Source organism: Eleutherodactylus coqui, chromosome 1 (genome assembly GCF_035609145.1).
Source record: "Eleutherodactylus coqui strain aEleCoq1 chromosome 1, aEleCoq1.hap1, whole genome shotgun sequence".
NCBI lineage: Eukaryota > Metazoa > Chordata > Amphibia > Anura > Eleutherodactylidae > Eleutherodactylus > Eleutherodactylus coqui.
In genome coordinates, this window is record NC_089837.1 from 285,043,410 (window position 1) to 285,115,498 (window position 72,089).

General features: G+C 43.7%; 2 protein-coding genes across 3 annotated transcripts; both read right to left on the reverse strand.

Annotated features, from left to right (window-relative positions):
• Nucleotides 1-17,206: 17,206 nt before the first annotated feature.
• On the reverse strand, nucleotides 17,207-47,634 carry PLCXD2 (phosphatidylinositol specific phospholipase C X domain containing 2). The gene is made up of 4 exons (XM_066572398.1): nucleotides 47,421-47,634; nucleotides 29,924-30,384; nucleotides 19,762-20,003; nucleotides 17,207-17,688 (listed from the first exon to the last, which is right to left on the reverse strand). Exons 1-4 carry the CDS (start codon nucleotides 47,506-47,508, stop codon nucleotides 17,526-17,528), a joined length of 954 nt encoding a protein of 317 aa, XP_066428495.1. The 5' UTR covers nucleotides 47,509-47,634; the 3' UTR covers nucleotides 17,207-17,525.
• Nucleotides 47,635-57,857: 10,223 nt separating this feature from the next.
• Nucleotides 57,858-67,299, reverse strand: ABHD10 (abhydrolase domain containing 10, depalmitoylase). Of its 2 annotated transcripts, none has more exons than XM_066572406.1 (5): nucleotides 67,083-67,299; nucleotides 62,766-62,949; nucleotides 60,564-60,675; nucleotides 58,785-58,922; nucleotides 57,858-58,501 (listed from the first exon to the last, which is right to left on the reverse strand). In XM_066572406.1, exons 1-5 carry the CDS (start codon nucleotides 67,180-67,182, stop codon nucleotides 58,160-58,162), a joined length of 876 nt encoding a protein of 291 aa, XP_066428503.1. In that variant the 5' UTR covers nucleotides 67,183-67,299; the 3' UTR covers nucleotides 57,858-58,159. The 2 variants fall into 2 exon arrangements, with proteins under 2 accessions (XP_066428503.1, XP_066428505.1); XM_066572408.1 differs by lacking the exon at nucleotides 67,083-67,299 and adding an exon at nucleotides 66,827-67,012.
• Between the last annotated feature and the right edge of the window lie 4,790 nt (nucleotides 67,300-72,089).

Below are 72,089 nucleotides of genomic sequence, written 5' to 3' on the forward strand. Positions count from 1 at the left end.
GAGAATGATACTATATGAAAAATTGTCGGCCATGAGGGCAGACAGTATGGAACTGTTCCTCAAGACTTGGAAACCTTGGGCAGACTATCTAGACATACCGGGCATTTCCAGGCCTCTTAGCTCATAAGACATCGGACAGGGACTGATGGCCAACTCCCCCTGGCGTCCTGGAGGTGGAGGGAGGGAGGCGGATCTAGTTATACGATGAAGCAACAGCATTGGAGGGGTTGTGGGTTGGAAGGGAGACTGTCTGGGAATGCAGAGGTGAGAGAGGAGGGGGACAACAAGGAACCCACACAACACACATTTCATGTTAAGAAGTAGATGGGAGAGAGGAGGAGAAGGGGAAGACTAGGAGTTTGACGGCTAACATCATAGGGCTAAACAATCTGTGTGGAATCTTAGTTATTTACTTTTCTTTTTTTCTTTTTCTTTTTTCTTTCGTTTTCTTTCTCTTTATTTATTTCTCTCTGGTAGTTCTTTTTCTGTAGTGTCAATGATTTTAAGATGCCCCCTATGTGGGGAACTCACTAAAGCAATTTTTTATGTTTTACTACAAAATCTCAATAAAATATTTTGCAACAAAAAAAGAGAAGATGTTAGATATCCTAATGGCCCGAAAATGGCGAGCAGAGTATGATAACCTCAGTCAACAGGTGTGCAAGGAAAACACTAAGAAGTGCACGTGTGGATAAAGGTCAGCAATAGAGATGAGCGAACGTACTCGGATAAGCGGTACTCGCTCGAGTAATTGGCTTTATCCGAGTATCGCTGTGCTCGGAGCTAAAGGTTCGGGTGCCGCTGCGGCTGACAGGTGAGTCGCAGCGGGGAGCAGGGGAGAGCGGGCGGGAGAGAAGGAGAGAAAGATCTTACCTCCGTTCCTCCCCGCTCTCCCCTGCAGCTCCCCGCTCCGTGCTGGCACCCGAATCTTTAGCCCAGAGCACAGCGGTACTCGGATAAAGCCAATTACTCGAGCGAGTACCGCTTATCCGAGTACGCTCGCTCATCTCTAGTCAGCAACCATTATTTACTGAGCTAGAAGACAAGATCTGTGAATAGATTGTTGACAAAAGAGCGAAAGCTTTGGTTGTGTGCAAGGCTGATATTAAAGAATTTGGCCTTGCAATGTCACCACAGTTAGAAATATCCACAGAAGAATTCAAAGCATCACAACACTGGCTAGACAGCTTCTTTCAGCGATGTGAACTGTGTCTAAGAAGATCGGCAATATCTGCAATTTCCTGTGGTATTGCTTTGGACCAATTGAGTGGTAACCATATGTCAGTAGAGTGTCACCTTGTTCCACATTCTATGCATCAGCAGTGTTTGATCAATCATGTAAGAATTAAGAAAATAAAAAACTAGAATTAAAATAAAAGATATTTTGACTGCAGTTGGAGGCATGTGGTCTCATTAATTAGTTGGATTTCTTATGTGACGAACATGTTGGAAGATGCAGTCTGTTAAACAGAGGGTACAACTGGACAATATGTGGTATATAGTGGAGAGTTATAGTATGGGTACATAGTGAGTGGTAAGTGCCTTTTGGAGATAGGTACCGGTGTTCATGCAGTTGGGGTTCTATAAGCAGTATAATGGTTCTGACACTGTGTTGAATGTGGTTACTTATACATTTCACAATTAATCTCATATTCACCCCTATATTCAATGTCATAATCCAATCTTGACAATGTGTCCATTGGTGTGTCCCCGGGTGGAAGTATATGCGCTGGTAGGGAACTGTGCAAGCACATGTTGTCCATTTAACCACTAGGACCTGTGTTACATGTGCTGCTGGGATCTGTAGTTCTAAGCTTCCTAGCAGCACAGCCCTCGGTCCACAGGGTTAATTGATTGAGCTGGCTGGGTGTGGTTCTTCCTGCTAGCCAATCTCCTGGGTCTGTGCTTACATATAAACCCAGCTTGTCAGTCTCTGTCTGGTGTTGAGGGTGAGCAACCATGAATCCTTGTCTGTTGCAAGCTTGCTGTGTGATTTGTGCCCTGTGCTGGTTCATGTCCATTTGTTCGTTTATATTCTGTCAGTTTTGTGTCAGCTTGCTGTGTAACCTGTGATCTGCGTCCTGTCCTGTTGCAGCTTGCTGTGTGAACTGTGTCTGGCGTTGCTGGACTCCTGGTTAGTGTAGGGACTAGCGGTATAACCAGGAGCCGCGAAGTGGCCCGCTAGCTTTCACGTTTTGTACAAAATGTCAACTAATACCTGATATTTATATTCAGCTTCCTATCTGTTACTAGTGGTTGCATTTTGGCTGTTGTATGCTGTGTATTCTGGCTCTGTGTGTCCTGTTGTTCAAGCCTTGTCATGTGGCATGTGAATGCGTCCTGTTCTGGTGTGTGGCTCCTAGGATCAGCTAGGGCCCAGATCCGAAGACCGCTGGGCTGCCTCTATTGGGGCAATGTCCCCACTTAGGTAGGGCCATGTCATCCTTCCGTGTAGAATGGGGTCAGTTGCTTGAAACCCAGTCCGCTTTGGTCACGCTCGTGTGGACCCTGTGCTTAGTTTGCCCACATGATCGTAACAACTTGCTTCCGTTTGTGTGATCAATATGCGCATGCGTGGGGATAGTGCTCTTCACCATATTTTCACGCGATGTGGATTTGGGTGCTCGCGCGGGCGCAGTGGTAAAGTACAGAAGCCGGAACCATCACCTTACATGTTGTGCGGTGGGGGGATAATCTCACGCGATGAGAGGTGAAGTTTGCTCATACGCAATATACAGATGCAGAAGCCAGCTGCACTGACATGCATGGTATGTGGCGGTCCGTGGTAATTTTTACCAGCAACAATGTTCAGCTGCTGCCCAGCCCATTCCCCCTTTGGATTGGTCTTCGGAGTAACAGAGGTGTGTTTCTTAATTGTGTTCATACTATGATTGGTGCTGGGTTTATATATATGTAGGTATTTTAAATGCATCTGTATATGCTTCATAAAGACTGCTGTATGCAGTTGAAACGTTGCTATGCAGTTGTTTATTTACTGAATAAAGGACTCTATGTGAAGAACTCAATGTAGGTATCATCTGCTTATCTACACCTCTGCTGCTGCTCCACCATTTTTTATTAAGAAGATCGACAACACTGTTTAAGCTGGAAGATGCGGAAGTTAATAAACTTGCTCTTGCATTCAAGTTCTTTGTTGATGGCATCAATTTTTCTAAATAGAAACTTTTCAACATGATTTCTATAAATGAAACTGCAGTGTTTATGGGCCAAGGATCTCAGACTACAATCGATCAGTGGATTGCCTCCTCAATCTACATTCCCTCCTCTGGTTATGGAACTGCACATGTTACCTGTATTTTGGCAATTCGTCTGGATGGAAATAAAGCCGAACCTCTAATCATTAGTAAGGGAAAGAAGGATACGATTGAACGAGTTTTGGGCATTTATATTCCTGAAACTGAAAAAGCCTGGGACACATAAGAAGTTATAAGGAAGTGGGTCGATTTAATGCTCCCACTTGTTTTGCGAGGCCAAAGAGGTCTGCTAGTCTGGGATTCAGCCAGCAACCACCAAGCCAAAGACATGAAGAAGTTCCTCCAAGAGAGAAAAGTAGACCAAATAATGATTCCCTCAGGAAAGAATGTCTATCTCCAGACTCTTGATATTGCAATAAACAAACCATTCAAGGACCATTTGTGCATGGAAATTAATGACTACATTGAAAATAGAATGGAGAGAAATCGGCGTGGAAACTTTGTGAAGCCTAGACTGCAAGAGGTTGTGACTTGAGTAAAGAATACATGGGGCAAAATCACTGACAGTTGCTTTGCAAATGTGCTACAAGCAGGCTATTTGGACAAGAAGTGCTGGTTAAAGGACAGCACTATTGCTAAACATCAGAAATGGGGGCCAATGGTTCTAAAGAAAATAGAGCCACAAGAAGTTCACCATGAACGTTGTTCTCAGAGTTTGGAGAGTTATGATGATGTTCCAGAAGATGATGACATGACTGTATTTGAATAAATGTTGATTTTAATTTTTTTTTGTTCATGAATATCGCTTAGATTGTTGTACATGGGGAAAAAAGAGTCACAAGAAATTCAGGGTTTGGAGAGTTATGATATTGTTATAGAATGTCATGACATGACTTTATTTAAATAAATGTTGATTCTTTTTATTCAAGAATAAATGTAGATTATTGTTCATAGAAAAATAAGACATCCCCTGAAAATAAGCCGTAGTGTATCTTTTGGAGATAAAATTAATATAAGACGCTTTACAGGGTAGTAGAAAATAAACCATCCTGCTGCTTTTCATTAGTACAGCTACTTTTCCAGCCTCTTGTTACCCTTGTCCTAACTTTTGTGAGATGTATTGCTGCCATCAATTTCTAAATGAGTTAATTTTTTAAAAATTAAATGGAAAAATATCTCCCTTTTAACTTGTGATATATGTTCTATGTTCTATTGTGAATAAAACGTGGTTATATGATATTTCCAAATCATTGCATTCTATTATTCTTAACATTTATTTACATTTGGCACAGCGACCCAACTTTTTTGGAATTGGGGTGGTATTTAAACCCCTGTTGTCATATGTACAGCGCCCTGGAATCAACAGCACTTTAAAATTAATAATCATTATTATTTCTGGGAGGTACACAGCAGACGTTTTTACTTTCTAGGGTTACACTGGGCGTTATTAGTGCCTAGAGGTACAATACAAGTTTGTAAGGGGCACCATCGTTGGTGGTATTGCTATGTGTGGGCAAAAAAGGGGCAATATTACTGTGTAAAATCACAAAGGGGGCACTATTATTGCGTGGAGTACTAAGAAAAGCAGTATCTTTGTTTGAAAAGCAAAAGATGGCACCTTCAAAGGACATTATCTATGTAATAGTATTTTTAGGTGGGTTTACATACAGCACCTCAGCTTTAGTATTGTCCTAAGTAATGTAGTCACAATACAAATTGTAATGACAGTGGTTAAAGTGCAGTTCCCCTCAGTAAACAAGGGTAACTGTTCAGTGGAAGGAACAGTATCTCTGATTATTTTCGCTTTCCTTGTCTATCTGGGCCCAGACCGCCATGTGCATTTCTTCCAGCCTCAACTCATCTCCACACACTTTTCCCATCCTGCTGTTAGCTCTAACATCCCTGTCAGTGTTTCCTACACATTAATAAGGCTTCCATTTGTGTCCCACAAGTGATAAACTAATAATTTCCTTTTATGCCCTCCATAATTAAATAATGACCACTTTCCGAACCCAAAGGTAATAATCCCTATGTGCCGTTACAAAGTAATAATTACCCTTTGTGTCCCTGTGAAGTTATAATTCCTCCTCTGAGCCTCCAGAAATTTATGGTAGTCCCTCTGTGCCTCCTAAAAGCTATAGTGCCCAATGTGTCCTCATAAAATAAGAGTACCCCTCTATGTCCCCACGAAGCTATATTATCTCCCCCACCGCCTGGCCCTGCAGCTAAACTCTGACCAGCAAACATGACAAACTTATTTAATGCTGCTGTGGCTCTTTTCCAGGTTTCCTGCTGTCAATACAGTATAAGCTGGTGCTCAAAGAGGAGAGTAGGAGCAACAGTTGAGCTAATCAGGCAGTAGTGTGAATGAAGAAGTTCATCTTACTTGCAGGCCAGAGTTGTTGGAGAAAGGGTGGTTGTTGGAGACAAGTGACGACACAGTAGCATTGGGGCTTTTGGGTGCTCTTGACTTAGGGGCCAGGTCACAACTGTGACTGCTGAGACCCTTATAGCTATGACACTGATCTCAAAATTTTCAAATCGGCTTGTCTTTATCTGTGTAATAATACAATGGCATAGAATGTCTTCGGGGTAGACCTGACAATAAAATTAGTATGCCCAGTTTGGTGAGCTCTATCAAAGGTAATGAGAGTCAAGGGGGCTGCCCTAGAAATAGTAAAATAGTGGTTACTATTGAGTGTAAACCCATCTCTGTCTTACTTTCAAGGATCCCCTTGAATCTGATGTTTCTATGACCAAGATTTTCAAGGTCATCTAGATGTAGGAAGAGAGAGTATAAAAGGTGTTAGTTTATTTGTGTCACCTCAAAGAATTGTAAGCGGGTGGTTTCTTTGATTGCACACATTCCATAAATGTGAATGCATTGTCTGCAGATGTTCTTGATGAGCCTGTTCTAGCTTCTGTAAGTTCAAAACTCAATTGCATCTTCACTCCACCATAATCTTTGGCTGATAAAATGAGTCAGGTTTCTAGGTGTGTAGTACTATAGTCTCTAAAATATTGAGATGCAAATATTCTGCATCAAAAAATGGGACTACTGTGTTAGCAGGATGCAGGGTACTAAAAGTCACGAGCCAACTAGCACTCTAAATGTACCGATGTACATGGTTATCCCGCGAGCTGTTAGCAGGGTAAGGATCATCATTGTTGCCTATTAACCGGAAACCCCTGCCCACAGGCTGCAAGATGGAAATTTTCTCAGGAACAACTTTTCCAACCATTGACTATTTGTCAATGGTTTGTTCAATCATTCCACAAAAGCTTGCTGCTGGTAGATTCCACAAGTCTGCTTGTGACCATTAGATGTGTATAGAAGTCTACAAGACACTCCCAGCTGTTACTGCAGTCAGCTATATCAGCAGTGTAAATTTTAATGGCCAATTCCTTTTGCTTTCTTCCACGCATGTTTGGTATAAACATACATCATTCACTCAGCTGAACAAGTATGTTAATAAAGTGATTGGGGGTGTTCATTTCAAGCTAAATCCTCTTTTACTTGTTTTCAAAATCTTCTGACATGTCATAGAGACTTTGATTGTTGAAATTAAAGACAAAAGTGATCAGCGGAGTTCTATGAATAGCATTTTTTTTCTTTCCTGGGAGAGTTGAGCAAAGTAATATACCGTCTCATAGAAAGTTTGCTCATAAGTGCAAGAGCCCCATAGCGAAAAAGTATACAAAAGTTTTGAAAAAGTTTGAATATGTATATATAGGTTTGATTAGACAACATTTATAACACTGTGGGCTAAGATACAGCAGCTGAGCCATAACATAGCTCTAAACATTGCAGTCACCATACAATAGTCAGATACCAGCTCTACATTGATAGTGATTACAGTGAAGTTACCTCCAGTGATTAAAGGTGACATTTCTTCTAATGATGTCTCTGGTGAGTTATTATTGCCATCATTTACCAGTAATAATGCCTCCTTTTGCCCTGTCAGGTAATAATGCCCCCTATTGCCACGATTTGCCAAGAGTAATGCCCCATCAGGTAACACTGCCCCCTTTTGCCCCCCATCAGTAATAATGCCCCCCTTGGCTTCCATCCACAAGTAGTAATTCCCCTTTTGCCACCATTCACCCTTATATGCAATAAAATTAAAAAACTAACCGTACTCACCTTCCTTGGTCGCTCCCCTGCTGCTGTAGTCTGCACTGTTTCATTCCTGTGCCCCGCTGACTTCCTGGTTATACGATGTGACAAACCTGGCCTTAGTGTTCCCTGCAGTGGACACGTTTGCTGGGTCATGTGCTCAGTCTGCTTGACAAAGACCCCAAGAGGGTCGAAACGTAGCAGGACTTTGGAGGAATAAATTATTATATTATACCACGCCCTGGATGCTGCCATTCCTTTGGTGAGAAAGTGGAACACAGGTATATTGGGGTCTCTGGAGGCTCTGACCCCGAAATTGTGGCGTGCATCCCATGGACTTAATAGTCATCTTTGTACTAGCTTAAAAATCCTAAAGTGTGCTGTGAGTCACATTCAGAGTGAGGTCATGTGCTCAGTCAACCAGGAAGTCAGAGAGGCACAAAGGAAGCTGAGTATGGTCAGCTTTTTATTTTATTAAACACGTTGCCATCCATGGCCCACTGCAGTGCACCCCACTCCTCTCCTAGCTGGTCGGCGCCCTCGGCCATGGTTCGGAGAATAAAGGTTCAGTGAGTGGGACATGGGGTCAGGGCCCTGAAGGCCCCATAGCAATGGCTGGGTCTGCCTCTAATGGTGGCACACCACTGGGTTCAGCACACAGCTAAAAAAAGGGTTCTCAGGACTCAGCTCCCATGCAATCAAAATTTCTGACTTATATCTATGACATGTCTGTTTTATAATATCACTGTTGCAATTCAAGTGCTAATGGGTGATGGTAAAATATATTTACCCTAAGAGAACATGATTGTGATTTCTACCTGCTGGATGACGTCTATTCGAAAGAACTTGCAGAATGTGGTAAAACAGGTTACATATGTAATGACCTTGTAGACACACCTAAAATGTTAAATTAGTAGCAATAAATTACCAGCTGTGAGTTTATGGGGATGCATGTGGTATTCATGCTGGAATGATTATTTAATCACAGTGCACTGCTACTATTGTAATTATCTGCTTTGTTTCTATACAAACCAAATATTCAGGTATATGCTGGAAGAGTAATACCTACCTGGAGCCTATTTTGTAATTACAGTTTCAGAGAAATAACTTTGCCTTAATATAGCACTTGTTGATAACAGACTCATTTGATTTCAAGTTTCAGGAATTTTGATGACACTTTTATCATGAAATCTGAAGCACAATGGCAGATTTGGTAGATAAACCCAATATTTTTATTTTGTTGATGTTTTCCAATGCATAGGTTGTAAAAATGTTATCATATTAAAAGGAAGTTGCAATACAGGCCAGAATCTATTCAAAACCCACATATTATAAAAGGATCGGATAATGGCAATCTAGGCCCATAGGTCAGGCTCTAAAGAAGCTACAGAATTAAAAGTGATTATCTATTATAACCCACTCCTGTTACGCACAGTGGATTTGTATGTGCACAGAAGTGCACTCGGTACTGGTGTATCTTGTCTCCCCGAGAATAATGGGTGGAGACAAAATGCACGCCCACAACCATTGCCCACAGCTTTATTGGCTGGGCAGGAGAATGGGTGCCCATCATCTCTCCTCCCGCCTCGTGTCACTCACTCCTCCGACGCTCTCCCTTGTCCCCTTCCCGGCTCCTGCGCTGTTAGTCTCTTTACTGGCATCACATATTCCAGCCATTATGTGTGGCCAGCCGGCAAGGAGACTGACAGCGACTGACCAACTGTGCCAGAGCAGGGAGGGGAGAAGGCAGAGAGTTGGGGCCAGTGACAGGTGAGGGGGTGGAAGTCTGTAAGTGTGGGACCCATTGCATCACTGATGGGAGGCTGATGGGGAGAGTTTCCTTGTGGAACGCACTGAGCCGGTAGGGGAGATAATGTTGCAGCGGCGGAGATGGAATGGCGGGAAGGGGGCAGCGAATGACAGTGCTGTAGGTGGAAGGGGAGATAGCAGAGCGCATGAGAGAGCTGAAGCTGGCAAGGGAATAATGAGAGAGCAGCAAGAAAAGTTACTTACAGGGTTGACAGCAGTGAGAGCGCACATCGCACCCCTAGCAGGGGGAGATTGACACAGTCAGCAGCAGCGGAGATGGGATGTCTCAGCCAGGAAGATGATGGGCACCCATTCTCCTGCCTAGCCAATTAAGTTGTGGGCATTGGTTGTGAGCATGCATTTTGTTTCAACCCATTCTTCTGGTGGAAACAAGATACACCAGTACCAGTGGACTCTGCCCTTCCACACCCCACCCGGATTAAACAGTGGATAAGACTCTATTTACACCAAACAATTATTATTTGAACCAGATAATGAGCGAATGATATCAGAGTAAAGCTCCATTTAGACGGATCGAATTTCAGGCAAACGATGCCGGACACTCACAGAGCAGCCAGCAGGAGGGCGGGGCGGCTGCAGGAGATTTCTCTCCTCGCGCTCTCCTGCCCCTCTCCATTGACTTAATGATCAGCGATCAGTTCATCATTGTTTATGCTGCATAAACAGTGGACGATGAGCAGATCGCTGATTGCTCAGTGTAAATAGTTCAGTACTGAACAGCCGCTATATTATGTCAATGAAGAGGGGCAGAGGAGCGTGAGGAGAGAAATCTCCTCCAGCCTCTCAACTGTGAGGCAATGATACTAGCTCCTGTTCAGTAGCACAGGGGCTAGTATGTGCGGGGACGATTGTCAGGCATCGTTTGCCCGACATTCGTCCAGTCTTGGACAGACTGTTTAGACAAGCAGATAAATTGTTGGCTTGTTCAAACAAGAAATCGTTCAGTCGTTCACATTCACTGTATAAGTGAATGAAACTACTGAACGATCGGTATTTAAACTGAATTATAAGTGAACGAGCTAACGATGATTTTTATGCTTGCACAAAATGAACGAAGAACGAAAAGTGAATGATTATCGTTCGTTGTTAGCATGCATTTAGACTGAACAATTATCGTTGACTTTGGCTTGTTTGAACAACTTTTTGAATGATAATCATCACCTCTAAAAGGGTCTTAAGAAATGCATGTCAGGGGTAGGGTTGTTGGATATAATTCAACATTCAGTGGGCAATTTTCTGGATACATTGATGAGTATTTTCTCCATGTTATCACACATCATTTTCAAGCAGATATCAACAAGTCAGCTCTCATTTCTACCAAACAGGACTACTTCTACTCTTATATTCTCCCACTGCAAAATACCAACGATTAAAACTCCCTTCTCCATCCTCCGATGCCCCCTAGTACATCTCTTATCTTAGAAAAGGACTTTGCCACATACTTCAAACATCAGATCAACAATATCAGAGAAAGCTTCAACCTACAGTCCCTGAAACCCCTCTACAGTTTTGCTCAGTGTTCATTTCCCATAAATTGCTTTCTCACCATTACTGAAGAAATCTTTCTACCCTACTCTCCAAGTCACACCTCACCACCTGTACACGTGACCCAATCCCATCTCAATTCATATCCAAATTTACTAACATGTTTATTCCAGTTCTAATGCATCTGTTCAACCTCTCACTAGCAACTGGCATCTTCCCTTTCTCTTTTAATGCTACTTAATGCCGAGGCTAGGAGAGGATATAGGTCTAGGATGTCGAACCTAGTGATGTCTAGGATGTCGATCTAGTGATGGCGAACCTTTTAGAGACCGAGTGCCCAAACTGCAACCCAAAACCCACTTATTTATCGCAAAGAACCAAGACATCAGGGGGCGGGGCTTATCACGATGTATGATTTTACCCTCATCATTCTAAAAAGGACAGGGCTGTTTCAAAATGGACAGCATGCTGATTTTGACTGCTTTTTAGATGCGGAAATGCTGCAGAATGTTCTCAGTGGAAATTTCCGTGGCAAACTCTGCGGCATTACCGCATCCAAAAAGCAGTCGAAATCTGCACGCTGTCTATTTTAAAACAGCCCTGCCCATTTCCGCCACATGTAAACATACCCCAGCGGTAATAGTGACACTCCCTCAGCAGCCCCAGTGATAATAGTGACCCCCTAGCGGCCCCAGCGATAATAGTGACCCCTCCCCCAGCAGCCCCAGTGATAATAGTGACCCGCTCCAGGGGCTCCAGCGGTAATAGTGACGCCCCCTAGCGTTAATAGTGACCACCCCACAGCGGCCCCAGCGGTAATAGTGACATTCCACAGTGGCCCCCCCGTAGTAATGGTGACATCCCACAGCGGCCCCCACTAGGAATGATGACATTCCACAGCAGCCCCCAGTATAATAGTGACACCTTACAGTGGCCTCCAGTATCATGGTGACACCCCACAGCGGCCTCCGGTATAATAGTGAGACCCACAGCGGCCCCCCTGGTATAATAGTGACATCCCACAGCATCCGCCAGTATCATAGTGACACCCCACAGTGGCCCCCGGTATCATAGTGACACCCCACAGTGGCCCCCAATATCATAGTGACACCCCACAGCGGCCCCCAGTATCATAGTGACACCCACAGCAGCCCCCAGTATACTAGTGACATCCCACAGTGGCCCCAGTGTAATAGTGACACCCAACAGCGGCCCCCAGTAGTAAAAGTAACACCCCACAGGGGCCCCCAGTAGTAAAAGTGACACCCCACAGCAGCCCACAGTATCATAGTGACACCCCATAGTAGCCCAAAGTATAATAGTGACACCCCACAGCGGCCCCCAGTATAATAGTGACATCACACAGCGGCCCCAGTGTAATAGTGACACCCCACAGCGGCCCCCAGTAGTAATAGTGACACCCCACAGCGGCCCCCAGAAGTAAAAGTGACACCCCACAGCTGCCCCCAGTAGCATAGTGACACCCCACAGTAGCCCCAAATATAATAGTGACACTCCACACCGACCCCCATCCCTCCCCCGAGACCCACATACTTCCCCCCTCCTCCTCGTGGAAGCTTCACTGCTCCTCTGCTCGGCGGTGCTGCTCAGTGATGATCCCGGTGCACACTGGACGTCAGTGTGCTGCCGAATGCCTCCTCCCCCTGCTCTTGTGGAATCAAGTAGGAGACATCGGGGAGGAGGATCCCGGCTGCACACTGACATCACAGTGTGCACCGGGATCAGCGCCGCTAGCAGTGCAACTGAGTGAATACCAGCAGGGGCGCTACGGCACCCCTACCGGTATTCACTAATGTGGTGAGCAGTCGACAGTGACACGTGGCAGCAGGGAGGGCTCTGCATGCCACCTCTGGCACGTGTGCCATAGGTTCGCCATCACCAGTATAGGAAATGAACATGGGGAATCTCTATGGGTAGAAATACAGGGAGGGAAAAATAACAGAATTAGAGATGAGCGAACGTACTCGGTAAGGCCGATTTCGCAATCGAGCACCGCGATTTTCGAGTACTTCACTACTCGGGTGAAAAGTACTCGGGGGTGCTGTGGGTGAGCGGGGAGTTGCAGGGGGGAGTGGGGGGGGAGAGGGAGAGAGAGAGGGCTCCCCCCTGTTCCGCGCTGCTACCCCCCGCTCCACCATGCCACGCCCTGCCCCACAGCGCCCCTGAGTACTTTTCACCCGAGTAGTGAAGTACTCGAAAATCGCGGTGCTCGATTGCGAAATCGGCCTTACCGAGTACGTTCGCTCATCTCTAAACAGAATCCTTTTTCTATAGACCACCAAAAATAACCAAAGAAACTGAAAACTTATTATTACAACAAATCAAAAGGTGTTAAACCGCAATGATGTAATTATTATAGAAAACTTTAATTATCCGGATATAATATGGCAGGATGAAACCTGTGAATCTCACAAGGACGATAAGTTCTTGAGAACAATTAAAGATAACTACCTTACCCAACTTGGACTTACTATTAACTAACAAACCGGACAGAAGCACAGGAGTGCAGGTTGAGGGACACTTGAGAAATAGTGACCACAATATAATTAATTTTCAGCTGTCATTCAATCAGAAGCCCTATCAGGGAGCGTAAAAAAAACCTAAACTTTAGTAAAGCAAAATTTGATCAGCTCAGAATAACTCTTGGCAATATTAATTGGGCATTGGCCCTTTAACAAGTAATTGAGGAGAAACCATAGATATGATGGGAGGAAGGCAAATCTAATAAATGTCACACAAGATGCACAGGAATAAAATGAACCCCCTGCTAAATATCACCTGCCTAACGCAGGAGGAAGTGCAGAGCCAGTTAAAAAGGGTTAAAATCAACAAATCGCCAGGCCCAAATGGACTATGGCCAAGGCTTCTAAGGGAACTAAGTGACATGATTGATAGACCGCTATTTCTTGTATTGAGACCAGGTGTATTGCCAATGTTGTTCCAATTGACAAAAAGGGTTCTAAAAGAGAACCTAGTAACTACAGACTGGTTAGTCTCAGTTCAATTATTAGAAAAATATTTGAGGGGTTTCTAAGAGATGCCATCCTGGAATACCTCAAGAAAAACAATGGTATAACCTCCATCAGCATGGATTCATGTGGAGTTGATCATATCAGACCAATTTGATAAGCTTCTATAATGAAGTAAGTTGTAGGCTGGACATGGGAGAGTCTATTGATCTTGTATATCTGGACTTTTCTAAAGCATTTGACACCGTACCACATGACAGGTTAATATATAAAATTGAGACAGCTTGGTCTAGGCGAAAATGTGTGTGGGTGGGTAAAGAACTGGCTCAGAGATAGAAAGCAGAGGGTGGTAATTAACAGTTCGTACTCTTGATTGGGCCACCATTGCTAGTGGGGTGCCACTAGGGGCATTCTGTTCAATATATTTATCAATGAGCTGATAGAAGGACTGCACAGTAAAATATCGATATTTGCAGACGATAAAAAATTATACAAGATAGTTAATACAACGGAAGACAATGTACGGCTACAAATGGACCTAGATAAGCTGGGGGTTTGGGTAGAAAAATGGCAAATGAAGTTCAATATTGATAAATGTAAGGTTATGCACATGGTTAGGAGAACCAGATGTCACTAATATACACTAAATGGTGTACTGCTAGGGAAAGATGATGTGGAAAAAGACCTGGGGTATTAGATGACTGTAGCCTTAACTGGAACAATCAATGCCATTCAGCTGCTGCAAAAGCAAATAAAGTCTTGGGGTGCATTAAAAGAGGTATAGAGGCGAGGGACGAGAACATTATTCTTCCACTATAAGGCACTTATCAGGCGTCACATAGAATACTGTGTACAGTTCTGGACACCGGTGCTCAGGAAAGATGTTGCAGTGCTTGAGGGGGTTCAAAGAAGGGCAACTAAATTAATAAACAGAGTGAGAGGACTGGAATACCCAGAGTGGCTATCAAAATTAGGATTATTCACTTTGGAAAAAAGGGGTGACCAAATAACTATGTATAAATACATTAGGAGACAATACAAGGATCTGTCCCATGATGTGTTTATACCCAGGACTATGGCGGTAGCAATCCTCTACATCTAGAGGAAAGAATGTTTTATCACCAACACAAAAGGGGGTTCTTCCTCTTTACTGTAAGAGCAGTGAGACTGTGGAATTCTCTGCCTGAGAACGTGTTAATGGCAAAATCGATAGAGGAGTTTAAGAGGGGACTAGACGTCTTTTTAGAGCGCTATGATATTACAGGATAAAGACATTAAATAAAGAGCAGGGTTGTTGATCTGGGTCTTGAAGTCGGGTAGGAACTTTCAAATGTTGATACAGGGATTATTTTAACTGCCATTATGGAGTTGGGAAAGAATTTTTTCCCTCAAATGGGCTGAATTAGCTTTTGCCTCATTGAGGGTTTTTTGCCTTCCTCTGGATCAATAAAGGGGGTGGAAACTAGATGGAACATTGTCTTCCTTCAGCCTAACATACTATGTTACTATATTATATGTTATATAAACTCATGCGGGTTAACTATACAGCAAAAATGACAAAAATGTGATAAAAGTTGAATATTTAGAACATATGTTCACAATTAACCTTCAAAGATATTTTGCAGGTATATGGCAGTCCCCAAGTTACCCCTTCACCCCTGCTTGTTACTGGAATAGTTCGCACCATACATTCTCTCATTTTCTATCCAGATAGCTAAATCCCCGCTAAACTGACACCATTATTCCATTTCAATTGTATCCACTCACCTCTTTAAAGGGGTATTCAGGTTACGCAAAGTTGCTGACAAATGAATGACAATCAAAAGTTTTGCAGTATTAGGGTGCCTGTGCACAGGTGTGATTTTGCCGGCGGTAAACCGCCGTCGAATCGCGCCCTCTGGAGCTTTCCATAGCACTGCTATGGAAAGCGCTGGCACACTGTCCACGAGCGGAGAATCATTGCGATTCTCTACTTGAAGCGGGCAATTCGCAGCATGCTGCGAATTGCCCCGATTCTCCACAGTCAGCCTATCTATCAGATAGGGCTAACCGGCAGAAATTCGGCGGTGGCTCCTGCTCCTGGGCGGCAGCAGAGATCTGCCGTGGGATACCGCGACGCCCGTGGACAGGGGGCCTCAAAGTTTGCAATGTGGTTCTGCTTTGGATTTTGTGGCTGTAGCTCCAAAAACCATTACCTTCTCCTGGCACTTCAGAAGTTTCTATTGCTTTGGATTCAAGCTCTGCTGGTCAGCTTGTTAATAGGAACAACTAAGGACAGCTTTTTTTTCTCTTCTGATCTCGAGACCAGGTTGCTGACCAAAAGCAGGGCAACTCTTATTGGGGATATGTACAGGAAGAAAAGTACAGAGCGGGAAATTATGTAAAATGTAGATTCAAGCTGCATGTCAGAAGGGATGTGCTGGCCATCTTGGAAAACCGTGATACAGGGTAATATCAGAAATGGAGGGATAAAAAGGTAAGCACTGCTCAATTTATACCCATAAATAGCAATGTATAAATATGGCGCAAACACCTTTCATCTCTATAATTTTTGAAAATTTGCTTCACAATCAGAATACCACTTCAAGCTATATAGCTTGAACTCCAGGCTGATATATTTTAAACTCTGTTTAATTCTATATTTTTCACTATGAATCATAAACAAAAAAGTCAAAGACAGCTGACACCCGCCACATACGGATCAGGTTCAGCTTCCAAGCTTGCATCATAAACTTATACTCGTTAAGCACAATCTATGGTTGGTTTCCACCATGAATTATGAATCCGCGTTGTACGGATGTGTAATTGCATAATATGGTGCCAAAGCTTGTTATACGTCTAGAACGTACTTCCACGAGCCTTCAATTATATGCAAGACACACAGAGGTTTTTCTCCCAGGATTTGTATCTTTAGGTGTAAAATGATGGTATAAAAACACAAGGAAAGCGCCTCATGGCTTCATCTGTAGTAAAACAATGATAAAGTGCGCAAAGCTGTACCAGTCACCTGTGCGAGCTGTAACTCACGCAGGTTAATCAAGCAGTGGGTAGAATCTGGAGGCTGCCTGTTCCATTCAGGTAGCACTGGCATGTAGTCTCAAAAAAAAACTGAGGGAGCTCTGTCTGTGAACATCCAGCAATCCAGGTAAGATGAGTATCAATTCTTTTATTTTAAGCCGTGTAGCAGACAGGCTAATTGGCCTCAAATAATAGAATTGATACTTATCTTACCTGGGGGTCCCTGAATGTTCGCCGGTAGCATTTAAGCATTGTGCACATTGCGATATTAGGGAAGGATACTTCTCTGAGGGGCAAATATGGAATCCAATAGGGTGCCTAGATGTTCACAATATGGATGTGTTGGGACTTTGTATGCTTCCTTACATGTTCTGTGCACACACAATGTTTGACACATGTTCTGACAGGCCATAGTAACACAATACTACTAGTGTCAAGGATTACTTTAATATATGTAACGCTTTCACATTTATTTAAAAATTCTGAATTCAACAGCATTTTCCAGTTCTCACGTTCTATTAATTAAGTGCATTATATAATAAAGTACACAATTCATTTTTGTATCTTTTTATTGAACATACATATGATTTGTTTACTTTGTGGATCATATTGGACATGTTGGAAAATGACCATCTTCTATTCAAGACATTTTAAAGAAGGGCTGGATCTTATATAATACTAGCTAAGTATCCCATCGGGTTCGCTGTGTTAATATGGAATCGTCATCTTATTAATCAGGAACATTTAATAAATAAAAGAGGTAGGCATGATAAAAATAAATAGCACGCACACTGCATGTGATCCATTTCCTACCTATGTAGAATTTATCTCATGGCAATAACAGACACCCACTGACTTCAGTTTTGGTTCTCAGCTGTTTTCTTTATCTTTTTTGTTTCTGAGTAGCAGATAGTTTAGTCCAATAACTGTTTCTGCAAAGTCAACTAGTTCAACAAAGTCTGATGTGATGATATTAACACCCATGGCACCTGGTTTCTGCAGCTTCACCCAGTTCAGTATCATTGGAAGGTTCCTAGGAAAAGGTATACCAACAGAACATTACATGTACTTGAGACACATTAGTTGATTTCAACCACAAAGAGGCCATGTACTAACCAATTAAACTACACACAGAGAACCAGAAGTAAAGCCAATCAATACATATATTAGAAGGGTTTGTACAACATCGGTCCCGGTGATGTGATGATCACACAGATTGCTGCCTTGTTACAGTACAGTTATGAAAGTTGTGCACGCAGAAGTGGAATTTAACTAATTCTTCCAAACTGGTTCTTAGGGCTTAAACACACAATTGTGACTTTGGATCGTTTTGCAGGCATGAAAATTACACCCGCAAAACTTGACAAAGCAAAACTATTTGTCTCAATGGTTTCGCTTTCATGGCTGTGTTTCTCGCACGATGTTACTATAAAAATAGGCCTTGCCCTATCTTTCTCGCATGTAGTTTTTCTAATAATTCTAAAGATGCTCTTAGAATAACAGCCCAGAAGGGTTATTTGGTCCCCTTTCTGTAAAGTTCATTATATCCACATCTTAATGACATGATGCTGTGAATACCTTGCAGACATATTTTAGTTGTGTGTACCTATATGATCATCACATGACCAGCACAAATATTCAATCTCTGGACAAAAACAGTTAAGGTTCCCATTCAATAAATATAAGCAAATGGTGACAACTAGTATAACTAAAGTAGAATGGTGGATTAAAACGCCTTTTCAAAATACAATGAATAAGATATACAGTATGTGCTAAAACTGGAATAGCCCTTTGATAATGTGACCACCATTTCTCAGTTTTGGCAAATACTTTAATCTGTAGTTTGAACCTAAATGTAGAATAAATCTCTATCCTGACACAAAGTAAGAAATCGTTGTTGTAAAAACAGATATTGTATTACAGAAAATATTGCCTAAATAATGCTCATATGCTGCGCCTGGCGAGTCTTCTTGGGAATGGGCTTGAAATACTTCAAGCAACCTATCCCATACTATACATCTGTATCTTTGCACCACTGCAGCACACTATTATGGCCAAGGCACCTTCATGAAGCAAAATTAAGCCTAGTTCAACATATAAATCAACAGATTAACATCGATGACAATGTTGTATTTGTGTTTTATAGCAACATTTGGGTTCTTATGAAGAGATGTAAAGAGGAATGGTAAAATGTAGTCCATTGTAACAGGACACATATATTTCTGATTTATTCTTATTTAAGGAGTTTTTTTTTTTATCATAGACATTTATGGCATATCCACAGCATTTATGTCTATGACATGAATGCCCATTTAAGCAGTTTCAAGCGTAATATTATACTCTTTCCTAGTAGGAGAATCATAAATTGTTAAGGATACAACTGACAGCTGAAATAAAGCTAAGGCTATACAAAGGACTGATTTTTTAGATGATCTTTTGTAAATCCTTTCAGTGGTTAAAATGTAACTGCATTGGCTTTTTATCGTAAAGACTACTTAGAGGCAATGTAGTTAGGCTTTGCTGATGCTTCTGAGGGCTTTAGGAATAGCAGTTCTTGGATGTCTATAATTTGCTAATTCCCTTAAACCTATTTCAAGCTTAACCTGGAGAACTTCAAGAGCTCTCTTTTCCTTAAATGACTGTGGTGTCACTATGAGCTAATGTGCAAGTTTAGGAGGGGTAAAATATATCCCTTATCATATTGTTTCTTTACATTACTCAACGTCTGCAAGTCATTGCAATTCATTTATCATTTATGTGTCATATTGCAGATACAAATAACAATCTACAGCAGGAAAAATGTCATACGAATGGAAAGCCACACCTCCTGTATCAAGGGTCTTTTTCCTTAGGCTGACTTGAGAAGATTGCATATATGACATCTGATTGATCGTGTTCCATACTGAGCTATGCAAACACTGTATGGAACTGTAACCATGAAAACATACAGATATATGCACTGCCTCATATCATTGGCTATGCATTAAAGAAAAATATGAACTTTCATGCATGCAAACACAAGGCCTTAAAAAACCCCATATATTTTTATTGAACATTTTAACATAGAGTTCCAGAAATAATAGTTTTATTGCTAGACTAAACTTACCTATGGACAAGTGTATTCTTTAATCCAGATTTCAGTCCCCTTACAATAGTTTTAACCTGTGGTGTGAGAATGGCCTGAGACACATGAAAAGTCCCCCGCTTAGCACGTTCTCCAAGAGTTGTCTCCAGGAATTGAATCAATTTGTGTACATTTGTTGTGTTGGCCCATGGTGCTGGCATCTTATTTCCTGCCCATAAGAATGGGTACTCATTCCATACATTATAGTGGTAGAAAACTAAAACCTATTTAAAAGAAGAGCACAAAGATTTAATAATAGCACACTATGTACTATTCTAGCTGATGTAATATGAGAAGCTATTTGACCCTTAGAGGTAATTGTTATTGCCAAAGAATTCGGTTTCTTGATATATCATAGCTAATTCTCTTATATTTCTATGGTTTCTAACCATTTGAAAGGCAGAACACAACTGTCATAAGAAGCTTCAATCAAAACCTTCTCACGGACCATACATTCATGTTGCCATACATAAATTAATTCACTGAAAGTGCAAAACGTATCATGCATGTGTTTATTTTACTTTGTTGCAGATTTTATAATATTTTATATTATATGACCATACAGAAGTTGCATGCTAGTTTTTAGAAGGATTTTACCTCATTAAGGACCAAGCATGGTAAATTTACGGTGCTTGGTCCTGGGCTTCAAACCCAGCCGATAGTAAAAATACGGCAGGGGTTTAAAGCCTCTGCTTCTGTAATCAATCAGAAGCATGTCGAGTTGTCAGCTGTTAGTCACATATGATAATCCGGAGGTGAAGGCAGGAGGGGATTTTAACCCTTTCTGCCTTTTTCTTCTGCCTTCTCCTTTCCCAAGTACACAGCACTCAATGAGCACTATGTACTAAAAAGTGAAAGTGGAAGTATAACTTCCACTACACGAGCCCGCAGTCACGTGACCGCCGGCATCCCCTGCTGTCATGTGTGGGAATCAGGATGGATGTAGTACAGCTGTGTGTGTGATGTGTGGGGCTCAGCATGGATGTAGTACAACTGTGTATGTAATGCGTGGGAATCAGGATGCATGTAGTACAGCTATGTCTGTAATGTGTGGGAATCAGAATGGATGGAGTAGAGCTGTGTGTAATGTCTGGGAATCAGGATGGATGTAGTACAGCTGTGTGTGATGTCAGAGAATCAGGATGGATGTAGTAGAGATGTGTGATGTGTGAGGTCAGAATGGATGTAGTAGAGCTGTGTGTGTGATGTCTGGGAATCAGGATGGATGTAGCAGTGCTGTGTGTGTGATGTCTGGGAATCAGGATGAAAGTAGCGAAGCTGTGTGTGTGTCATGTGTGGGGGTCAGCATGAATATAGTACAGCTGTGTAATTTGTGGGAATCAGCATGGATGTAGTAGAAGACCTGTGTGTGTGATGTCTGGGAATCAGGATGAATGTAGTAGAGATGTGTGATATGTGAGGTCAGAATAGATGTAGTAGAGCTGCGTGTGTGATGTCTGAGAATCAGGATGGATGTAGCAAAGCTGTGTGTGTGATGTCTGGGAATCAGGATGGAAGTAGTGAAGCTGTGTGTGTCATGTGTGGGGGTCAGCATGAATGTAGTACGGCTGTGTGTGTAATTTGTGGGAATGAGGATGGATGTAGTAGAGCTATGTGTGTGATGTCTGGGAATCAGGATGAATGTAGTACAGCTGTGTGTGTAATGTCTGGGAATCAGGATAAATGTAGCAGAGCTGTGTGTTTGATGTCTGGGAATCAGGATGGATTTAGTAGAGCTGTGTGATATATGGGGTCAGGATGGATGTAGTAGAGCTGTGTGTGTGATGTCTAGGGATCAGGATGGATGTAGCATGTAGCACAGCTGTGTGGCGCATTGCACCACCAGAAACAATGGTGCTATAATTTCCTAATAATTACTAGTACATTACTATTTGTCCAGTTGCTCCCATTTTGAAAAGGTAGAGAGCACATAGATCAACAAGTACTACCCATATTCATATGTGAACTTTGATTAGTTAATCCAAGTCATCTTGTGTTAGTAGTATAATAGGAGTATTTCATATATTGGACACATATTTACACACAAATAAATGCAAGATTGTGAATAACAGAAAATAAGTATTTTAGGAGCTTAAAAAGATACATGACAATACCAGGAGACAATATTAGGGACACTATTGTACAATTTTACTTTGTGCCACATACCGTAACTACAGTACAGTAGGAGGTACCTCCCATTGTAAAGCAGAGTGTGGGTGGTTTGTTAGATACTAGGTGCATTACTTGCATACCTAGTATTCCTGTTCTGCTACATAGTTTGAGTCATAGTGACAACTGTCTCCTCTACATGTTTTAAAAGATAACATACCATCTTGTACTGACGTGTTAACAATGGCATTTATACTGCTTCTAACAGACTGCAGAACTGCCAAAAAACGATATAAGAATTTCAAAACCTATGCTTACCATTCATCCAGACAATCCCTAATTGCATTCAGCAAAAGCCTAAAGCCAGTTTCTCATGAGTGGATTACTGGTAATACTGGTGCATCTATACATCCATAAGGGCTCTTTCGCATGAGCATATGCGTTTTTACGTGCGTGCCGTTAATTCACATGAATGGACGATTTTCCGTGATCAAGTCCCGAGCTTAATTAGCGTTCTCTCGTCAATTCACATGGCTGGGTGCGATGTACTGGCGAAAAAATATGTTGCAGCCCGTAAATCCCTCGCTCGACATAACTCTTCAAAATTACTTCAAATGCCTAAATAGAGGCACCTGTGAGCTTTTCCCTGCGTTGGACGCTGCTAAACTGCCTCCCTCTCCCTATTTTTCCAGCTCCCATAGGAGGCTATAAGAGCCGCCAGTGTATATCAGTCAAAAGATAGAACCAGAACTATCTTTTCCAGCAGCACATAAAAAAGCACCCACCGGAATCAGCAGCGTATGTTGTATTTTTTCACGCCAGGCGATTGTTTGCAGCGCAAAATCATCCATATGAACAAATGCATTGAAATCCAATGCCTCAGATGGTCGCGTTTTTCGGCCGGGCATGAAAACGCGACTGCATAGCCGCATAAAACGTTTGTGTGAATAAAGCCTAAGAGTGTATTTATAAGAACGATTTTTCTGTGTGGGTTCCATCTGATTGCGATATGGACGGAATTCCCATGGGAAAATAATCCATTGATTTCAATGTGTTAATTTACATGAGCGATCTTTTTTGCTCACAACAGTAGTGCAAGGTTGAAAATTTGAAGCATGTCCTATTTTGGGGAAATTCCACTGCAAGAATCATTTATTAATTCCTACGAGAGCCAAAAAAAATCTTGTTACATTCATATGTAAATATGATTTTCAAGCACATGCGATGCATTTTTTCTATTTTTATTATTGGAACAGCATGTAATTTTCCCAGGCATGAAAAACATGCGTGAAAATCGTATGTACAGTGATATGGTGCGCTTTTGCCGCAAAACACAATGCAAATGCATGTAAAATCATAAATTTAAAAGTGCAATATCAGTCCTCATTTCTCAGACCAATATAGCACTTGCCTGTGTAAATACGGCCTAATACGGATATGTCTCCCAGCCTGACTGCATGTCTGCAGACCCAAGCTCACTGTATCATAGATTCCTATGATACTTTGATTTTGGATCAGTAGACTCACACTTGGGGCAGGACACTTGCCTAACCTCCTGTTGGTCTAATGAACATGGGGACAATGTACCTGCTAGAATAAGGCGTTACATGTTCAATTACTGCTAACCACATTATATCAGTCAGATATACCAGAAGATGATCCAGTATACGCAGTTTTAAGTTAAAAAAAACTAAACTTGATGAGTCCATGTGAACTAGTACTATCTAAAGTTGAGTTCACAGGTTTGAGTTGTTGCCATCAGTTATTTTTTTTGTTGTAAAAAGTTGAAGGAAAATTGAAATCTATATGGTTTCCTTTTGTTTTTTGATGGAAAAACAAATAAGACAACAATGTCTATTTTTAACATATCTTTTCTTTACCTGAAAGAGAAACTTAGCGAAAATCATGCAAGATTTGTGCATTGCGAGGCGAACAAATCTCACATGAATATAAACCCTATTCTTTTGAATGGGATCATAGGACATGCTGCGATGTATATATTTGGGCATTCCCTCAGAACGCCTCACCCATTGTTTTCAATAGGGCAGAAAACACATCACACGGTGTGTGAGGTGCACGCGAGTGTGATGCAAGGTTCCCCATTGAAAACAATGGGAAACACTTGTCGATTCTGTAACTGTACTGAAGTGATGGAAGGCTTTTTGTCACGAAAATACCTTGTCTCCGCGGGTACCTCGCATGCTGGCGAGTGCGATATCGGGCCAAGTTTCATGGCCTGATATCTCGCTCTCCCGTGTGAAATTAGCCTGAGCATCCATGGTTTCTCATAGTTATTAAAATCAATGAGATTATTCAGGATTTGCTGTCTGGCCATGAATTTTTTTTCATCAAAGGCTAAAGCTGGCTTCACCAGCTGAGAAAATCGTGCAAGATTTGGGCGTTGCGAGGCACACAAATCTGACACATTTGAAAGAGGGTCATACACATGAGCAATGTTTTCCTGCATGGCACCGCGATGCAATGCCATGCAGCAAAAACGATTGCAGCATGTTCTATCTGGCTGCGTGATCTCGCATCACAGACTCATTGAAAGCAATGGGAAAACTCTGCGATCCTCTGCTGTGCCTGTGACAGCCGCGGCGAGGATTCCCTTCACCACCAAAGTGATACAAGGCGGTTTTCACATGACAACGCCTCGTATTCACAGGGCTTTCACATAGATGGCGAGGGCGATATCAGACAGTGATTCTTGGCCTGAAATCACCCTTGCCCGTGTAAAGGTAACCTCAGGGAACTGACCTATTGCCTGATAGTTGTGAGCCAAGTTTTACAATGCTTCATTTCATGAATACTTTGTACCTAAAAATGGTCCATCTAGTGTACACCTATCAGCCATAACATTAAAAACCATCTGCCTAATGCTGGGCTCACATAGTTGTGTGCAGAATCTGCTTGCGGAAGCACACTGTGGATTCCAGCTGTGAGCTGGTCACGACCCTACATTCGGCCACATAATGTACTGTATATGACCTCAGATTTATGCAGGCGGTCCTGCACAGTGCACCTTTTTTTTGTTCATATTTCCTGCACTGTCGCTTAGCGATGACATGGGTATCCGCAGCCCATACAAAAAAATATATGTGGTGCTGCCCATATATCACTGGGTCAAATGGGTGCATTCATTTGACATCTACTTGGTGCCCAACCTAATGTTCTTCCATGTCTCAAAATGGGCCACTTTGAGATTTTTTCCAGGGCCACTTTAAGTTCCCTATCTGCCCTTGATGACTGTCAATAATGACCAAGCACTACCAGCTCTGACCAGGAGATTTAAAGGGGTTGTCTCGCGAAAGCAAGTGGGGTTAAGTACTTCTGTATGGCCATATTAATGCACTTTGTAATATACATCGTGCATTAAATATGAGCCATACAGAAGTTATTCACTTACCTGCTCTGTTGCTGGCGTCCCCGTCTCCATGGCTCCGTCTAATTTCGGTGTCTTCTTGCTTTTTTAGACGCGCTTGCGCAGATGGGTCTTCTCCCTTCGGCTCGGCAGCAGCGGTGTTTTGGCTCCGCCCCTTGTACGCGTCATCGCGTAGCTCCGCCCCATCACATGTGCCGATTCCAGCCTCCTGATTGGCTGGAATCAGCACATGTGACGGGGCGGAGCTATGCGATGACGCGTACAAGGGGCAGAGCCAAAACGCCGCTGCTGCCGAGCCGAAGGGAGAAGACCCATCTGCGCAAGCGCGTCTAAAAAAGCAAGAAGACACCGAAATTAGACGGAGCCATGGAGACGGGGACGCCAGCAACGGAGCAGGTAAGTGAATAACTTCTGTATGGCTCATATTTAATGCACGATGTATATTACAAAGTGCATTAATATGGCCATACAGAAGTACTTAACCCCACTTGCTTTCGCGAGACAACCCCTTTAAGGCTAATGCCTACAAACGGATTTCTGCCACATTTCCCGCAGCTATTAGGTTCTATTGAACCAAATAGCTTTCTGCCCTCCAATGCTCACGCTACCGAATTCTACCGCGGATTTCAGCAGCGTGAAAGAAATTGCTGCGCGTTCTATCCTCCATGGAAATACGTGCGGCCGGCTTCTATTGTAGTCAATGTAAGCCGTCTGTCTCGTAATACTTCTGCTGTCAGCACAGCAGAAGTATCGCAGGAATATGCGTCACCACCCACTGCTGGCGTGTCATGCGCTGCACTGCGCATGCGCGCCGGCTCGTCCGGACATGACTCTCGTGGCAGATACGGACATGTGAGTATGGGGTCTTTGGGAGGTGCCATGTCGGATTCCACTGCGACATTCGCTGGCGGAGTCCGACACAGCCGTGGGCGTGAGGCTTTAAGGGTTCTTCTCATACCTGTCAGCAGGCTTCCAGAATTTCTTTTATGGATTATGACTGAGGGTGCCTACCCACTAGCGTTTTTTTCTCTAGCGATGCAAGATCGAGTGCCTCGCAGTGCAGAGAAAATGCTACGATATCACTCATTGTTTTCAATGGGGCCAGTGGCAGCAGCGCCAGTCCCATTGTAAAAAACTTGACAGCTGTGGCAGAAGTCCTTGATGCTATCCTATTTCTTTCAATGGGGCAGCAGCAGTGCCATTCATTCATTGATGAATGGCTGAGGGCTGCTTGTGATTGGCTGAGCTCTGTGACCAATCACAGGCAGCACTCAGCTGTCAATCAGTGTCGTGTCGGAGAGAAGAGCCAGACGGCTGTTCTAGGAGAGTATATTTTTTTTTTCATTTTTTTTTTTACAGCTAGGCATGATTTTCAGGAAGGGCTTATATTTCAAGCAGCCCATTGCTTTTTTAATGGGGCTGCAGAAGCGCCGGCCCCATTGAAAGAAATGGGATAGCATCACGGACTTCTGCCACAGCTGTGACAGCTATGGCAGAGGATTCCTTTATCCCCGCGGTCCCCACGAGGACGAAGGAATCCTCTGCCATAGCTGTCACAGCTGTGGTAGAAGTCCGCGATGCACTCCCTATGTTTTTAATGGGGCTGGCGCTGCTGCCGCCAGCCCCATTGAAGCCACTGAGTGAGAACGCTGATTTTTTTCTCTGCGCTGCGAGTCTTGAGAGTAATGATCGCAAATGAGTATGAAACCATTAAAAAACATTGGTTTCATAATCATTGCTCTCGCATTGCAAGAAAAAATATCGCTATTGGGTAGGCACCCTAAGACCGCACTCAACCTTGCACCGGCCTCTTGTACTTCCTACTCACTCCATCACCACAGTCAAATGCACCAGTAACTGCATGACACTCCCTGTCTTTTATACCAAACATTCGCAGCACTACACGGGATGAGACAAGACCTACCATTTGTCCATGAGATGAGTATGTTCCACACAGCATAGTGCTTGATGCACACACTTTCCAATGGCTACAGTGAGTGGGGTCAGAACTACACACCCAATGTCCATGTGGGCCCCGACAGACACTGTTACAATAACTAACTGTACAGTTACACACAATCATCAGCAGTTGTACAATAAAAATTAGTAGTCATTACTTCTCCTAATAACCCTCAATTGTTAGTGTCTGTGTGCAGAAGAAGTTCACCGCGGTGCACAGAGGGCGAACCAGCCAAACCAAATAACCAATCACCGTGAATCAGCCAACCCAAATAACCAATCACCGGGAATGAGTAAATCCAAGCAACCAATCAGGTTGCGAATGGTGTGCATTTGGGGAGTAATATAGATATATGCGCACAGAGGACCTAGGGAAAGTCAGGCAGACAGGAGGGCTTTATATCGTGCCCCCCTCCTCTGGCTTCTGCGGTGTCGCTCACATCCTCACCCAGCGCAGGGGAATGGGTGTGGATTGGCAGACCTACCACAGCAACTTGGCAGACAGTGTAAGTACTAACTTACACATATCTGTCTCAGTGGGGGAGTGGGATGAAAGCAGCAGCGTGAGACCCAGCGAATAAGAATCAGGAGCATCCTAGGAGGGAAAGGGGGAGTGGACAGCTATGAAGGGGCTGGAGGTGAACCATGCTAGGGCGTGCTCTATAATGGGAGAGAGCCATAAGGCCACTCTCACACAGGTGCTTTTTGGCACGATTATCACAGCGTTTTGAACATCACAGTATAACGCTCCCATTGTTTTCAATGGAGCCTCACAGACATGCGCTCGATCACGGCTACTCTATTTTGCCACATTTAGCACACCCCATCAGTGAAAACAAAAGTGAAAATCACGGCAAAACGCTGTGATCGAAATTGCGCTGTTTTTTCGAGCGCCTGTGTGAGTATGGCCTAAGGCCACTGTCACACACACAGACAGTAAAACGCTGTGCTTTAAACACAGCATTTTACCGTGATTTTGAGAGGTATTTAAGAACACATTGTACAGCGCTCCACTGCATTTTTTAACGCATTAAAAAATACTTAAACACATGAAAATAGAGCAGATAGCTCTCGAAAATCATGGTGTTAGAAACGTCGCATTCGAACGCGAGTCTGCAAAGCATTGGTCAACGTTTACCGTAGTGTTTGAAACGGCGTGGTAAATGCTGTAAACGGTGTGTGTGAGAGTGGCCTAGGGTATGTTCCCAAGTACGGAAGATGGGGCAGATTGTCCCCTGCGGACAATTCACACCAAGTTCCGCATCAAAACTACAATGGAAAAATGTCCAAATCTGCGTCATTGTTGAAGATTTTGACACAGGTTTTAGGTGTGTCCGCAGCAGATTTCACCCTTCGAATTTTCTGTTGTGGTTTTGATGCAGAATTTTATGCGGATCGCCTGCTGCAAACAACAAGAGCTGTTTTCCACTACTTGGGAACACACTGCAAGCGGGAGCAATGTTTTCGTGAAAAAAAAGCATTGCTGATGCTCAAATATCTTATGAGCAAAACTGCGATATTGCTGCGATTGCCCATGTAAAACTAGCCTATGGGGATGGGGGACCCAAGCTGAACTTTTGCACCTGGGCCCATAAGCCTCTAGCTAAGCCCCTGAGTATTTTGTATCATGTACATTGTAACTGACATACACTCACGAGAATTCAGAGTTTATATCTGAGATTACATGAAAATGTAAAACACATCTTGAGGGCTTATTCAGACGACCGTATATCGGCTGGGTTTTCACACTTGGACGATATACGGTGTCCCTCTCTGCAGGGGGAGGAGGCTGGAAGAGCTGGGAGCACTGCACTGAGCTCCCGCCCCATCTCCGCCCCTCACTACTTTTTGCAATGGGAGGGGGCAGAACGAGGGCAGGAGCTCAGTGCACTGCTCCCAGCTCTTCCAGGCTCCTCCCCCTGCAGAGAGGGACGCCGTATACTGGCACCCGGCCGATATACGGTCGTCTGAAGGTGCCCTAAAGGTAAACTGTGCCAGTTATTTCTGTTTACAATGGCATCTAAAGACAATTCCAATATCATAAGGGTAGGATCCCAAAACCAACTATGTTGTGGCCGCAATGCAGCCAAGAGTCCCACTGTCATGCAAGTTAAATTAAGTATTAACTGACTGTAGTTTCTTAATAGGTGCCTAAAACCATGTAACCACTAACAGTGGTCAATCAGTTACCATATTAAATTCCTTTGCTAGCCTCACCAACTTACATGATGGAAGGGCTTTTGACCAAATCGCAGGCATGACTTAGCTGCATCTTGGCCACTAAAAATACCCATAGCAGCTGTTGTAATTCACAAATGACTGATAATTTTCAGCAGGGGCGTAACTATAGAGGATGCAGGGGAAGCGGTTGCACCTGAGCCCGGGAGCCTTAGGGGGCCCATAAGGCCTCTCTTCTTCATATAGAGAGCCTAGTGCTATGAAAAAAGCATTATAGTTGGGGGCCCTGTTACAGGTTTTGCATTGGGGCCCAGAAGCTTCAAGTTACGCCTCTGATTTTCAGTACTACAAAACATAAAGACAGAATCAAGTTCTACAAATTCCATAATCCCAAATTTGACAATATAGCTATCCCCACCTACCCCAGCAATGTCAATCACTTTCTGCGGTCAAGTGATAAATTTATTCTTTGTGGTTGGTTTATTTGACGATAATTGAAGTATTGATGCCTACCTGATACTTCTTTTCCCATAGGTGCTGTAATGTAATGTTTTCAACACAGTCAGCTGTGCAGAGTTTGCTGCCAAACACCTCCCGCAGCATGTTCACAAGATACAAATGATGATTATGTTCCATTGCATAGAAGTGATTAAAGTCTAACAAAACAACTTCAGTGCGGTGATTTGTCAGGAAAGTGTTAATTTCTGTCAGTCCATCCCATACTTTAATTCCATATAAGCCATGGATGAAGTAAATCTCTATTTCAGCCTCCTCTGGTTTAGAAGAAACACGTAGGTCAAAATAGCGAATACCTGACTCCAATTGTTCCTTGAAAGTTAAATTCTGGGTAACAGACCATTTCTTCATGAGTTTCTTTACCAATGAGAGTTTTGCTAAACGTTTAATTGATGTTGCCTGGTCTGGTCCAACGGGAGATTTTTCATCAACCCAATAGCTGAATGAATCATGTGATCCTGAAATAGAAAAAAATGATCTAAAAGTTAATACAAACACAATAAAAAAGTGAAGCAACATGTAGCATAACCTAACCTAACACAATCAGCCATGATTGCACAATTTCTGAAGAATGTTAATTGAAGGCCATGACTACTAGTGATGAGCAATTACTGGAATAATTGGTTCATGTCGGGATCAGGTGAGTTCACGAAAGTCATCGTCATTCGGGATAGCTGATTCCGACACCCAATGGCAGTAATAATTGGGTTCACTAATTTGCCCTCCAGAAGTTCTCTGATGCAGCCATAGCTGCCCAAATTGCATGCGATACATCTGGGGAACACTATGCTCCTCCCAAAAGTTGGTCAAAATAGTGTACAGTGGTGTAGGGGTCAATTATAGCATACAGGTGTCACTGAAAACAAAAGAAGCACCACACAGGGTCTCCTAAATTAAAAACTACTCCAAGGTAGATAGCAGATGTGCTGCTTCTTTTAAAAGCAATGTCATACATTTTTCACAGACAAATTCTGCCAGGTGAACACATCGCACAAGCATAGGTCGGCTCCAAGGAACAGCTGTAGAGCAACCAAAACTTATGCTACGGAAGACATAAGGCGTGCTGCTTGTTTTAAAAGCAATATCATAAATTAAAGCACAAATTCTGCAAGGTGAATACAAGCATTAGCCTCCCACTCCAAGAAAAAGCTGTACCGTTAACAATTACGCCAAGGTATACAGCAGGAGTGGTGCTTGTTTTAAAAGCAATGTCATAAATTTTGCAAAAGTCAAATTCAACCAGGGAAGAGAACAGCCAAGCATGGGCCCTCTCAAAAAGGAAACGCTGTAGAGCTGCAGCTGTTTCTTGTGTTTTAGAAAATGTTCATTTTGGGAGAAGGAGGGGGGTGAGGAGGGGACAAATAACAACTCTTTGGGGTAACATGAAACAAGGACCACCACTTTTGACTTCATGCCTCACCTTCAGGACATTGACCCAGGGTGCTGTTAGGCCTAATTCCCACGGCCGGATTTCCGCCGCGTAAAATGCGGTGGAAATCCGCGGCGTTTCACTGCAGCTATTAGGTTCTATTGAACCTAATAGCTCAATGTACATGTTGACGAATTCCGCAGCATGAAATTACCCACGGCATGTCCTATTTGCGGCGGGAGTACGCGCGGACGGCTTTCATTGTAGTCAAGTTAAGCCGCCCGTCACGCTATACTTCCGCTGTAGCAGTGCGGAAGTATAGCATGAATACGCGCCCCGCCCACCGCTGGCCGTGTCATATGACACTGCCGGTGCGTCATGCGCTGTACTGCACATGTGCGCCAGCAGTGTCATGCGGGAGTTACGCAGTGGATCTGGAGGTGAGTATAGGGTCCCTGGGGGAGGGGGGGCGCCGTGATGGACTCCGCTGCGGTATTCCGCTTGCGGAGCCCGCCACGGCCATGGGCATAAGGCCTTAATGATGTGATAATATTGCAGCCTGCCACTGGCAGTGATCTTCGACACAAAGGACACATTATTACTCACGTGGCAGTGCAGGTCAGGGACGGCTTTTTGGGTAAAGACTCCCCATGCTGTGAGCCACTCATGTGAGCAGACCTAGCTGTGGGCCTGATGTTGCTGTGATTAGTAGTAGCTGATGATGTTCTGTTTGTCTGCAACACCCTACACCCTGTCTTAGCATGGTGCTGCCCTACATTGTATGCCTCTTCCTCCTCTCCTGTGAGCTGCTATCATGGGTTCACCCTGTCTGTCCATGTCGGTTTCCACATCCCATTACTTGTGAAGGGCTAACAGTACACATTGACCCACCTTAATCTTCCTCTTTGGAGGAAAAAATGGTTGGGCATCAGTGTATTTAATGTCTTGGTCTTTCCTGGTCAACATCCATGACACTGACCAAACAGCTCCTCAGACTGATCCATGTGGACTGCTTCAGAGGATGCCAGAAATTTTGCACATGGTTAAGTAGAGGGGGGATGCTCATGGCCAACTGGTGCAGACTGACTGCTTTGTGCGTACATCTGGGAGGAAGAGGAGGTGGTGGTATTTGAAGTATGCTGTCATCCACTCTATGATCTGTTCTGCGTGCTGCGGATGTAACGCATGGGCAGAACCACTTCTAAGAAGTGGCACTGGGCTTGCCTCACCTCCTGCAAAAAGTTTGTTGTGGCTAAATGGAAGACGCTTGAAGTCCTAACTTGGGCCGTACTCTACTACCTCCCCCATCATCACTAACGGTACATCTCCTACCCCTTGCTTTCTTCATGTTTCCTTTTTATTTAGATTTTGTGTTTACTTTTTATACAAGGTATATATGGCTACCTGTCAGGAAGGCCGTCCAGAACTGATGTAGTCAATGCATAGGGACAAAATCTTTGAGAACTTTTCCACTTTATCCAACAATATGGTTATGAGCCTCTCGTTAACCATTAACCATGACATTTGCCTTTTATTACAAAAAAGTCAGGCATAGGTTTCCGCCAGGAAGCTGAAGTAGTTTGTTTTACAGCTACGAAAATAAACAAAATAAGAATACAAGAGTGGTGAGGTACAGAAGGGAATTTTGTTTAAAGTAATAAGGCCTCCCAAGGATTCTTAACTAAAGTTTGCAACCAGTTAGAGTAAGGCCTCTTTCACATGGGTAATGCGTTTTTTTTGTCTTGCTGCATGCATTGTGGGAGAAAACGCATAAGCAAGAAAAAGCCGTGAACAATTTGCGTTTTCTCATTAATTACGCGGCTGAAAATCAGCCATCTGAATGAAAGCATTGGAATCCAATGCCTTTAGATGGTTGTGATTTTTTTAGCGTGTCTAAATTAGACACGTAAAAATGCTCCTGTGAAAGAGGCCTAAGACTTTATTCACACAAGCGTTTTTACGCGGCTATTTTGCTGCAATAAAACGTTGGCCAAAAATCGTGACCATGTGAAGCATTGGATTCCAAAGCTTTCATTCACATGGGCAATTTTTGGGTGCGTTAAAAAATCGCATAGTTAAAATGTCAAATGAGCAACCGTTTTTGGTTGACGAGTTTTCACGCTGTGTCAAAAGAAGGGCCTTGACCAATCTTCTGACGAAAATCGCTGGAGGCTCCAATAGACTCCTATGGGAACTGAAAAAAACGAGAGGGGGAGGTCTGGCATGAGAGAGTGCGTCTGGCACTCGGAAACAAAGATAGCTGTCTCTATTTATGCATTAGAAGTCATTCAGAGGATTTCTACCGACCAACAGAATGGATGTGAATGGATGAGAAAACGCTAATCAATCTCGGGACTTGATCTACATTGTTGTCATTTTCAGCTACGATGCAACCATTGTAAAATCACAATGCTCATGTGAATGAGGTCTAAGGATAAGAAAATACGCACATTTCCAAAGCCTGGGCAGAGCCACAAAATGTGGTACATGTCTTTGGCTATCTGACATTCTGAGAAGCAATGAGGAGAGTAACCTGGGACTATTTAAGCTATATGAGCTGGAGTCAAGTACCATTTTGTAAGGACCTTGACATTATCAATGTACTCAACATGCAACACAAAGTCCAAATTTAGGAACATTCAGCTTTCATGAGCTGCTTGCCCAGGTCAGCCTCGCATTGACGAACGTATGACAGGCTGCGAACACTTGAGCCTGGGTGAGGCAAGAATATATAAAAGAGATAATACCAGCGGAGTGGGGGTCTCGAAGGAAGCATGACTCAAACTGCTATAAAGGAAAGATGCAGTGCGGATTTCAGTAAGGGACAAAAGAAAGTTTTCTTTTGCAAATATTAAAAAAGCTTCTGTCTGGGAAGACAGTACTTTTCTTAGAAAACTGGGAAGGTTTTAAGCCCTGAAAAGTCCATGAAATGACATAGCCTAGTAAGTCCCCCAGTTGTCTAAGCAGTAAAAAAGACGATGAGAATCTAGCCTTGGGGAAAAGAGAACATTTCCGCATATTGGGGCCGAAGTTAGGGACTGGAAGATCAGTCCAGCAGTGTATTTGACCGGTTCCCAATTAATAGCACCAATTAATTTTATTGTGAATGAATAAAGTTTTTGTTTTAATTCATTCTAACATCACCCTCTCCTGTCTACATATTGTTGGTGATACTTTTGTAAAAGCGGTGGTAGTATACCATCTTTTTCCTATTACAAATACCTGGGAATAGAAACATTTTCAATGAGTGTAAGTGAAAAAAAAAATTATAATTATGGTCTGGATTTCACCATAAACAATATCTTTCGTGGACAAACCCTTTAATGTTGATCTATAATTTGTTGCATACACTGACACCACATATATTTCTACAAGTGGCTCTGCCATAGGGATAAAAAAGATATGCTCTACATTGTACATATAACGAGTGCGGGTATTTCCCACGAGCGCATATATGGCGACGGCCTTTTTATGTTTTCACGCCTGCTCTGTATAAGCGCCTGAATGGGTGTTTTTCCGCGATCACAGCCAGCGTTTTCTCATCCATTTACACAACCGCGAAAAATACGCCGCACCCCAGGAAACCCTCGCTCTGCCAAAAACCTCGGGATGGCTTCCAGTGTCTATCATGAGGCACCTGTAAGCTTTTCGCAGCGTTGGACGCTACAAAAATGCCTCCCCCTCCCTTCTCTTTCCCTGCTCCTATAGGAGTCTATAGGACCCGCCGCCGTATATTCACATGGGTATGCTCCTGAACGTGAAAACGCATTGTATATGCGCTTGTGGGAATGAAACCTTAAACTTAACTTTGTTGGAGTAAAACTGGAAATTCATAAAATACTTTTTAAGCATTTGTGTGTATTTTGGTTTGTAATAAAGCCAGAAAATGAAATCTACACTTGCTATAAGTATGCTTAGATTTGCTCTGCTTTGTACATCATTTTCTGTCTGTAAACTTAGTTTCCACTGTTTTTTGGCTACACACACACTCCTTCTAAAACTAATTCGCTTGTCTTGATATTTTTCAAAAATAGTGAGTACTGAGAAAAGTCACAAAGTTTTGTGCAAATATGGCATGTGCCAGAAGTATGTGACTTCTTTACACCACAAAGAAGTGATGTGTGGTGTGATGTGGCTCTTGGGTGTCAGGAACTGAACTCTTGAGACACATGCCTAATAACCTGATACTAAATTACAGCACATGACTGATAAATGTTTTTATGGGCTAATTATTATTCTCATATGTAGGACATTTACTCTGCTGAATTTCTGTTCTGCACCTGTCATTTCACGACATGATACTTTGCATTATTTTTCTTCATTTGAATAATATAATCCGAAGTAACAGATTTGTTTTTGTTATATAAATTGATGCTTTTATAAATGAATGTATGTGTTAGATCAGAGCTCTATTACCACAGCTGCTGTAATAAAGTTTTATATTGTCTGTAGTCCACATCACTTAGGCTGCTTTGACATCTGCGTGAGAGTTTTGTTTTCTTGCTGTGTTCGGGGAGCAGGAAAGGGGAATCCCGTTGTCAATTGGTCCCATCTTATGATGAAACCGAACAGCGCTGAATAGATCCTATTGACTATAATGGGGTCTGTTCGGTTTTTGCTCAGCTGCCTTGCATTTTACCGGGAAGCACTTTTTCTTCCAGTATTTTGTGCCGCACTTGCGACAGAACCTCCGAACTGAGGTTTCGACACCGATGGGAAGGCAGCCTTATAGAGTTAGATCTTTATTCCACAAAAAGAATAATTCTACAACATGCCTCACATTAACTCATCTAAAATAAACGTCATGTCTCATATCATCTACATCCACACAAGCGGCACAAAATTAGAATGATTTCTTGAATTTATAATAGCGAAGAGGACCCCAGAGTTCCGCAGCAGAGAGAATGAGACAATGAAGGGACCTCCACATTGGTTTGCCTATTTGAAGTAGCTGACGTCTTTGCATTATAACTATTATTCCTAATTTTCCTGAGAATGTCTGAAATGAACAAATTAATTTATTTTTGGAATTAACCCTTGTTACTAAACACATGTTCTCTCATACAGGACTGTGAACATGTTGTTTGCTGCCATCAGCAGTCTGCCCATTTAAACGACCAGAATACCACCTTATTATACACAAAAGTATACTTGGAAGTGCAAGGTTAGCATTGTTAAAAGCAACAGTTTGTGATATTTCTCTTTTAGAATGAATTTATAATTCTTGCCTGTGTATTAATGTAGATCAAATATTAACTATGACATTAAGCATGCATAACACCTTCAATTTGTAATGAGGGAATCTTGATGAATTCACACAATGGAAGTCAACCTAGCATAATTCCTTTTGCCCAAACGACAATAAATAGCAAGAACCATGTATAAGCTTTCATTAAAATAAAATGTAAAAAGATTAATTTTGTTAAATACTATTGAGAAATCATAAAGAAAAAGCAAACTGTACATTCCAACAAGGTCCTTGGATCCAGGTCATTAACAATCTACAGTTAATCCTGTAATTAATGGATTAACTTCTTAGGCAATCCTCTTTAACAAAGTCAGTCAGAAAAGCCTGATATTCTAACATGCACATTGTGAGTAACGTAATGTTACAAGTAGTCCCATCTGGCTCATTTTTATCATTAATACAATAATAATTATTACAATGGGAAACTCCTGTTTATATTAAAGAGATTGTCACCATGTTTTTGCAGCCCTCCCTGGGAGCTTCATAAGGTAGTGGCTGTCACACTGATTGCAGTGATCGGTCTTCTGTTAGATCTGTGGATTGTGGTGCAGATAGCTTCTGCGCAGAATATTATGGCCCATGTGAAAGCACCCACAGGCTTTTTTCACATTGCACGGTTGTATCTGTCCTTGTCACTTTTCTAGATTCATTTACAGATTAACAGGGAGTCAGGGACCTGTATGGTTCCACCCTAGTTCCAAGTTGCTTCTGCATAGAAAATGGAAAGCTGGGATAGAGCGTACGCTAGATCCAAAATAGTTCCCCGTTCATCCTGAAAAGTGTTGTGGCTCACAGACCTGTTTGCATCCGTTTATTCATGTGACTCAGATTGCAGTGGAATAAAGCAAAAATCTGCAAAAAGTGTTCAATTCTTGCTTATTTATTTTTTACAAAACACATTCCAAAAATTGATTTTGGCAGGACCAGCAGAACTATCATATGTGTATTGGGAGCCTTCTGACGGGTAATATCAGTGAAAGAAGAATCAGGTATTAAGTTTCAATGCCTGATTTCCTTTTGTTCTCCCTGGAGATTAACTACCACCCAAGGTGTCTGGCAGCAGCCTACTTAAGAAATAGCTGTCAGCTGACCAAGCTAGCTAACAGCTATGAAAGTGTATGTGCACCTTTAAGGCCCAATTAGACGGGACGAATGTCAGACAAACGATGCCCGACACTCGTCCCCACACATACTAGCTCCCATGCACCTACACGGGAGCTAGTATCGTTAGCTCTTAGCGGGGAGGCTGCAGGAGATTTCTCTCCTCTCTCTCCCCCGTCCTTCTCCATTGAGTTAACATAGCAGCCGTTCCGTACTGAATGGCTACTATTTACACTGAGCAATCTGCTCATCGTCTATCGTTTATGCTGCATAAAGGATGTACGATGAGCTGATCGCTCATCATTCAGTGTACATAGCGGCCATTTAGTACTGACACTGAACTATGTTAACTCAATGGAGAGGGGCGTGGAAGCGAGGGAAGAAAAATCTCCTGAAGCCTCCCCGCCCCCCTGCAGTGCAGGAGCACAGGAGCGACAACACACAGGGACGAGTGTCGGGCATCGTTTGCCCGACATGCGTTGCATCTAAATGGACCCTTAGGCTTCCTAAATATTGCGCACATGCGAGGCATTTTTCTGTTAAAAAAAGCCTCCCATCACTTCAATGAGTTTGCGATTCTCTGCGTGTTTCCCATTGTTTTCAATGGAAAACCTTGCACTACATGCCATGCGATGTGTTTTTCTGTCACACATGGCGATGCGTTCCAAGGGAAGATAGTACATGTTGCGATTTTTTCCCACATTGCAACGCTCATGTATATGACCCCCATTCCAAACAATGGAATTCATATTTGTGCGAGATTTGTGTGGCTCACAACTCACAAATCTCGTGTGATTTTCACAGCCGATTGAAAGAGGCCTAAGTTTGATAGTTGGATGTTCCATGTTGAACGTTTTGCAGAACGTCAGCAGCTCAACTTCAGAGCCCTTCCACATAATTAGCAAATCATCAAAATAACAGAAGTATGCTAGAGGTTAGCTTTTACAGGTTTATACAAACTCTGCTTTCAGTTTGGCATGAAAAGAAACATTAGCATATTGTGCTTAAGGTTGCCAACTAGCCAGAAATCACTGAACAGCCCATAAAAATACTTTTTCCTCTTTTTTTTTGTCCGTGATAAAATGCATGTATCCATGATGATTTCCAGGCTACTTGAGGAGGTTATAATGATTGTAATTATTGTCATTTTACAGCTCAAAGCGAATGCTGGTAATGAGGTTATATCAGTATCAGAACTATAGCTATGTTTACTCTATTATTTGTTATGGTTTTCTGCTATATCCGTAAAAAATGTTAGTTGTCCATGATATTTTTGATAAATCATCCAGAATAAGAAAAATTCCAGTTGGCAAGCCTGATTGTGGTGATGATGTATCACTCTATGTACAAATGTAACATCTCTTGAAGGGGTTTTTGAGGCAGCGCCAACTGTCAGTTCCAGGATACACCTTTGTAGTGGCCAGCACTTGTAATTGAAATCAATGGGAGATGTGCTTTTAATTGCAGGTGCACATTACATTGATTTCAATGAGAGCTGCATCTGCAATTACGAGCACTGGCCACTACAATGACCCTGGTGTATCCCAGCACTGATAGCCGGTGCTGCCTGGAAAACCTATTTACATAATAACATAGTATATTAGGCTGAAAAAAGACAAATGTGCATCCAGTTCAGCCTGTTTCCACTCCCCTGGTGGATCCAGAGGAAGGCAAAAATAAACCCAATAAGGCAGAAGCCAATTTATCCCCATTTTGGGGGGGAAAAATTCCTTCCCGACTCCATAATGGCAGTCAGAATAATCCCTGGATCAACATTTGAGATCAACAACCCTTCTAGTTATTTAATGCCTATATCCTGTAATATTGTAGTGCTCTAAAAAGACATGTGGTCCCCTTTTAAACTCCTCTATCGATTTTGCCATCACCACATGCTCAAGCAGAGAGATCCACAGTCTCACTGCTCTTACAGTAAAGAACCCCCTTCTGTGTTGGTGATTAAATCTTCTTTCCTCTAATCATAGAGGATGCCCTCCTGTTACAGTCATAGTCCTGGGTATAAACAGATCATGGAAGAGATCCTTGTATTGTCCCCTCATGTATTTATACATAGTTATTTGGTCGTCCCTGAACTGTCCTTTTTTTTACGGTGAATAATCCTAATTTTGACAGCCTTTCTGGGTATTCTAGTCCTCCCATTCCGTTTATTAATTTAGTTGCCCTTCTTTGAACCCCCTCAAGCACTGTAATGTCTTTCCTGAGTACTGGTGTCCAGAATTGTACACAATAATCCATGTGAGGCTCCACAGGTGCTTTATATAGTGGAAGAATACTGTTTTCGCCCCTATACCTCTTTTAATGCAAACCAAAATTTTATTTGCCCTCGCAGCAGCTGATTGGCATTAATTGTACCACAGTACCACAATTTAGTGTATATTGGTTACATCCGTTTCTCCTGCCCAGGTGAATAACCTTACATTTATCAACATTGAACTTCATTTGCCATTTTGCTGCCCAAGCCCCCAGCTTATCTAAGTCCATTTGTAGCCGTACATTGTCCTCCGTTGTATTAATTATCTTGTATAATTTTGTATCATCTGCAAATATTGATATTTTACTGTGCAGCCCCTCTATCAGGTCATTGCTAAATATATTGAACAGAATGGGGCAAAATACTGAACCCTGTGGCACCCCACTAGCAATAGTGGCCCAACCAAGAGTATGAACCGTTAATTACCACCCTCTGCTTTCTATCTCCAAGCCAGTAGTTTACACAGCTACACATTTTTTTGCCTAGTCTAAGCTGTCTTATTTTATATATCAGCCTATTATGTGGCACAATGTGAAATGCTTTAGAAACATCCAGATATACAAGATCAATAGACTCTCCAGGGTCCAGCCTAGAGCTTACTTCATTGTAGAAGCTGATCAAATTGGTCTGACATAATAGACCCCTCATGAACCCATGCTGATGAGGGGTTGTTTTCCTTGAGGTATTCTAGGATGGGTGTCTCCTAGAAACCCCTCAAATATTTTTCCAATTATTGAAGTGGGATTTACCGGCCTGTAGTTACCGGGATCTCTTTTAGACCCCTTTTTATTGGAACCACTTTGGCAATTCGCCGATCCAGTGGTACATACCCCAGTCTCAATAGAGTCCCTATATTTAAGAAATAGCGGTCTATCTATTATGTCACTTAGTTCCCTTAGAACCCTTGGGTGTATTCCATCTGGGCCTGCCGATTTGTGATTGTAAGCCTTTTTACCTGGCTCTGCACTTCCTCCTGCGTTAGGCAGGTGATATTTAGTGGGAGGTTCATTTTATTCTCCTGCATCATGTGTGACATTTCTTTTTCCTTCATGAATACACTTGAAAAATACTATTTACGAGATTTGGCTCCCCCCACCCCATCATTTTCTATGATTTTTTTTCCTGCATTATTTGTTAAAGGGACAATGCTTTTAGTGCAAATCGTTTACCATTTATATTAAAAACATAGTTTAGGGTTATTTTTGCTCCCTTTGGCAATCAGTCTTTCTGCCTCCTGGAACATCACTATCTTTTATTACTCTTAAAATACACTGCTATAATTCAGTGTATTATAAGAATGCGGAATCCGGCCCTGGGAGCAGCGGCATCTGCTTGTACCTGGTTCTTTGAGTTTTCATCTGTACTGGCTCACCATCAGACATGCGCAGTACAGATTTTTTTCTAAACTACTGCTTTTCCCGCGTCATCGCTAGGAATCCACCACCTTTCCGCATTGCCATTGTGGAAGGGCCGTGGATCGGATGGCTTCCATTGACTTCAATGGAAGCCATCTGCACTGAATATGTGGAGAAATTGAGCATACTGTGATTTTTCTCTGCTTGCGGAAACCACAATTGGTTTCCGCAAGTGTGCAGGAAGAATCGATTTGCCATAGCATGCTATGGGCGGTATTTGCTGCTGATTCTGCAGCAAATATCCGGCTGTGGGCGGGAGGCCCAAGGGTTCGGATTCCGCATGCGGGAGACCCTCAGTGGATTCTAGCTGTGAGCCCAGCCAGTGACCCTGCATTCTGCAAGTACCTGTATTGCGGATTACCATGGAGGCTCGCGGGTGGTCATGCACAGTACAGGGTTTCTCTTTTCCTTGTTTATATTTCCTGCGCCATCGCTTAGCAATGACACAGGTACCTGTAGCCCATACGCAATGTTAATTGCGTATGGGCTGCTGGTCGGACGCCTCCATTGATTTTAATGGAGGCTGTCTGTGCGGAAAATAAAGCTTGCGGTGATTTTTCTTCCACTTGTGGAATACACAATTCGTATCTGTGAGTGTGAAGGAAAAATCAAAAGTACATGGCTTTCAATGCTCGTCTTTTACAGCAGTTCGTCAGTGCGAATTGCGAGCGAGGAATCCGCAATTCAAATCCGGTCCTGTGAGACTGGCCTAAGAGTTACTTAGTGTAAGCATTCCAATGTCCCCTGAACCCTGTAGCATGTATAGCACTTAGAGCAGGGCTGTGAAGAAGGACACGTGTGATTGTTTTTTTAGAGTGAGAAACCAAGTAATCTTGTAGATATGATACCTTTTAATGGCTAACAAAAATGCATGATGTTACAGCAAGCAAGCTTTCGGAGATATTTGGCCCCTATAAAGACACATTATACACTGAGCTCACTGAGGGATTTCTGACAGATGACGCCTCAAGGGCCTTCTGCAGTGGCAGTAAGAAGGCAGCACGAATGTCTCATTTATAAGTTCATTTGAGTGAAGCCCAGAGATGTTAGTGGTGAGAGGACCCCCTAGTCGGAGGACTTGGGTGCAATTGTGACCTCCACCCTTTGACAGTCACTGCACTAGCTGACAGTCCACTATAAAATACAATTGAAATCCATCACTGTAATCCAGAAAGCTCTCCACAGTGCTGCACATCTTATATCTCTTCCCTTATTTCTGTCTACCACTTTAAAGGGAACCTGCGATCAACTATAAGTAACATAAAGCAAGTTATACTGTTCATAGTTTAGGTGATGTGGAGTCCAGGGAGCCTTTTTTCATACTCACCCGGTCTCCCATTCCTGTGGTGTTTTCCGCTATAGTCAGCAAGGAAGAGGCTTTCTGAAGAGAATCACACTGGCTTTGCGCTCGCTGACTTCACAGGGGAACACCACAGGAATGGGAGACTGGGTGAGTATGAAAAGAGGCTCCCCGGACTCCACATCACCTAAACTATAAACACCATGATTTATTAGTTTATGGGCTTATAGATGATAGGTTCCCTTTAATTGTGCTCTTCATTCTGCTATAGGCCTTAGGCTGCCTGCACAAGAACAGGTCAGATTCCGCATGCGGGATCCCGCAGTGGAATCTGGCCCTGTGCCCGTCCGGTGACCCCGCACACCTGTCCGAAGTCCTCTAATCTGTACTGCGGATGGCCCGGCCTGAGCACATGTACAGTACAGATCTTGCCGTGCTGTCGCTAGGCAATGATGCGGATTCGCCTAGAAATAGAGCATGCTGCGATTTTTCCTCTGCGGGCAGAAAAATCGCAGTTGATTCCCGCTCGTGTGCAGGAAAAATCACTTTTCCATTACATGCTATGGCCGGTATTTGCTGCGGAATCCGGAGGCAGACGCCCGCTCTGGATTCCGCAATGCAAGTCTGCCTGTGTGCTGGTGGCCCATTTACACGCAAAGATAATCTTTCAAATGATTAAAAGTTTTAGCAATCTTTTTGCATTAAATGTTATTGGCCACTGATGGCCATTAACACTTTATCATCTTCATTTGCATGTAAAAGGGCCTCCAGGAGATGTTTGCAGAGCCCAGCGTGTGATTAATCACATACCAAGCTGTGTTAATGTTAATTGCTGGCTCTCCGCGGAGATAACAGCCTGCGGTCTACTGACAGATAAAGATGTTTTTGTTTGAACCATAATTTCAAGGTGAATCTAAAATCCATCGTTTAGCTACTGGAGATAAAGCAAAGTGTCCGATGCCCGTGTTTACATGTAACGATTATCGCTCAAATTGCGTTGATTGAACAAATTTTCTTTTCAATAATTTTTATTGGGTTTTATAACAAACAGAGAATTAAAGAAAGTTGTCATATTTGTTGCGTTAGATACAATTTTTGTACCGTGACATACATATTTTAAACATGCAATGCGTTGTTGAATAGTAATGAGAAAAATGTTCCTTCTTACAAAAGAAAAATAGTTGCCAGGTTAATGCAGTGCATCACTTGAGTACTAGATAACAACTAAACCAGAAACTCGAAATTTAATTCTACCACTTGAAGGCTTTTATCTTATGGCAAAAGGATTTGTTAGGAAAAGGATGGGGGTTTAAGACATAGAGATATTTGGAAGGGTGGTGTGTGAAGGGATTTGTATGCTAATTAAAGAGGTTGTCCCGCGAAAGCAAGTGGGTCTATACACTTCTGTATGGCCATATTAATGCACTTTGTAATGTACATTGTGCATTAATTATGAGCCATACAGAAGTTATCAGAAGTTTTTCACTTACCTGCTCCGTTGCTAGCGTCCTCGTTTCCATGGAGCCGTCTAATTTTCAGCGTCTAATCGCCGGATTAGACGCGCTTGCGCAGTCCGGTCTTCTTGTTTTCTCAATGGGGCCGCTCGTGCCGGAGACCGGCTCCTGGTAGCTCCGCCCCGTCACGTGCCGATTCCAGCCAATCAGGAGGCTGGAATCGGCAATGGACCGCACAGAAGCCCTGCGGTCCACCGAGGGAGAAGATCCCGGCGGCCATCTTCAGCAGGTAAGTAAGAAGTCACCGGAGCGCGGGGATTCAGGTAAGCGCTGTGCGGTGTTCTTTTTTAACCCCTGCATCGGGGTTGTCTCGCGCCGAACGGGGGGGGGTTGAAAAAAAAAAAAAAACGTTTCGGCGCGGGACGACCCCTTTAATTGATGGATGATTTGTCAGCCAAATGTTTGAACGAATTTTGAGAGATAATCGTTGCGTGTAAATGGGCCTTTATATTAATTTCCTTAATCGAAACCTGCACTCTAGATTTTTCCCAAGCTGTATAACTTTTCTGCAATGCACTACCCCAGACAACGAAATTAAACCCAATGCCCTCAGTTTTAATCATACCCTAAAATCTCTTTAGGTAGGCCTGTCACATTCCCTAATCTGTGTAAATACAGGGGAAAAAAAGAGAGAAGTGGAGCAATCACCACTTTGGTTGTGTTTTTTGGTTGGCTGGGACCAGATGTCCGTGGTATATACACCTTTATGTACACTATCATGTAAAACAGTGGTCCCCAACCTTTTTGGCACCAGGGACTGGCTTCAAACAAGACCATTTTTACAAGGCCTGGCAGGGTTGGGTGGGACATGGGCGGGGCTTTGGTTATATGGGGCGGGGTTATGAAGGGGGTTGGAGTTTAGTGCATTCTTATTTAATTATGACATTTAGAATGTCCTGGTAGTACACACATAGGGCAGTATATAATCTATCCCCCCCCCCCCCAGCACACACATAGGGCAGCATATAATTTATCTCCCCCCCAGTAATAGACAGCCCCCACCTCTCGGTAATTAGCAGCCCCTCCCCTTGTAATAAGTAGCCCCCACCCCCAGTAATAAGCACCCCCCCCAGTAATAAGCAGGTCCCCCCCCGTAATAGGCAGCGACCCAACCCCAGTAATAAGTAGCCCCCACCCCCGCAGTAATAAGCAGCCCCCCCAGTAAGCAACACCTCCAGTAATAAGCAGGTCCCCCCAGCCAGTAATAGGCAGCCAGCACCCAGTAATAGGCAGCCAGCACCCAGTAATAGGCAGCCCCTTCCCCTGTAATAAGTAGCCCCCACCCCACCCCCAGTAATAACCAGCCCCCCCAGTAATAGGCACACCTTCCCCTGTAATAAGTAGCCTCCACCCCCCAGTAATAACCAGCCCCCCCAGTAATAGGTAGCCCCTTCCCCTGTAATAAGTAGCCCCCACCCCCCAGTAATAGGCAGCCCTTTCCCCTGTAATAAGTAGCCCCCCCCCCCCAGTAATAGGCAGCCCCTTCCCCTGTAATAAGTATCCCCCACCCCCCCAGTAATAGGCAGCCCCCCCAGTAATAGGCAGCCCCTTCCCCTGTAATAAGTAGCCCTCACCCCCCCCCCCTCCAGTAATAGGCAGCCCCCCCGTAATAGGCAGCCCCCTCCCCATAATATGCAGCCCCCCCCCAGTAATAGGCAGCCCCCCAACCCATATACTTACCTCCTCCCTGCTGTCGCTCTCTGTCTGCTTGCCCTGACGTCAGTGTGCAGCCCGGAACGCTTCCTTTCCGAGTCCTCTCCTGCGGAACGTCAGTGTGTGCGCCGGGATCAGCGCGATTACCAGCAGGGAGCTGCGGCGCCCCCGCTGGTAATCGCTTCAGTGGTCAGCGGCGTCGGCGGGCCACATAGCACAAGGCAGCGGGCCGGATTCGGGCCCGCGGGCCTTGTGTTTAGAGCAAAAGTTCCCGGCGGTGCCGCGGACCGTCGCTAAACACCCAGCGGCCCGGTGGTTGGGGACCCCTGATGTAAAAGATGGCTGGACTATTGCACAAAACAAGCACTTGTATCTCCTGTGTCACTCCTATTTCTTCATCGATTGTAAGCTCCTGTGCACAGGGCCCCCACTCCTATTGGTCATTAGTTTAAGACTGTACGTAATGTCTTATTTTGCCTGCTCATGTTCCCTCTGATCTGTAAAGTGCTGTGGAATATGCTGGTGCTATAGAAATAAAGATTAGCATTTCCTGACATAAGGTGATGGGGTCCCCTTAATTCCAGTTATGCCCCTGCCTAAGGGTATGCCCACAAGATCAGTGGCAGAGTATACGCTGTGTATATTCTGCATGTGAATATACACTTAAAGGGTTTTATTAAATGCACTTGAATCCCTTTACGATCTTAAGGCCAACTGCACACGAGCGCAAAACTCACGCAAGTTTTGTGTGTTGCGAGACGCACAAAACTCGCACAAATATGAGCCGCATTCTTTTGAATGAAGTCATACACATGAGCGATGTTTTCCCTCACAACAATGTTCCTTGGATTGCATTGCCCATGGGACCTTAAGGACATCGCATGGCACTCGCACGCCATGGGAAACACTTGTGATCCTCTATCCCATGTGAGGATCGGAATTTCACAAAAGCGATGCGAGGCGATTTTACATGAAATACGCCTTGCATCTGCAGGTAAAACGCATATTTGACAAGCGTGATATCGGGCTGAATTTTTCAGCCAGATGTCGCATTCACTCGTGTGAATGTAGCCTAGGACACCAAAACAGAGATTAATTGTGGAGAAGTGAAAAAAAAATGATACGTTCCTTACACAGCATTCTTCAACATTATGGGTTTTTTATCCTTCCAGAACCAGGTTTCTGTTATAGGAAATGTTCCTAGAATGGTTTCCTGCTGAAAACCCCATGTGCAGTACTACAGGTGACCTCATATGCCCTTGGTTCTAATTACTAAAGGCAACTGAGAAACTCTTACAGCATTGCAATGAATAACTGTCACTACAGCAGCAGTCCCTGAGCAGTGGAAGAAATAGTGCATTCCCTCTATTAACATTGCAGCACACTGCAGTAAAAAGCACCGTGACAATGAACATGACTTGTAATGACAGCTAGGACGTCACTTATGAAGATGAATTCCTCTATATGTACCAGGGAGTGGGGCATCCATACACTCCTAAACACTACTCAGTGGAATAAATATACATACACTACCATGGCTGGAAACACTAGTGATCACTATTGTACCAGTAATAATGTAACTGACTCCATTCCAAAATAGTTATTTGTATAATAAAGAGAAATACCTGGTATGGCCAAGTTGGAGAGTGGCATAGTACTAAGACATACTGGCAAAGCGCCCATCCAGTCCTCATTGCACTTTACAGCCATCATTCAATCCCGATAGATCATAATCAGGCTCAATATATTTCCAGCAGCATCGTAGATGAGTGAGTGCTCGTTGCTCTTTGGGGTGTGCTCTGGCAGCACTTGGTGACGTGCCGGCTGCAGACCTTCCGTGTTGTGACAGCTCTGTGTGACACTAAGCGTATTAGCTGCACTGCTGAGTAAGCTGGGCTGTACCTTCAACAGAGGCTGTCAGATGCATTTCACTCAGTGTCTGTTAGAGCGACATCTTGTGGTGAGAGTCGGCTATACTAGTCTGCACTCCAAAGCATGGCGTAGAGTAAAAACAGTGTGGTAGGGTGTTAGCCAGAAAAATCTATGTCATGTTAAATACTCTTGTAGAAAAAAGACGACACCCAACAACTGTACTTTGGTACAAATTTATGGACTGTTCCAGGACAATTAAAAGAGAATAATGCAAAATCCTGCTTCAAGAACAAGCATGTGAATGGATTGTGCAGACCGAGTTGTAGATCTGCTAGTCACTGTAGTATAACCCACTATCTTGAAGAATAACTTAGTGGTATAGGGACTGTTCTGTGGCATCATGTATCTTGTCATTCACCCCATCAGGACATTGTACCAGCACCGGGGCTCCCCTGCGCCGCACCCCAGGCTCCTGGGTGATAGGACTGGCGGAGCGGGCACGGAGGACCCGGGAGCCGCCGGTCCTGACAGCGCCGTCTCCTCATGGTACGTCATGACCACTCTTTTAAAAAGTAAAACCCAGAAAGGTCACACATTTGGCACAAAAGATGTGCCCATAATCTGCACAAAGCTGCTGCAGAAATTGACATACAGTGCGGAATTTAAATCCACAGCATGTCAATTTTATTGCTATTTACACCAGACGCAGTCTCAGGCAGAGTACATAACCATTAAAGAGGATCTGTCACCTCTGCCAACATGTTTGTTTTAGTAAATACTCACATTCCCTATTACCCTACAATGTTGGAGTATCTCTACTGTGTCATGAATAAATTGACATTTGGCTGCTAACATTCTCTTTGTCAAAGGTCTGTGACAATGTCCAATCATTGGTGACAGTATCAGGCTGTCAAGGGAATTCCATTTAGACTTCTAGCATATGCAGTATTTCTCCTGCAAAATGCAGGAAAAATGCTGATTGCAGCCAGAATATGAGAAGTCCTAACGCCAGCCACAATTAGCAGAGCTCAGCATGCGTTTCACAGGGAAGTAACACTGCATGTGCTAGCAGTCCTACAAGGAGAATGGTGACATCCATTTGTGAATTAATACATTTCCAGGAAGAATCACAAAAGAAAGTCAGAACACAGAGTTCTAAGTAAAGATGCTACAGAATTGCTGTATTATAGGCAATACAAAGATTTATCATAACAGATACATCATTAGCAATGACAGATCCTCTATAAATCCAATGTCTTCTACCTTCATTTTTTCTCCATATGGCCCAAACAGACATGACAATGTCTTCTGGACATACTGCACCCCTGAATATAATAACAAAGCCACACAGTGTCCCTGAATATAAAAGTGCCTCATACTGTGCCTCCACATATAATAGGGCCTGAACATAATCGTGCCACAAACTCTCTCTGAATATAATAGTGCTACATTCTTTCCACCTAATGTCACACAGGATGCCACTTTAATAGAGGCTGAGTTGACTAGACCAGGTCGGTGTGCCACAATAATGTTTTGAGGGCAATTTTTATCTTTTATCACTCTATCATTTTTGGGTGTATATCACTGATAATAGGGACAGCACTATGTTTATAAGAAATAGACCTGATAAAAGGGAAGGAGGTGTTGCGTTGTATGTTTGGAAAACATTCATCTCAACTGAGATTCAAGCTTCAGAGCATGGGAGTTCTGTAGAAACTGTTTGGGTAGGAATACAAGGAGAGAACAACAGAAAGGACACCATTGTAGGCATTTACTATAGGCCGCCTGGACAAGCAGAAGATATTGATGAACTCAATACATCAGATGGCTCTCAAAAAATTACATAGTGATTATGGGAGATTTTAACTATCCAAACATTTGTTGGGAATCTGAGGTAAAAGTAATGGATCCAACAAATTCTTATCGGGTCTTTCTGACTTTATCTTCCAAAAGAGAAAACAAGGCGGTCTGCTATCTTGGACCTAATTCTTACCAACAGGGAGGAAATGGTTGACAAAGTAAGAGTGGCTGGGCCCTCAGGAGGTAGTGATCATGCCATCACTGAATTTTGGAGAACAGAAAACTTAAACACATGCTAAAAAGAAAAAATATTTAGCAAACGGAAAGAGGGGAATATCTAAAGAATATAATGCGGTCTGCAGAGACTGTAGGGCAAGGGTCAGAAAAGCTAAAGCTAATAACGAATTGAAGCTTACAAGAGACGCCAAAAGCAAAAAAAAAAAAGGATTTGGGGGTATGCAAAAGCAAAAGAAAAGTCAAATATGCTATTGGATGTTTTCAGGATAAAAATGGTAAATTGGTTAAAAATGATGTTGAGAAGGCTGAACTTTTAAATTTCTATTTTGTATCCATTTTCTCTCAGAGAATAAAAATACAACGGAAATTGATCTTCCCTGCGCCACTGAAGGAATAAAAGAATGCAGACTATAAGCAGAGACATGATGAGGGAACACATAGTTAACTTACATGAATTCAAGTCTCCAGGTCCAGATGAACTACATTCCCAGGGTACTGAAAGAACCAACAGAGGTAATTGCTGAACAGCTCGCTGTAATCTTTGAAAATTCCTGGAGTAGAGGAGAAGTCCCAGAAGATTGCAGAAGGGCATATGTTGTCCTTATCTTCAAAAAAGGTAAGGATGTGGACCCAGGAAACTACAGGCCTGTGAACCTGACTTCTATACCAGGACAGATCTTTGAACAAATTATTAAACAGAATATATGCAAGTACTTGGATGAGAATGGAGTAATTAACCAGAGCCAGCATGGGTTTGTAGCAAACAAGTCATGCCAGACTAATCTAATTTCCTTCTGCTCTGGCTGAGCTTCATAGGCTAATACCCTGTGTAGCAATGTCTTTGTGAGGAATGGGAGGGGGGGGGTCTATGAAGTCACCACTAGGGCCTCCACAGTGAGGTGGTTTCTTTTTATACTTTATGTATAAAATGCCAGTCTAAATCTGCTTCTATTTGTTTATTATACAGGGGTTGTCATGTATAGACATCCCCTTCTCTTCGTGAACTTTTTTTCCCCCAGGATGCGTTTAAGAAAAATCCCTGGGCAGGGTGGAGGTGATGAACACATGGGGACAGTGAGTTATAGCACCATAGATAGAGGTTAAATTAATGCTTGTATAAGGGTTAATATGTTATATGTTGGGAATATAAAGTGTTACGATGTGTAATGCATATGATGTGTCTATGACGCAGTATATGGAATGGCGCAGAGAGGCACATGACAGAGTTGCTGTTACGGATTCGAGTAAGATGTGAAGCTGGGATAGAACCACTAATAATGATATGAGAACCTCTGGATAATGCAAATAAGTAAGATGGAACAATACCTCTGCAGCACCACCTATTGTATGTCAGCATTCTTTCAAAACAATGTGTGACTTTTTAACAAGCCTGTGAAACAAAGATTGGGAATAGATAACCATACACAGACAGCTGTTTTAGGACGCTTGCCCCTCATTAGTGTGCAGTGGGTTTCTGGCTTGACTGGTGAGAGGCCTGTGATATGGGTCAAGAGGGGTGTCGTCAATCCTTAAGGAGAGCACCCAAAAAGTGTGTGGGGACACCTAGGGGGTGAGTGGGTTAGGGGATTGCATCATCTCTCCTCAAGAAGAGCACCCAGAAGGGGTGTGAAAAGACACCTGAAAGGTGAGTGAGGAGACTTACAATTTATTTACATTATTTACTCAGAAGAGCCTGCATGTCCTTATAACTCTCCTCACGCCCCTTCTGGGTGCTATCCTTGGGGAGAGACTATGCCATCCTCCGACCCACCCTAGGTGTCTCCACAAACTTTTTGGGTGCTCTCCTTAAAAGTGATGACACCCCACTTGACCCACATCACTGGCCTCCCACCAGTCAAGCCAGAAACCTATTGCACACTGATGAGGGGCAAGCACCCCGAAACAGCTGTCTGTGTATGGTTTTCTGGCTTGGTTTCCTACTCCCCATCTTTGTTTTACTGGCTTGTTAAAAAGTCGTACATTGATTTGAAGGAATGCTGCCATCCAACGTCTTCCTTATTTGCATGAATTGTGATGAATGTACTTTCAAGTTGCATTTCACCAGGGATGCGGCTGCCATCTTGGAAAATAGTGAGGTGGAGAAACATGAGAAGTGGGTGAGAGGATAAAAAGGTAATGGCTGTGCAATTTGTACCCACAACCAGCTGTGCATAAACATGGCGCAAACACCTTTCATATCTGGAGTTTTTGAAAATTTGCTTCACAACCAGAATACCACTTTAGAGGAAACCTGTCACCTCCGAACAGCACCTTAGGCCTCATGTCCACTAGCTAAATGGAATTGCGGATTCCGCAGCGGATTTCCGCCGCGGATTTTGCCCATAGGGAATCATTGGCCATCCGCGGTCCATTAAATTGATTTTTGCACCCGCGGATGGCATTTCAAAAGAATTGCGTTTTTCACGCGCGGGAGAAAAACCGCGGCATGCTCCATTCTGCTGCAGATTCCGCGCGGATCGGCAACATTGCTATCACATTGATAGCAATGTGTGCGGATATCTGCATGCAAAAAAGATACCATTTAAAGAAAATCCGCTGCGGAAATCCGCGGCAGATTCTGCGCGGATTGTATTTTTCAAGTGGACAAGAGGCCTTAAACTAAGTTATGCTGCTATTCCGGACATGACAGGCAACATATATTTTTTATTCTCACCCACTGTCCCATTCCCGTGGTGTCTGCCGGTGAGGTCCTCGCATAGTCTGAACATCTGACTCTCTTCAGACCGCCTTGTACACACACTCTCTTAGAAGTCTAAGGAGAGAGTGGTCTGAAGAGAGTCAGATTTTCAGACTGTGCATGGACTCCACCGGTGGACAATGTGGGAACATGGGAGTGGGTGCTCGCTGAACGGCAGCGATGACTGGGTAACGGAGCTTAAAAAACAGGTGAACGACTGAGATGACTGGAAGAGGAGGCATAAAAAGCGGGTGACTCCTGAGTGAGTTGACATGTTGGTGAGGCATTAATAGGGGTTTTCCTACCACAGATATGTAATGCTGGTGGGAGTCTGCTGGCACATCCACTAGCTGTGATACTGGGGGTCCACTGACAGTTTTCACCTTCATGACTAGGGAGTGATAGGAACAGCCGAGTGAGTTTCTGTCACTCTTCATTGAGCTCAAGGGGGTTTGCCATACATGTGTAGTAAAAGTGTCAATAGACCTCCATTAGGATAATAATGGGGGTCTAGGTGTCAGACACCCACTGATCATTTATGGCAAGTCTGTAGAATCATTGTACATTGTGTTATATACTGGGGTGGTGGCGGCATGAATTGTATTTAGGGTGGATAGTGACATATCTCAATATCTGAGCTAGCAGTAATAAGGAAAAGCATAAAATAATTTATATCTATGGGAAAACCTGGAAAAAAACTACTAATTGGCTTGTATAAGTGCATGTTTACACTGGGCAGATTTGCTGCAGAATGAGAAGTGATGAATTCCGCAGTGTAAATAGCAATAAAATTGACATGCTGTGGATTTAATTTCCACACTGCATGTCACTTTCCACAGTGGCTTTGTGCAGATTTTTGGCACATCTTTTGTGCTAAATGTGTGACCTTTTTGGGCTTTACTTTTTAAAAGAGTGGGCATGACGTACCATGAGGAGACAGCACTGTCAAGACCGGCGGCTCGCGGGTCCTCCGTGCCCGCAACGCCGGTCCTATCCTCCGGGCGCCAGGGGTGTGGTGCAGGGGAGCCCCGGTGTTGGTGACCTTCCCTGGCCGCTGCAGTCTGGCATACCAACAGGTTGCTATGGATACGGCGGATGCTGCCCGCCCCATGCCGCGTCCCCGCTGTCATGACAGCCGAGGGCACTCCCTCTGTCTACACCCGCCCAGCAAGTGCTGGGGGCAGGTGTTCCAGTGCTCCGTGACTAGCTCCTGTTTCTGTCAGGCTCCCTGCCCCAATCAGCTACTGGGGCGGGAGTTCTGACAGCATTTAAACCTTTCCCTTCCTGTCCTGCATTGCCAGTGTATGTTTGTCTCCAGACTACACCCCTGTTATTCTGAATTGATTCCCCGTTGTGACTCTCTGCTTTTGGACACGACTTTGACTTCGCCTGACCCCTTGTACTGCGTGTCCTTTCCTGTTGCCGACCCGGATTGCCTGACCTACTTTTTGTGTGTTTGTTCCCCTGCTTGTCTGTTAGTCTGACTCCCTTCCCCGCATCCCTAGCTAGCCTAGGGACTGTCGCCGAGCCCAGTTGGCGACCTAGGGCTTAGCCTAGGGGGGAAAGTAGGTAGGGACTGAGATTGCAGGTAGTGTTTAGGGACTTCCAGTTACCCGGAACCCCGCTCCGTGACAGGCGCTGCTCTCGGCCCATCATATTTGATATCATTTATACTAGAAATTGACAAAAATCCATCATGGACAAAATCGAAAATGCCCTAAATGTATTAAGAGGAGTGAAGATCTAGCCACTGTACAGTTGTGGCAAGTGTTTCGAGCCCTGATATTTTACATGCCCTTTGCAGTCAAAAGTTTAAAAGGATGAAATTTTGTTTGCCTGCAGTCACCACTAGGCCTAAAGCTTATTGCGCACAATGTGGAGCCTTTACTAACATTATCTAAAAGTTAGCCAGTGCAAACTAAGACAGACAGTCTTGAAATGCACCAGTCTCGTCACAGTGACTCATACTGGTTGGTAAATCTGTTGAATTTTAAGACTATCTAGTCTAAGCTAGCCCTAATACTTAATTTGCACCACAAACTTCGCGAAAGCTTTGGCAGAATTTTTTGCACAAATCAGGCTACAGCCCTTTTACGGAGACTTTAGAAAAGGTGTCTAAACATATCTGGTAAAGCATGTAAAACACTTTTCTCCCACAATTCGCGTAAGAAAACTGTCATGTAAATCTGCCCCAACATTTTTCAATAGAAACTAAATAATATTTACATCGATTTTTAAACAAGACAGTGTCTACTAAAGAGTATCTGTCAACACAGAAAACACCCCACAACCAATGTAAAGCTTAAAGGGGTTGTCCCGCGCCGAAACGGGTTGTTTTTTTTTCAATAGCCCCCCCGTTCGGCGTGAGACAAACCCGATGCAGGGGTTTAAAAAAAAAAACGGATAGTACTTACCCGAATCCCCGCGCTCCAGTGACTTCTTACTTACCTTGCGAAAATGGCCGCCGGGATCTTCACCCACAGTGGACCGCAGGTCTTCTCCCATGGTGCACCGTGGGCTCTGTGCGTTCCATTGCCGATTCCAGACTCCTGATTGGCTGGAATCGGCACACGTGACGGGGCGGAGCTACGAGGAGCAGCTCTCCAGCACGAGCGGCCCCATTCAGAAGGGAGAAGACCGGACTGCGCAAGCGCGTCTAATCGGGCGATTAGACGCTGAAATTAGACGGCTCCATGGAGACGAGGACGCTAGCAACGGAGCAGGTAAGTGAATAACTTCTGTATGGCTCATAATTAATGCACGATGTACATTACAAAGTGCATTAATATGGCCATACAGAAGTGTATAACCCCACTTGCTTTCGCGGGACAACCCCTTTAAATAGGTGAAATGCCATTTCAGAATATGTAATGATTGTCAGGGTACACGCTCATTGGTAAGCTGTAATCCCACAATCAATCTGTGCTTAACCACTTAGGTATGCACTCTATTACATCACAGAGCTTAGTGTACAGCACATGGATCATCTCACCTATGCCATTACAGTGGTTTGAATGGGGGACTTAGGGAGCGTCCAAGCGTGTGTGTGGTTCATGGTAACAGGTTTCCTCTTAACCTATAACTATCCTGCTATAAAACTTTGCATTATATTTGTATTTGGATAACAAATGTTCATGTAGAAGACAACTGCAGAACATCTTTAACCCCTTAAGGACCAGGGTGTTTTGGTCCTAAAGGACCAGACACTTTTTAGGGATTTTATCCTTGTGGTGAATGATTTTACTGCCCTATGTTTTTTTCCTTGAGCTACCAAAATTATTTTTGCTGCGTTTTTTCCCCCGTGACATTTAGGGCTATTTATTTTTCTATCTTTTTTACTGACTTTTTTTTCCCGCTTTTCAGTTTTATTAGGGGTAAAAAAAAGGTTTTTAAAAATTTATAGTAATTTATTTTTAAAATTAGTATATTTACACTAAAATAAAGTATGGGAATGTGTTCCTCATTTTACTTCAGGCATTTGATAGTATTACAAGGGCGCATATGGCGACAGTTTTGGTCGGCGTCAGCGGTGGGTCTTTATATATATAAATTTGCTTTTTGTAACTATTTTTTTTACCATCTATGTTCCCCATGACGTCATATGGGCCTTGGGGGGTCATTCACATTTTTTTTTATTTCACACTTTTCCACTGTTTCTGGGGCATCCTTAGGAGCCCAAGTTACAGGGGAAAACATCCCCCCTGCAATGATATCAGTCACTAACAGAGCTGATCAGGGTCTGCTAAGACCTAGCAGCTCTGCTATGATAGAGGGCACCAAGCAGTGTCACTGCCGCTTTCACTTTTTAGTACATAGTGCACATTGAGCGCAATGTAGCCTGAAAAGGATAAGGCAGAAATGGTTAAAAATGCCGCTACCTTCTTCTCCAGGTCCTTGGCTGTGTTTAATAGCTGAGGACCCGACCTAATTCTGCTTGATTGCAGGAGCAGAGGCTTTATTCCCACATCGTATTTTTGCTATCTGCCAGGATTAAAGCCCAGGACCTCACAGTGTAAATTTACGGTGCTTGGTCGTTAAGGGATTAATATGTTGGTCACACAGCTTCTTTCTTAAGGCCCATTTAGACACAAAGATTATCACTCAAAATTCGCTCAAAACGTGCTGCCATTGTGCACTGTTCGTTCATCGTTGATTTCTAGCAAGCTAGGAATCAAGGATGACTCTTATCAGCTCCGCACATTGATTTTCTCAGCGGGCAGCGCTGATAGCATTCTTTTAGCTGGTATCCCGCTGGGACTTCCCAGCAGGATACCAGCTGACAGCTCTGAGAACAAAGGAACTGTCAGCGCTCCTGCTGTTTCTCTGTGCTATTAGCTCAGCAGGACATTGCTGATAACTGCGAGAACAAAGCAGCTGTTTGTATATACAAATAGCTGCTTTGTTCTGAGTTATTAGTGGTGTCCCGCTCCGCCTGCATTTATAACTCTTTAAGTAGCTAATTAGCTACTTAAGAGTTATGCAAAGATGATCGCTCAAAACTGTCACTCAAACTGCCGTTTAAGCATTTTTTGAGTGATCATCTTTCAGTCTAGATGCACCCTTAGGCCTCATGTCCACATGGAAAATCAGGCCCGTGCGGATTTCTGCTGCGGATGAACTATAATTGTCTTTTTTTCATGCGGGAGATCAATTGAGATATGAGCTCTATGAGCTCCTGCACGCGTGATCCATACTAAAATGGAGCATGTCGTGGGTTTTTTCACACACGTGAAATCCGCAAATCACTTAAAATACCATCCGCAGCTATTTAATTACCTGCAGGTGGTCAATGCTTTCCTATGGCCGCCTGCAGACGGCCGGGTCGGATCAAGCTGCGAGAATTCTTGCAGTGGGACCCGACCCGAGCCCCTGCAGAGAACAGCGCAGCACTCACCTGCTCCCACGGCTCCGGATCTTTCATGTGCTTGCTGCCGGGTAGCCGGCGCTTTTGCAGACCGAGCCAGTGGCCGGGGAGTGACATTTACAGCATGCCGCGATTTGTTTTCTGCGCGGGAGTTTGCGCACACAAATCGCGGCCGTCTGCCTAGGATTGCATTTTCTATAGCAATTCTATGGCAGTTTTCACGGGCCGAAATTCTGCGGCGGGATTTCCCACAGAATTTCCGCCCCGTTTGCAGGGGGCCTATGGGATGTGGATTTGCATTTTTTTTCACGCGCGGATTTGCTAAATATAATTACCCAGTGGACATGAGGCCTTAGACTCTGACAGAGGCCATTGGGCTACAGTGAATAGACTAAGCACTAGGTCATGTTTGACACTTTTCACTGCAGACAATGTCATGACACATTATTCTACTTGACACGCTGAAGTGATTTGCTGCATCCACGTGGTAGTTTTACTTGTGCATCATCCTATGCAGTCCCTTCCATATATATATGCTTACTGTTTTGCATGCACAACAAGGAGACTGAAACATTTCATAATGCAATAGAAAAAGGTTTAGACATATAGTTTATTTCTCTTTAAACATTACATGCCATAGTGTTTTTACTGATCTCTCAGTTCTGTACAGTTTGAGAAAGCTATTCACATTGCTGTGGGAAGTAGAAAGGGGAATATTTGGGCCGTATAAAATAATATAGGAAATACTGAAGTGAAATAGTAAAAAAGGAGGTTTCTGTTTCACATAAACATACAGTAACTACCTGCTATTTGTGCAAATATCTATTATGCAATGCTCAAAAGGAACATCACATGGAAGTAAAGCTGTTTGTTATGGTGTATATTACTGGGAGTTACCCTAAAGTGGTAAGTTTATCAATTAAATCATCAATTGTGTACACAAGAAGTTTGATGTCATCTTTTTCACTCATCCGATGTAGGCCATGCTTGCGCAGAATGACATCTACATCAGTACTGAGTACCTGCTCTGCTATCTGCAAGGACACGTGCCATGGCACATCTTCATCTTTCATGCCATGAATGAGTCGTACAGGAGAAGTTATAGGTATAGGGCTATTTAACAAACAGTGGTTTTCAGCTTCCTTGATAACAGCATAAGGTATAGTATAAAAGCCCTCTTCACTGTACTTTGAGGCAAGTTTCCATTCACCAAGTTCCTCAGCTGCTTTCTTTTCCTGGAAATAAAGAAATATTCATTCCAAACCGTAAATCTGTTTCTAGGCTTTGCTGGCTTATTTGCTGTCAATTTTTGTTTAAAGTTCTTAATATGCAAAAATGTGCTTCTATTTATAAAAAGGCACAAATTAGAAAATGCGGAATGCACAAATAGTTGTCCAGTGAATTAAGGCTTATCTACCAGTATGTTTTTGGAGTCACATGGCTACAAAATGGTTACAGAAAGAAGTTTCTATAAACATATGAAAAATATCCGTACCATATAGGAATCTGTTCACGTACCTCTAATGGAAGTTGGTTGAATACTGTAACAAAATGGTCTGCAGCAGGGGCAACGCCAACAAGAGCAGCAATCTTCTCTGGCCGGGCAAGTGCAGCCAGTAGCATAAGCCACCCTCCCATGCTTGATCCAACTAATATCTGATGGAACATACAAAACAGCAGATACAATTACAGAACAGATGTACACAAAGGTGACCCATGTCCCAGCAGTATCAGATTTTAATCATCTGTCTTTACACTGTGTGAGCCACATTTACTAAGCAGTTCCTGACACTTTTTTGGCTTAAATAGTTATTTAAAAAAGCAGGCTTAGAATTGATTGTCTGACTGTTAGTTTCATAGGTGCAAGATTTAATAAATTAGAAATTAGAATAAATACATACTATGTCATTATATATATCTAATTACCTTTACTTGCACAAAAAAAGGTTATTCTAGCTAGCATGCTGCCAGGCTTAGTGCCATTCAACCTGCCAGAAACGGGCAGTTCAGTACTGAACTCTGCCCCAGGTCTCTAGCTGCACACAACTAATCCTAGTTACATTCAAGGACGACGTTCTGTGTTTGTGAACTTATTTATCCCTAGGACGGATATGGGACCTTTATAATTAATAGGTGTCTTGTAGGGTTAGCCACCGAAAAGTGGGGCACACTTTGGGGTGATTGCCTGGCTTTTAGACAGAGGTAGGCCAGAGTTTGATTGGACTTTTTTTATTCACAACTGAAAATGATACCTTGGGCCATATAGTAAAACATGCCAATGGCAAGTAAAAAAAATTACAGTTTCTCTATTATGCCTTTCCAATCCAATGTCGGTCCTGCCCTGACATCATTAGGCACATTGGGTGCAGATGCACTCCTGCACTGGTCCTCATCGAGGACCCCCGAGAAGGCAAAAAGGATCATCAGACACATTGGGTGCAGATGCACTCCTGCACTGGTCCTCATCGAGGACCCCCGAGGAGAAGGCAGAAAGGGTTTTTAACCCTTTCTGCCTTCTCCTTTACACATTACATAGCGCTATGTAATGCATGGAGATTCTGGCTGGCGATCATGTGACCGCCGGTGTCACATGACCCCCAGCGGTTATATGAACGCCGAGCCAGGAAGCTGAAGGGAGAATGCGGAAGTATTACTTCCGCATTCCGCCCGGCGATCATGTGACCGCTGTGTGCCACCTGACCGCCGAGCCAGGAGGCAGAAGGGAGACTGCGGAAGTAATACTTCTGCATTCCCCCCACGGTGTAGTGACCACCTGCACCCTCCTGAACTCTATCAGATCAGGAGGGTGAAGGGAAAATTTATTTTTTCTCATCCATTGTCCCCAGCTCCAATTTGTTTGCAGCTGGGGAGAATGGATGAGAAAAAATTAATAGATTGGAAAGGGTTATTTAGCCGTAACGCCATTATTTCGTGGCTATCAATGAATATCATTCACAAGTTATGATTATTAGTTGGACCCTTTTCTTATTTACTAAAAGTTATGTTTTAAGATTAGGGCTTTTTATACAGGGATAGAATTTTTGACCTTCTGGATATATATTTTCTTCTAGCTGTGAAACTACTTTGTTACTAGACAAATCAAAAAATGTTAGATTCTGGGCAGATAAATTATTTCATGAAGTGTTGTATTGCTGAAACAGTTCAATGGCAACTGAGGATTAGTCTCAATTGTTTTACACAGTGGAACCCTCAAGGAGATTTCATCTGTATACACATAATATTTTGTTAGAAGGTAGTGATTGGAAATTAATGCCGTAAGAGTAAATTCAAACCAACCTGAGGGCCTTCAGACACGTCATCCAGAATTGAAAGTACGTCTTTCTTCCATTTTCCAATAGTGCACTCCTTCATATTCCCCTCAGAACTTCCACATCCAGTGTAATCAAACCTGAATACAGAAAGTGAGGTTACAGACATTTTCTTTAAGGTGGTTTCACAATGTTTTTTTTCCCTCAATTTTGGGGCAAATTTTGGTCAGTGGTGTTTTTTTTAAATGCAATAAGCTCTAGATATGGTCTACTGTTCCCCAGACATCTTTTCCTTCGTCTTCTCTATAGGAAAAAACATTTCTGAAAGAAAAAAAAAAACACCAGCCACAAAAACATGTGAAATCCACAGTGTGATTTTCAAGCACAAAAAAGAAGAAACGCTCAAAGTGGTATTCTTGCTCCAGTAAATAAAGTTCATTTTCTAACACTGACTAACAATTAATCCTGACCAGTACATGGTGTTTCCTAATTGCTTATGTCTGAGAAGAGTAGAAGATTGTGATTTACCCCTACAACTTTGTTTTTGTGACCAAGACTGTGATATTTTGAAATGTACCCAGTTTCAATGAGAAAAGGGGTGAATTTGCATCTCTCCATCTATATAACGTTAGGAAAAAACAACAGGGAGAATTTGTAGGACATGGAATAAAGGAGAACGTTTTTTTTCTCAATTCCAAGTGCTGGATTTCAATGTGAGTGTTGTTCTGGAGCTTCGGAGGCCATGTACTGCCTGAGGTGAGCTGACTATCCTGTGGGACACTCAGCTGACATTTTATCTTCATTCATTATGTAATTAGCCCCCCAGTAATCCGCTGTGGCCAGCCCAGCCTCGGGTTGTCTGCCTTGGTGTCCCCTACTGTGCTAGAGGAAAAGATAGCAGACAAACTTGCGAAAACTCCCATGAAGACACCTCAGGAATGTCACCATTCTGGAGTCTCCGATGACCTCCCAGCTGTACTCTGCTATTTTGATTCATATGCTTAAACTTCATGTGAACTAAAATAAGTGAATTTGCCCATTTTCTCACTGAAAATAGGAACATTTCAAAATACTACTGTCCTGGTGACAAAAGCAAAGTTTGTGAAGAATAATAGCAATATTGTATAAAACGTGTCAAACTCAAGGCCCGCGATGTCCTTTTATTTGGCCCAAGAGGTCCGGACGCAGAAGAGCCATTTCTAGATCAGGGGGTCCTGAGCTGTGCTGGGAAGACCCTCTGTTGAACTGTGGACTCGTTTGCCGTCTGCCCTCTGCCCTATGTATGGCGATCGCAGTCGCCATTAGCATTTCTGGCCCATTATCAGTATGTTACTATCAGTATTTTTGTCACATTGTCTTTGTTTGGTAACTTCTTATCCTTTTAGCACATCTTGCCACAAAACGTCAGGATGAGAATACCCCTTTATGTCATATCCATAGGATATGCAATAAGAGTATCATAGGTGCAGATTCCAGTGGTGGCACCAATACCTATCTCAGGTTGTTGCCCCTGTGGCAGCTGGGGACTGGGTCGGTTCTGTGGCAGCTGGAGGTGGTGGGGACTGGAAGCTAATGGGAGTTATGCAAACATTGTAGTACAGCAAGCTACAATCTTTGAGAACCTTAGGATCTGTGGAAACTGCATATATTATATCCTCCTTGCCACCTCATTCATAGAGGTGCTCCCATCACCAATCATGTTTGGCAGAGATGGGAACCATCCCTTTGGGCTCATGCCCATGGCTATATGTGTAAAGCGCTGTGGGTCTTCCTGCAGCGTTTTACACATTCTGCAGCCATACGCTCTGCCAACAGAGACAGCAGAGAATGTGTATGGCTGCATATGGCACTGTGCATGTCAGCGAATCACACACACATGGACATGTGCAGTGTGATTTTTTAATTACTCATACGCATGCATTACATATGGACAGCGTATCAAACGCAGACCATAATAATACATAGGGCTGACGAATACATAGAAATAGAGCATGCTGCGATTTATTTCTCTTGCGTATCGATATGCAGTGTCTACATGCCGGTGAGCATGGATCAATGATAGTCCATTGACTCCATTCACCGAGTATACATGATGAACACACGGTCGTGGGCATGAGCCCTTTAACGTAGATTATATAATTGGCTTAGCTTTAAAAGTAAAAAAGTAAAAAATAAATAAAAAATGTTTGAGATGCAATTTCCTACAAATACTTGCAGACTTGGTATTTACCGTATACATGAATGTCCAAGAGATTTGCAGAAGTCTTCTAGTGCCACAGCTTTCTGACCATTCATATCTGATGCAAAACCAGGCAAGAAAATGACTCCAGGACTTTTACCTTTTAGTTTCTGGTAAGCCAATTTAGGCAAATCTTTACGTGCTAGGTACTGTACAGAGGACTTCATCCTGCAATCTGGGAAGAAATAAAAGAGAGGACATCAGTGTAAAAAAAATTGTAGCTAAAAATCCTTAATTCTTAAAAGAATTTTTCAACAATTAATGGTAATGAAACATTGCAAGGACATGCCATTACTTCATGATTGGTGGGGATCTGACTGCTGGGACCTCCACAATAAAGCGGTAGTACTAGCCGAAGGGGTTTCCAGGACTTTTTCTATTGATGACCCATCTATCTTCGGGATAAGTTATCAGTACATGATTGGCGGGGGTCCGCTGCTCCAGATCCAAGTCTATCAGCTGATTCCCATGCCCGCAGTCAATGCCGGATACTGTAATAACAGCGGTTTTGGGAACCCCGAGCAGCGGACCTCCATTGGGCATCCATTGATGACCTATCCTAAGGATAGATGATCAATAGGAAAAGTCACAAAAGTCCAGGACAACCCCTTTAAGTAGTGCAGATCCTTCAGTCTTTTCCTACACAGAAAAGTTCCTGTGCACCTGTTGTTTCAGAAATTCAAGTACATTTCACTTCATACCCTTGCAAGATGTCATAATCTTCTAAGACGGGAATGCTAAAGATTAGTATCCTAACAACATGATGTTGGCTCCCAAAGCAGCCCTGCGCTCCTTCATACGGTCAGATACTAGAAGGATCAAGCCCTTTGAAGGGAGCTTCATGGATTTTACACTAAACTACAGTGAAAGTGAGACTGTTCCTTTGCTGTTGGGTGGGGGTATTAGCGGTTGGACCACCACATATACTACATTGCCGCCCTATTCTAAGATATATTTACAGCTAGATGTGAAGTTATCAGTCACAATATGTGGAATGCTCTCTGTACTGGATCTTTAGCTTTTATCATACAATGTTTTATTGACTTGAATGTAACATGTTGGCTACTATCATGACAAGTGACTCAGACAAGCTTCCCTAATGTATTCTCTTGTTTGAGCCTGAGAATGTGGACTTTGCCGTTTGAGAGAGGACTACAGCAACTAAAAATATCAACTATGCAAAACTGGGACACAGTGTTGCCACAGGCACAATAACAGCCTTGTCCCGAATTAGTAGATAGATGGGTAGAATACTCCAGTTTGATTAGGCAATTGCAATATTCGGTGAAAACAATAGGGTCATCGGGATGAGGAAGGGGGGAGCCATGAGATTTGCACTCCAAATTATTGTAATACTATTGACTATGAGTGAATACGAGTCACTGAATGTGCATCTTAAAGGAGCACTGCAGGAAAATATTTTAGTTTCCCTCATGTACAATTGACAGCGTCCAGGATAGTGCAATTAACCCCTTAAGGATGCAGCCCTCTTTTTTTTCCCCATTTTCGTTTTTTTCCTCCTCCCTTTTAAAAAAAAAAATCATACCTCTTTTTTTTTTAACCACCAACCTAGCTGCATGAAGGCTTGTTTGTTGCGGGATGAGTTGTATTTGTCAGCGATACTATTTAAGTACCATATAATGTACTGAGAAACTTTTTAAAAATTTTAGCGATCGGGGCATTTAAATGCTGCCGTCAGAATTTATTGCAGCATTTGAAGGGTTAACAGCTCTGATGAGCAGCGTGGATTATCAGAGCTGTTGCCGGTGGGTGTCAGCTGTAAGAAACAGCAGGCATCCGCATTGTATGGAGTGGGATTGACCTGCAATCCCCCTCCATACTAACCCCGAACTTCCAGGGCGCAACACCTACTGACCGATACATCCTTTGCTCCTCCGCCTATCCCATCTGTGTGAAGATTTTTTTCACTCATATTTTCCAAAATATAAAAATATATTTTTTTTTTAAATGATGTAAAAAGCAAATAAAAACAGCAAATATGGAGACAGAGAGAAACCCTGACAAAGAGAGTAAAACTAACTACCTAAGATGTTCTTTAATTATATAAATAGTTTAAATATTAAAATAGTATAAATATTAAAAAGTGTTGGCCCTTTAAAATGAAATGAGGGAACAACTGTGGTGGATGAGTCCAGTAACATGGTTTTAGTAAACGTTTTTTTTCCACTGTATTCACATTGGAAAATTAACTGTCAGGTGAAATGCTAAGTGATCAAGTAAACTCTCAATTAAATGTATATGTGTGTATACATGTATGTGGAATGTGTATTTGTCTATGTATATGTATATCTACATGTGTATACATTATACCTATGTGTCATGTGAAAGTATGAATGTGTGCATACCTGTGTGTGATTACGTATGTACAATGGTACAAGACCTCATTCAGACAGCTGTACTGCAAGTTGCGCCTGAGATTGCATTGGACAGCAGATATCGTCTGGGATATAGACAAGGATGGGACAGGCAGCGATTCATTTCTTCCACACAAACCATTGGTTTGGCTGGTATATATGGTCTCATAGGTTATAATGCAGCTTGCGCTGTTCATGTATTACACAAGTAAGCACACGGACGGAAAATACACCTGTCTGAGAAAGCCACAATGGTGCTACTTATTTACGTTATACTGGCGCTGTGTCTACTGCCGTAAGTGCGAAACGCTGTGCACTTTACCGTTGTGGAGCCGGTGATGAGCTGGGCTATCAATGCTTATGGCAGTAATTTTGGACTGCGTATGACAACGTATCTCACGCACATTCTCATGCGCAGTCTTCCTACATTATCTTTTAGTTTAAATTTCTTGCTTTGTCGCTCGTATCAACGCGTTCATGTAATTCCAGCATTGATCACGCACCCGAACAGTAGGGCTCTATAGCGTGTAATAAGTGGTAAAATAGAACATGCTGCGCTCTTTGTGTATTACATGTAATGAATATTCGCAAGTGAGAATGGATCAATGAAGATCAATGCATTTTCATTGACTCCATTCAATATGTTGTACTATTAGCTGGTGTCTAGTCCCAATATCGTGATATCAGGCTGACTGTCCCTAGGTGCTATCGGAATCCCTACAAATTGGGAGCGGAAACTACATTTGAACAGGATCCTGTCTGGCTCTGACATGGAGCACTTGTTGGCGTCTGTTGGAACAATGCCAGCCTGTAGTGCAGTGCCCATTGTCAGGGATTCAGCTGGACGGCAAATATAACCATTTGCACCTAACAATTATCGCTAAAAATTCGTTCAATCGAACTAATTTAAGTGATAATCGTTCAGTGTGAATGCGGGGGAAAAAAATAAAATCGCTCACTAGTTTACAGGTTTTTTTAAGCTTAGAAAACCTGATTGGCCCGCAGGCTTCTCCTCCTGTGTAAACGCTCCCGGCTCAGCGCCGAGCGAGAAGCCAGCGGCAAGTCTTTCTGTGTAAACGCTCTGCATGAGCGCTGATGAGCTCAGCCGTGACACCAGCACTTGTGTAGTTGTTTAAGAGCCCATTGGCCGGTGTAACAGTCACGGTGTGGTGGGATTACTACATTGCCGTATGGTGGTGGTAAGCCATTTATGGAGACATTTGCCAACATGACCGCTGAGGAGCGGAGGTGGGCAGTAGTCTGGTACCAGTAGGATTGCTCAGGGACAAGGGGAGCATGATAGGTGGCACGTGTACATCACGTGGCCTTCAGTGGGGGCACACTCCGGCTTACGCTCCTACAAGGGGCAGATGTCTTTTACCCAGGAGGCTCATCGCTCGGTGACTGGAGGTGGGGCGCGTTGGCATCATCCCAGCCGTCTGCCTGCAGTAAACAGGCCGTGGTTCGTAGGTGAATGGCTGCCTGTTCATACAGTGACAGCAGCTTGGGGTTTAGTTCTACTTCCAGAAGTCGGCAATCAGTCGCTCAGGCCGTGTACACGGGATCACTAGCCTTCGAATTCTAGCATTACTTTGGGCGCCCATCGCCCCTTTGGTATGGCAGCGTCCAGCCCAGGCATGAATGTGTAGCGGGCTGTACGCTGCTGTTATCCCTTACCTTCCCAGCAGCCGGCCATGAGGGGTGAGTTTGCAGGATGGATTGTTGTTCGGTATTATTTCATGCACCGTATCATTTTACAATGGAGTGAAGTGAGAAAGAAATACATTGTCAGGTTTCAAGGCTTTCACTTTTACAGCGAAACATTAACTTTATTCAGAGCATTAAGGGGCACCGAACTACATCCCCTCCCCCAGTGCAGGGAGCTGCTAGTGCTGGAGGAGCCGCTGCCTGCCTGCAGAGGACGCCCTCTCACCTGTGCGCTGTGCGGGGACTCTGGGTTGCAGTATGGCCGCTCCCTGCTTGCACAGCCGCAGCACCCAATTGCGGTGACCGCCGAGCGCTGCAGACGCCATAGTGTATCTCCCCCGTACACCGACCGGCCGGGGAGTCCCGCCCACCTGCCGTACCCGGAAGACCTCTATGTGTGGTGGGTGACTACAGCAGCACGTGATCTGGCGGGGACCTCTCGGAGTCACGTGACCGCTGCAGAGATAAAGCAGGTCGCGGTGTGTGACGTCATCATCTACTGTCACAGCAGGAATGCTGCACGATACATCTGTTACCCTGTAGCCGTCCCCATTGCCGGCACCTTTTGGCCCGCTGCGAGAGGGGCGCGGCCTTATTGTGTAGAGACTAAATCTGGCACCAGTGTTCAATAAGCGTGTATACACTGTATGTGCTCATCACATGGGGGGATCATGGGGTCTATTCATTTTATTTAGGAACTAGATTTGGTCGGGCGGGTATAACCAACCAACAACATGGAGCGGTCCTGTCCACAAGCTGCAGTCTATGTGAAGCCTAAGAAACCACACAAGTCCATCCAGCTCAGCCTCTTACACCCCCCCCCCCCCCATGTTGATCCAGAGGAAGGCAGAAAAGACCAATTAGGTAGAAGCCAATTTAGCTTATGCTAGGGGGGGGCGGGTGAGGAACAAAAATAAAGCAGACAGCTCAAAAATAATCGTTCAACTACAGGTTGTAGTACTCAGGGCACCGTGCTAATTGCAGTAAAAAGCACTAGTGTAAGAGTGGCCTTAGTTGTCCATCCCATAGCTCATGGCTGTGGCTTACAGCTGAATAAACATTAGCTGTGTGAACAAGGTCTTGCACTTTCTGAAAAAAGGTATCACATCCACATTAGATTTTCCCACATAGATCTGACACTTGAATCCACAGCAGAAATCCAGCCTTGAAGTTTCACAGGGATCCCAAAGCAGATTTAACCATAAGGGCTCATGTCCACGGGCAAAATAAGAATTAAAATCCGCAGCGGATTTTAACTCTTCTCCTGCCCGCGGATCCGCACCCCATAGGGATGCATTGACCACCCGCGGGGTAGATAAATACCCGCGGATGGTCAATAAAAGTGATTTTAAAAAAAATGGAGCATGAAAAAATCCGGACCATGCTCCATTTTCATGCGGGTCTCCCGCGGGGACGGCTCCCGCGGGCTTCTATTGAAGCCTATGGAAGCCGTCCGGATCCGCGGGAGACCTAAAATAGGAATTTACTCACACGCTCCGTTTCTTCTCTTCGCGGCGGCGCCATCTTCTCTCCGTCGCGGTCGGATCTTTTTTCTTCGAGACGGCGCATGCGCGGGGCACGTCACCGACGTCATCATGCGCATCCGCCGAGCCGAAGAAAGAAGATCCGGCCGCGACGCAGAGAAGATGGCGCCGCCGCGAAGAGAAGAAACGGAGCGGATGGGAGGTGAGTTTATTCTCATTTATTCTGATTTTCAGCGCTCATGTCCGCGGGGCAGGAGGGACCCGCTGCAGATTCTCCATGGAGAATCCGGAGCGGGCCTGATTTTCCCCGTGGACATGAGGCCTAAGTCAGTGAGCCAAATCCACATGCAGCTGCCTAACACAGAAACCACATCCAGAATTAGTACTCCCCATAGCATTCGATAGAATGCAAAGACGTTAGACCAGTCCATTACAACTACCACAGATACACCACTATTTTGACATGAAAACCCAATCATAGCAGCAGAGTACCCAAATAAGTCACATGCCCATCATTTACAGTTGACTTGATACTCATTTTTAAGTGATCAATTTTAGAAAAAACAAAACCTTGTTTTATTGTTTAATCAGATTATACTAACTACTCAGATTTGTAACGGTAAGGCCTCATGTCCACGGGGGAAATCAGGCCTGCTACAGATTCTCCATGGAGAATCCGTAGCGGGTCCCTCCTGCCCCGCGGACATGAGGGCTGAAAATAAGAATAAAACTTACCCACGGCGGACCGTGCAGATCTTCTCTTCTTCGCGGCCGGATCTCCTTTCTTTGGCCGCGCGCATGCGTGCAGCCGAAGAAAGAAGATCTGGCCGCGAAGAAAAGAAGATCTGCACGGTCCGCTGCGGGTAAGTTTTATTCTTATTTTAGGTCTCCCGCGGATCCGGACGGCTTCCATAAAGCCTGCGGGAGCCGTCCCCGCCGGAGACCTGCACCTAAATGGAGCATGTCCATTTTTTTTTCATGCTCCATAATTTTTTTAATTCACTTTTATTGACCATCCGCGGGTATTTATCTACCCGCGGGTGGTCAATGCATCCCTATGGGGTGCGGATCCGCGTGCGGGAGAAGAGTTAAGATCCGCTGCGGATTTTAATTCTTCTTTTCCCCGTGGACATGAGGCCTAAGGCTGTGTTCACATCTCATGTTGATTGTCATAAACCTACTACAAAAGGAGGCAATGCATCCTACTGTATAGGCAGGGCTGTAGTTATGATTAACCCCTTAACGACTGTCCCATCGGGGACAAAAAAAAAAAGTGTAAAAAGTAAAAAAAAAAAAGTGTAAAAAGTAAAAAAAAAAAGTTTTAAAAAGTTAAAAAAGCTTGCATTTCATCTCCCCCCCCCATGGATCATATCTGTGAGGGAGGATGAAATGACGTACCTAAGGCCCACGGATTTATCCGCGGACCTTACCCCAGCTTCTGCGCACGCGGCCGTCGCCAAAGCCGTGGATTGCCAGGGTAAATTAAAATCTCCCTGCTCTTGGCTACAAAACTTCGCCAAAAGCCTGGAAATTTCACGGGGGGCCGCGGTGAGCGGTTCCTGATCACGTGTTCGCCGTTATCCAATGGATAATGGCGATCACGTAAAAGTAAAAAAAAGGTGAAGGTTCATCTCCCCTCACCGATGCGATCGGTGAGAGGAGATGAAACTTTTTACCGGAGGCCTCCGTATTTGCACCCCGACGCGATCTTCCTCCGTGAACTTTCCCGGGTTCTGCACATGCGACCGCCGGCAAAACACCAGACATATGCGCAGGAGTCGGGGAGTCCAGGAAACGTAAAATCTCCTTGCTCCCAGGCGACCAACGGTCGGTGAGAGCCTGAAGCAGTGACGGGTGGCCTCGTTGAGCGGTCCCCAGTCACGTGATAAAAAGGTAGCGCGAAGAGATGAGCGAACCTACTCGTTTCGAGTAATTACTCGATGGAGCGCCGCGATTTTCGAGTACTTCAGTGCTCGGGTGAAAAGATTCAGGGGCCGCCGGTGGGGCGGCGTGGCGGCGCGGGGGGTAGCAGCGGGGAACAGGGGGGAGCCGTCTCTCTCTCCCTCTCCCCCCTGCAACCCCCCACTCACCCACGGCGCCCCCCGAATCTTTACGGAAGTACTTGAAAATTGCGGTACTCGGGCGAAAAAGGGGCGTGGCCGAGTAGGCTCGCTCATCTCTAGTAGCGATCTACCTTAGGCCGGTCTCACATGACCAGATAGGAATTACGGATTCCGCATGCATCTGATCTGCGGTAATATGCAGATCAATCGCATTGGATTACACAATTCCGCTCACATTAGCGGGTCGGAATTGTGTAATCCACTCTCAGAAAAGAGAACGCAGCAGGTTCTATTTTACCGTGGATATCCGCAACATAGAGCCCATTGTGCTCCATGGTCGCGAATATGCCCGCAGCCCATACGCAACTACGTTGTGTACGGGCTGCGGGTACCCGTGTCATCGCTAAGTGACGGTGTGGGAAATGCAAACAAAAAGAAAAAAGTACTGCGCATGACCGCCTGTGTGAGTAGGCAGTTATGCGCAGTACATTACGCAGCCGTACGCAGGGTCACGGCCGGCTCACAGCTGGGATCCGCTGCGGGCCTCCGCAAGCGGATTCCACCTACGGCCGTGTGAGCCCGGCGTTATTCAGACCGCTACCTGTGCTACGTATTTTACAAGAAGCCCCAGGAACGCTCGCCTTCCTGCAGTTCCAGGAGCACCTTGTTGAGCGGCTTCTGTGCGAGACCGCCGCACCTCATCAAGCTTACGGAGACTCACGGAACCCCACTTTTTACACCCCATACCCGCCACTGAGGTCAAGAAATGACCCCCAAAAAGCATGAGGGGAGGGGGATACCGGTTTTATTGTACCCATCCCAACCAGCCTCTGTAATTACCCGTCTTTGGAAATACTACACAGTTCACATTATTACTTTTATCTAAGATTTAGGGAACGCCGAAAAGGGCGCAGAGAGGTAGGGGTGTGGGGGGGATATTTTTTTTAAGGTGTCAATTTTTATTCCGTACAAGTGGGCAATGGGGCCTGGAATTTATTCAGTTGTGCCCTGCAATCCAACGGGTGTTCCCTCCATTATGGGTCTACCCATGTGTCCTGTAAGTAGATTAGGGCCACAATGGGTATGTTTTTGAACACGGGACAAAACGGGGGGATCCATTTTGGGGTGAACGTCTTCATTCCTATGTACACTGTACAAAAAAACCAGTTTTTAAATTGACGAAATTGCCAAAAAAAATGAAAATCGTTATTTTTTCCTTCTACTTTGCTTAGATTTATTCAAATACTGTGGGGTCAAAATACGCAGCACACCCCTAGATGAATTCGTTAAGGGGTCTAGTTTTTAAAATGGGGTCATTTGTGGGGGTTCTTTATCGTTTTGGCCGCTCAATGGCTCAATAAGTGGGCGATGGGGCATGGAATTTATTCCGTTGTACCCTGAAATCCAACGGGTGCTCTTTCTGTTATAGGCCTAGCCATGTGTCCTTTAAGTAGATTAGGGCCACAAGGGTTATGGTTCTGAACACGGGACAAACAGGGGTATCCATTTTGGGGTGAAAGTCTTCATCCCTATGTGTGCTGTACAAAAAACAGTTTTTAAATTGATACAACTGCCAAAAAAAAATGAAAATTGTAATTTTTTTCCTACTGCTTTGCTTTATTCCAAAATTGTAGTGTAAAAATACACAATACACCCCTAGATAAATTCGTTAGGGGGTCTAGCTTT

Excerpts from the sequence above, each read along its gene's own strand:
- PLCXD2 (XM_066572398.1), bottom strand. The coding sequence starts at position 47,508 with ATGATGGCTGTAAAGTGCAATGAGGACTGGATGGGCGCTTTGCCAGTA. Across the intron at positions 30,385-47,420 it reads CTCCAACTTGGCCATACCAG|GATCACATGATTCATTCAGC; the intron begins GTATTTCTCTTT and ends TTTCTATTTCAG. Across the intron at positions 17,689-19,761 it reads AAGAATACACTTGTCCATAG|GAACCTTCCAATGATACTGA; the intron begins GTAAGTTTAGTC and ends ACCTTTTCCTAG.
- ABHD10 (XM_066572406.1), bottom strand. The coding sequence starts at position 67,182 with ATGGCGTCTGCAGCGCTCGGCGGTCACCGCAATTGGGTGCTGCGGCTG. Across the intron at positions 60,676-62,765 it reads CTTGGACATTCATGTATACG|GTTTGATTACACTGGATGTG; the intron begins GTAAATACCAAG and ends TTCTGTATTCAG. Across the intron at positions 58,923-60,563 it reads ACGTGTCTGAAGGCCCTCAG|ATATTAGTTGGATCAAGCAT; the intron begins GTTGGTTTGAAT and ends ATGTTCCATCAG.